The 65,626-nt window shown below is 37.8% G+C and overlaps 2 protein-coding genes across 3 annotated transcripts; both read right to left on the bottom strand.

Annotated features, from left to right (window-relative positions):
• Positions 1–569: 569 nt before the first annotated feature.
• LOC113274381 lies at positions 570–1,494 on the bottom strand. The gene is made up of 2 exons (XM_026523789.1): positions 925–1,494; positions 570–844 (listed from the first exon to the last, which is right to left on the bottom strand). The coding sequence occupies exons 1-2, from the start codon at positions 1,417–1,419 to the stop codon at positions 578–580; spliced, it is 762 nt and encodes a 253-aa protein (XP_026379574.1). The 5' UTR covers positions 1,420–1,494; the 3' UTR covers positions 570–577.
• A 36,180-nt stretch (positions 1,495–37,674) lies between these two features.
• Positions 37,675–41,929, bottom strand: LOC113271630 (putative protease Do-like 14). 2 transcript variants are annotated; one of them, XM_026521521.1, is made up of 10 exons: positions 41,758–41,929; positions 41,420–41,500; positions 41,054–41,322; positions 40,693–40,967; positions 40,537–40,597; positions 40,288–40,418; positions 39,170–39,293; positions 38,457–38,549; positions 38,202–38,320; positions 37,675–38,029 (listed from the first exon to the last, which is right to left on the bottom strand). In XM_026521521.1, exons 2-10 carry the CDS (start codon positions 41,454–41,456, stop codon positions 37,981–37,983), a joined length of 1,158 nt encoding a protein of 385 aa, XP_026377306.1. In that variant the 5' UTR covers positions 41,457–41,500; positions 41,758–41,929; the 3' UTR covers positions 37,675–37,980. The 2 variants fall into 2 exon arrangements, with proteins under 2 accessions (XP_026377306.1, XP_026377307.1); XM_026521522.1 differs by having other exon boundaries at positions 41,420–41,479.
• Between the last annotated feature and the right edge of the window lie 23,697 nt (positions 41,930–65,626).

Raw genomic sequence — 65,626 nt, 5'->3', positions numbered from 1 at the left:
TGTCTTCCGTTTCATATAATACAAACTCGCGAAACGCACGATTAAAATCGGCATGTTCTTGAACTAGATTATAAGCTTCAGGCTGTCGTTTAAAAAAAAATAATTAAGAAATGAGATTACCATATATTTTAATATAATGACGGGATGTACTTACGTATGATAATTGTTGTGGTGGTGGAATAGGTACATGCTGAGCAGGTCGTTGAATAAGGTGTTTAACACGGTCACCATCAACCCCGTGTAATTCAACTACCCAATCGACTTTGGTCACGAATTGATGGAAGTTAGTTACATGTCGCCAATATCGCAGATACATATTATATGAAACAGCTTTCACAAACATATTTGCATCTACCCATCCAGCTTCTTTCACAAGTTTTGCTTTCTCATGACTGACCTCGCCAATTTTAAATGGTGGATTTCTAGGAATTCCAAAAGTAGGATGATTTTGCCTCCAAGATCGTTCTCCTAGGTACCACAGATTCTGTCAAATTACCAGTAATCAGAGAAAATAAGTTCTTCAACTGAGGATAAAATGATAACTTTGAAGTAATAATGTTCATATAAAAACAAAGTACTAACTGACCTTGCCAATCCAAGTAAATATAACCCTTTTGTTTGAAAGCTCCACAGCCCTGCGACCAACATCAGAGTCAAGAACACCAATGGCGGATTCCCACGGTCTCCATGTCACGATGTCTGCAGTCAACTGATTAAGCGCATTCCTACAGTGAACAATATCGATAGTCTTTTTCTTCGCTTTCCACCGGGAAGTTCTTGGCCATTTTTCTTCACTAGTTGGGTCGCACGGTCTACATATGCCCAGATATTCATATCCCCAAAACTACTCCATCATAACCAACCAAATAAATCAACTGCCAAAAAATATACATTTAAATGAAATAAAAATAAATAATAATTTACCTCTAATATTTGGAACGGCCCAGATAATGACTTCTGTCCCCTACCAGATGCGTTGAGTGCCACATACAATTTTGCAAAAGCAGGACCACCCCAGTCATACATATCAACTGCATTTAGATCCTCAAAAGCAGCTAACCAAGCCGCATCAATGTAGTTCTTTGCATTGGAAAAGAAAAAATTTCCCAAAACATACATAAAAAAGGCCCTCGCCACTTTTTCTGCTAGTTTGTCATCCAAATTAGCTGCAACCAAGATATCTTCTTTGAAATACGTAGTCAAAAATTTAATTGTGATTGCATCTGAAATCCACTGTGCCGGGGGGCGTTTTTTTCCAGAGATTGGGGGATCTTCATAATCTAAGGGTTCTTCTATTTCTGGAAAAACATGCTCACGGACATAATCAAATTTGTACTTGACTGGGTTATACGGAACATCATCCCCAATTCCAATACTCAATCCTGTCAACACTACCCAATCAAGCGGCGTGAATCCCATTTCACCAAAAGGGAAGTGAAAAGTATGCGTTGTATCCCACCAACGTTCAACAAGATAATCAATCACTGGGTGTGATGCTTCTCCTATTTCCTTATAATAAACAATGACCGAAAAGAGTGAACCACGATGTTGATTATCTTGTTGAACGTTGGTGGGATACAACGCATACTTTTCACTTCCCTTTTGGTGAAATGGGATTCACGCCGCTTGATTGGGTAGTGTTGACAGGATTGAGTATTGGAATTGGGGATGATGTTCCGTATAACCCAGTCAAGTACAAATTTGATTATGTCCGTGAGCATGTTTTTCCAGAAATAGAAGAACCCTTAGATTATGAAGATCCCCCAATCTCTGGAAAAAAACGCCCCCCGGCACAGTGGATTTCAGATGCAATCACAATTAAATTTTTGACTACGTATTTCAAAGAAGATATCTTGGTTGCAGCTAATTTGGATGACAAACTAGCAGAAAAAGTGGCGAGGGCCTTTTTTATGTATGTTTTGGGAAATTTTTTCTTTTCCAATGCAAAGAACTACATTGATGCGGCTTGGTTAGCTGCTTTTGAGGATCTAAATGCAGTTGATATGTATGACTGGGGTGGTCCTGCTTTTGCAAAATTGTATGTGGCACTCAACGCATCTGGTAGGGGACAGAAGTCATTATCTGGGCCGTTCCAAATATTAGAGGTAAATTATTATTTATTTTTATTTCATTTAAATGTATATTTTTTGGCAGTTGATTTATTTGGTTGGTTATGATGGAGTAGTTTTGGGGATATGAATATCTGGGCATATGTAGACCGTGCGACCCAACTAGTGAAGAAAAATGGCCAAGAACTTCCCGGTGGAAAGCGAAGAAAAAGACTATCGAGCATCAACAATGTCGTCTGTTAACCCCCATCCGAGAATGACGTTTATCCCACCACGGCAAACACCATCGCATACTCCTACTGATGAATAAGTAACTTTTTAGCCTCCACTTTGGATATGTACTTTTTAGCCTCCACTTTGGATATGTACTTTTTAGCCTCCACTTTGGATACTCCTACAAAGTGCGTATGTTATCTCTATATAGGGTTACTTTTTAGCCTCCATTTTCAGACTCCATTTTCATTCTGACATGTTGATTTCTTTTCAGCCTCCGTTTCGGTACTTGTAGTTTAATTAGTGTTATTTCTTTTTAAGCCTTCATTTTCAATCGGTCAGTGTCGCTTCTTTTTAGCTATAGTCTTAGTCTTTGCAGTGTCAATTCTTTTCACTCGCATTTTCAATCTGCAATGCCATAAGTGTCTATCATGTGTCTATAAAACCAATACTACATATCTCGGTGAATACAAACCAACACTGCAAATATTCTTCTTCTTCGATCTCTCCCAATCACTTCTCAAACTATACATTCCAATGGAATACTGTGACAATAACGCTGAATCTTCTTCTTCTTCGGACTCCGAATTTTCTTCTACTTCTTCTTCTGCGATCTCTGATAACAGCTTTTACTCATCAGATGAAGATGCGGTTGCATTGAGCCGAAATAATCTAGCAGTTAGTTTGGGAACTGCCATTACAAGTATGACATGGTCTCATACTCGTATAAAAATACCAAGAAATCGTGAAGCCGGAGATATACTTCTCTGGAATGACTACTTTTCTGACAACCCCACCTACCCAGCTAACATATTTCGTAGGAGATTCAGAATGCGGCGAGAATTGTTCAACCGAATATTGGCAGATGTGGTGTCTAGAAATCCTTATTTTGCTCAAAAAAGAGATGCTTGTGGCATTCTTGGATTATCCCCTCATCAGAAAGTAACTGCAGCAATCCGAATGTTAGCTTATGGATGTGCAGCAGATGCAATAGATGAGTATTTACGCATTGGAGAAACCACCGTTTTAGAAGCAACCCGTCGGTTTTGCAAGACGATTGTGGTATTATATGGGAAAGAATATTTACGCTCACCAACTGCGGGTGATGTTGAACTGTTGCTGAAAGAAAACAAAGACAGGGGATTTACTGGGATGCTGGGGAGCGTGGATTGTATGCATTGGAAATGGGATAGATGTCCGTCAGCAGAATCAGGAGTATACACCGCGTATAAAGGGAGTGAAAGTATTGTGCTAGAGGCAGTGGTGTCACATGATCTCTGGTTTTGGCATGCGTTTTTTGGTATGCCCGGCTCCTGCAATGATATTAATGTAATGAATCGTTCTTATATTTTTCGAAAACTTATCAACGGGAAAACACCACCGGTGAACTTTGAAGTAAACGGGCATGCATATGATATGGGATATTATCTCGGTGATGGCATTTATCCACAGATTGCTACTATTGTGATGGCCATTAAACAACCAGATACACCGAAAAAATATAAATTTTCATCGATGCAAGAGGGAGCACGGAAAGATGTAGAGCGTGGATTTGGTGTACTGCAACAACAATTTGCCATTGTCAAACAACCTGCACGAATGTGGAACCCGGATGTGCTTGCCTATATAATGAAAACGGTTATTATTTTACATAATATGATAGTGGAGGATGAGCGTCTTCCCGGTGATTGGCCACATGAATATGACTCACGTAGCAGGTCGGCACCGGTGAATATATCGAGGGTAGGTACTGAGGAACTTTCCAGAATGAGAGCTGCACATCGGCGTCATGCTATACACAATAAAGAAACACATTTTCGCTTGCGTCAAGATTTAATCGAACGCATATGGTCAAATTTTGGAGATAATTATTAAGTTGGGATGGAAATATGTTGTATCGTATTTCTTCATCGGAAAATATGTTGTAACGTTGCTTACTAATGTACTATTTATCATATAAAAATTAAAATTCACTAAAATTGACTAAAACTCACTAATTTTTTTATTAATGATAAATATTAAGGTTCAACTAATTCGGTCATGCTTTAAGATTGGTTTCTTTTGCGTTGTAGTATTTCCATCTTTCGAAGTTCGAAGTACTCTCTTGTTACAGTGTCCAATGTAGAGACATCCTTCAACATTATGGCCAAGTCATCGTCCGCTTCTTTCTTTAAATCGAGTTTTTCTTGCCTAGCTTGTTTCGCCGCAAACTTTGCCGCAGACTTAGCTTGTATCGCCGCAAACTTTGCCGCAGACTTAGCTTGTATTGCTTCAAACTCAGCTTGTCTCTGTCCCATCTTCATTAGTGATTGTGCTTTGTAATGTTCATTGAAACTTTGCTGCTCCTTAATTATATCCCCTAGCATTTCCTCCTGGGCATTGGATTTTGCTCTCCCTGTTTTCTTTAGTTGTTTCGATGCTTTCTTCCCCAACTGACGCTTACGTGTGTTCTCTATATCTCCAATATCTAGATCATCACTGGACTCGCCTGGAATTGTTTCCTCAATATCAGCGTTTTCCTCACCACTCTGAGAATCTTCCATTTCTTGGCCTGAATCAAACACAAACGTCGACCGTCCTGAATATTTGATACTATCTTTTAGAATTTCGTAGCACTCTTCGTGCTTAAATTTTTTGTTACCATTACTTTCTTTGAATCGCTTTCTTATCTCTTCAACCTGTTATTATTTTCAATACTCATCAGTTCCAATTACATGTATATAATTATTAAGGGTGCAAAAATTGACGATTACTTACCCTCGAGACTTCATTCCATCCGCTATGATATTCACCATCAACTTCCAACACTTTTGCAGAATAAAGTGAAACCTGTCTACTGATTCCCTGAAATCGACTCTGGATAGAAGTCCAAGTACGTTTTGTTTTACAAGGCAGGGCTTCTTCCAACTTATATTTGATCCGACTCCATAATACTCTTTCTGGTTGATCGGTTCCGGTAGCAGAATCTTGAGATATGGCTAAATGGATTCTACATATCATTGTATCTTCTTCTGTTGTAAAATTGGGACCTCGTGGTGCCATATTTCTATATTTCTTGAAATAGAAATTATAAATGATAAGATTATGCAGAAATAAGTTTGTCAAATGCTATATATAGATATACGAAAGAGCCGTTGCAATCTATCAAACGGTCGGAAAATCAGAAAACCAAAATCAGAATTCCAAAATATAACCGTTGGCGCACGTAATACATGCGCCTGGTAACGGACGCTCGTAATACATGCGCTCCGAACAAACGCTCATAATACGAGCGTCCGTCCCAGACGCTCGTAAAACATGCGCCCACTCCAGACGGTCCTAATATATGCGCCCATCCCAGACGCTTCTAAAACATGCGCCCACCCCATACGGTCGTAATATATGCGCCTCACTCATACGCCCATAAAACATGCGTCTCACTCATACGCCCATAAAACATGCGTCTCACACAGACGTTAATAATACGTCCGTCTCCCGCATACGGTCATAATACATGCGCCCGGAGCAGGCGCTTTTAGTAACTGCGTCCAAACCAGGCGTTTTTAATAACTGCGTCTGCTATGGGGCGTAGGTTTTATCTACGTATGGCCCGGCGGTGTTTATAATAACGCCTAACTCAAACGCTCTATATACATCCGCCCCATTATCATACGTTATTTATAAGTACGCCCGATGTGGAGCGTCCACTATACTTCCGTCTGAAATCATACGCCCACTATACTTCCGTCCCACTATAATCATTTTAGTCTCGGTTGGCGACCACATTTGGTCGCAAACCCTAATTAACTGGACTAAATATGGTTTTAGTCAGTACCACTGCGGCTGAATTTGGGACCAAATTTGGGTATAGTCCCCAAATTTGGTCATGACTGTGGTTGCTCTAAGGGAACATATAATTGAGTTCTCATCCTATTTAATTAGGTTTTCCTTGTAATCAGTTATCCGCAATTTTAATAATTTTTCATAATGGATTATTTTTCCGCCTATATACTATCATATCCGTAAGAGTAGTTCTGCAGTTCAATATTCAAACTTCATGGAAATAGTGATTCGACAATTATGTTCCAACCTGATCTTAGTAAAAGACTGAGTTTTGTTTACCCAATTTAGAAAGAATTAGAAAAAAATTGGTATACGTGGGACGGATGGGAATTAGGAAAAATGAGGATAGGAAATAGATAAAACCCTTTAAAAATTCACATCTCAAGATCCTACATATCACCTGGATCATCCGTATTTTGAAGCTGATAAGACTTGGCAACTCTATCCTTGGAACGTTTTTTAGTGCACCATGGAAGTTTTAAAGGGGACCATTCTTCTATTTTTAGTAGGTCATTTGGAAGTAAAAAATCAACATCCGTTATCCATATATTTTGCTTAATGCCCAAAATGCATTTAAAAATAAAAATAGTTTAAGTAAATCAATGCTCCTCGTTTCGGGAAAGAGATGTTTTCACTTTTTTTTTCTTTTCGTGTTTTGAAGCTTTGTTAATTATGATGATGACGTATTTTGAAGTTTCGTGTTTTGAAGCTTCGTCCTTAGCTTCGTGTTTTGAAGCTTCGTGTTTTAAGGCTTCGTGTTTTGAAGCTTCGTCCTTAGCTTCGTGTTTTGAAGCTTCGTGTTTTGCTTCATGTTTTAAGGCTTCGTCCTTAGCTTCGTGTTTTGAAGCTTCGTCCTTAGCTTCGTGTTTTGAAACTTCGTGTTTCAAGGCTTCGTGTTTTGAAGCTTCGTGTTTAGCTTCGTGTTTAGCTTCGTGTTTTGAAGCTTCGTGTTTTAAGGCTTCGTGTTTTGAAGCTTCGTTAATTATGATGACGTGTTTTGAAGCTTCGTGTATTGAACCATAGTGTTCAATATGAAGCAACGTCATCATATTTGCATATCGTTACCAGGTCCTTGTATTAGGTATGTAATCCCTGAAACTTTTGATACTTCCATAATTAGTGAATCAAGCCACACTGTCGATACTGGACTTAAGATCATCTCTTTAGGATTCACATCATTGGCTTGCCTTCTTAAGATCAGCGGACTTAAGATCATCTCTTTAGCTTGCCTTCTTCGCTCCTTGAACTACGAGACAAATCATCTCTTTAGCTTGCCTTCTTCGCTCTTTGAACTACGAGACACTTTGTAGTCCGGGTTAACTTGGATTATTAACATCGAGCATCATATGACTTCGAACCTTGGTTCATCTTCTTCAGGCCTTGCATCTTTGTCTGCGGATTTTGAATCGACCTTGCAGGATTATGACAATCAGTTATGAAACATTGGCGTCAGTCTTCGGTTCTTCAGTTCATCTGTATTCGGCTTCGGGTTTTGGCAAGCACTACTGGCATCGGACTTTGGCTGGTGCTCTGTGTCATCGGGGTGGAAGAAGAGTCATTGGGCTTGAGTTGTACGCTGATAGACCTTGCATCATCGTCACTAGACTGCAGCAACCTCGTTTATTACGATCGTGACAGTCATAGACCTCCTTGAAGTATGCTTCGTAATTAACTCTTGTAGAAAGTAGGTTAACTCATCGTCGTCTACATCAGACTTGGCATTTTCATGCCATCGTTGACGTCAGTCTTGGGTTAAACCGTGGCTTCTAGTTGTATTCCGACACATGCTTTTAACTAAGCTTGAGCCAAACTCTTTTAGTTGCCTCCACTGGTATTTTAGCTTAATTTATAGTCCCTTTTGAGCCGGAGCTGCATTATCTGGATATAGAGCCGAAGATATACCGTCGTGTTGATAGACCGAAGCTGCACTACTGGGGGTAGAATCGTTCTCGTCGATGTACCAAAGAAGGTTAGACCTGCAATAACTTATTGTAATCCCTTGAGTCGAACAATCCCTTTAGTATTAATACCCTGTGCAATCGTCCCTGTTGGACTTCGTAACTTGAAAATCATACTTTGGTTCACATGCGTCATCTTTGGACCAAAACTGAGCTTTGCATTTTTGCTTCCAGGTTATACGCCGTCGTCATGTCCGGGTTTGCATCAGCGGACTTTGGATATTGTAACAAGACTTTAGCTCTTCGTTTCCCAAGACCGTCGTCATCAGATCATGTATCTTCGTTGGTTTTGCATCGTCATTGAATTTCAAAATCCATCGACTTTTGATTGGCCTAAAGATCACTGCAAATTCTCTTGGTCCTCTCTTGCTTGGTTTTCTAGCTGGCCACTTCGAGGATTAGCATCCTAGCAAGACTTTGGATTGTCATGGGAAAACTTGGGTTCTTGGTTTTTGTTGCACTTTGGCCGTCGGACTTTTATTCATTGTCATCATGGTTTGGTTGTGGTGTGCTTGTTAATCCATAAAAACTGGATAAGAATGCATGAGGAATTCCGAAGCATTCATCGATAAGAATGCATGAAGTATGAGAAATTCCGCAGCAAGTATTCTTTGATAAGAATGCATGAGGAATTCCGAAGCATTAATCGGTAAGAATGCGTGAAGTATGAGAACGAAGAAGTATTAGAATACTTCATGTTCCCGGTCTCATGACCATTAGTGGTTGGAGCTGCATCATCGGAGTGGACTTTGAACTTCATCGTCCACTTAGGTGAACTCTGTTATCACTCAATCGTCGTCGATATCAGTCTTGGCATCTTCATGCCTTCGTCGATATCAAACTTGGCGTCGACATTAGAGGTGGGTTAACTCATCGTCGTCGATGTCGGACTTGGCACCTTCATGCCAACGTCGATATCAGACTTGAGTTAACCGTGACTCTGGCTCATTGTCTGCCGTTGCATTGGAAGCCTACATTGTCATCATTTTGATAACGAAACATGCTTCGTAATTATACCATCGTATGGCCGGTAGGCTAACTCATCGTCGCCGACATCAGACCTGGCATTTTCATGCCATTGTCGATATCAGACATGAGTTATACCATGACCCTGGTTCATTGTCTTCCGTTGCATTGGACCACATACAGTCCTTGTGACGATGCATCTTATCATGTCGAGGGAGCCACATCGGTGGTATACAGCCCTCCTCCAAGTGAGTCCTTTAACTAAATAAATAAAAGGAAAGACCAGTAGAAAACAAAATAGTAGAAATTAAGGTGAACCTAGAAATGATTTCAGAGTGTTTCAGTTGTTGGTTATTAGTGGAGTTCCAAACACAGAACTCATTAGAACATTTTGACAAATAGTAAAAAAGCTAGCTTAAAAGCAGGATGGTTCGAACCTTGTTTTAAAATGAAAAATAATCAAGAGGAGGTTACGATCCTCATAAACTGGTTAAGTTATTAGCCATGTAAAAACCCATTTGATGAAAATAAGGAAATTCAAAGATCACGAAGGGAAGGAATCAAGCTAATCGATTTGAACCAACATTAGCTTGGACTGCAACTACAGGCCAGTTTTTATAGAATCAACCCCAGGAAAAAACTGCGGGGAATATAAAGCTACCGACGGCAGGGTTAAAAATCAAAGCGAGGCTATGCTCGTTTCAAAACGAAAGCGACAAGAGTTTTTATAAAAGGATAAGGCCAAACAATACTGGGTTAGAAACCAACATCGCTATAAAAAACAAATCCAAAGATTGGGTAGCGATCAAATCTAAACATGACGGTTCCATGAAAGGTTGGAGGTATACTAAAAAGTTGAATACAAGGCTGGTTTATCATTAGGAAACAAACTGAAAAGTTTGTATAACATCTTAGCACCTCAAAAATCATTCAATACGCAGGAACAAAGCCATGTATCAAGAGCAAATATTAGGCCAAAGTTGTGTTTGGGAAAAAATGTACTGAAAAGATGAGGACCCCTTATAAAGACCCAGGAAATCAAGATACTCGAAGAGTTAATAAAGGTCTGCACATATGATAATCTAAGTAAAATAGATTTTTGAAAAGAACCAAGTCCAGAAAAGAGATTCTTGAACCATTTCCATGAACAGTAAATTGAAAATTTGTAAAATTGAATACCGATTTTAGAGATAAAAACTTAAACAGTAACAGATCTGGAACAACAGGTAGGATAAATCCTTTACCCATTGCCTGATTCTAGCGCCAAATCGTGAACACCATTAATTTGGTAGCACAACCAATTGAAACACATGATAAAGTACTGTCTATAACAAGATATAGACTCAAATCATGAACGAAATTAAGTGCAATGAAATGAAATAGAAATCAACACAAGCATATACGTGGTTCGACAACGGAGTGTCTACATCCACGGGTGAAAAAGAGTTAAGGTGTTTATTAAGATTGTTGGGTTACATTGAAGGAGCTTCGTCAATTTCTCTGTGAGTAATCCATAGCCAGAATAGAAGAGAGAAATGAAATAGAAACAAAACCCTCCTCTCTCTTCTGACGACTCATCCCCCCCTCTAGACCTAATCGTTTTGGTTTATAAAGGGAAAATATCTTCTGGAGAATTACTCTTCTATCCTTAGCTTAGGATTGAAGCTGTGTTGGGGTTGATATGGTGTGTGCTGCTGTAGTCTTGTGTCCAGCTGCAGCTTCTAATCATCCTCCATGTGTCCGTACAGATTATGGTATCTACAGGTAGATAGATTGGATACACTTAGGATCAGATTTTAGAGAAAGGGTAAGAAAGACGGTGGTGGATGGGATAAGTGAGTTATGTTTAGAGGAAGGGAGTGAGGAAAATGGCGGTGGATGTGATGGATTTAGGGTGAATATTGTTTACCTAACCTAAGAAAGGTTATATGAAATTTTCTTTGTGTGGTAAGGATAGAATTTAGGGAAAGTAGGGATTGGAAATAGGTGAAACCTTCTCAAAGTCTTGTAACCTTTCCACTTTTGATGTAAAGGCCCAAATCTCCAATATTTGGGCATTTCCTGCTTCACAACCGGAAAGGTCCAGATCTCTAGATTTTCTTGTGGAAATTGAGTTATTATCCTTATTTTTGATGGGCCTTCACAAATATCCCTAACAGACTTCACAAACACTCTTAGTGGCATAATTGAAATTTTCAATAAAAATATAATTCATAATATCTCTTATTTAACCTTTCCCTTCTTTCTTCCCCTTCTTCGATTCATTTATCTTCCCTTTCTTCGTTTCATCAGCTGATAAAAATTACCCGAACCGACGACCACCGACTCCATCGCAGCAACCACCACCAGCGTCTCAACGACAACCACCATCAACAACGACCACCACCATCAACGCAACGAAAACCAGCACCACCAGAACCACCACTACTGTCTCTATCGTTACCATTCAAATTTGAAATCTAAATCAATGGAAAGTTTTAGTTAACCGATTTCAGATCTGAAATTTTTGAAAACTAATTTTACGAATCTCAGAGAGAGCGACGGATCGGGTTTGTATCGAAATATCTATTTAATTTGAATTGTTGTCGCAATAATGCATTTGTTGATATTGAAAATTGTTGGATTTCAAAATTAATGGTATGTATCATCGTTTTGACCTAATTCAGTAGTGGCGGTGGTGATGGCGGTGGTGTGTGTTGGTAGTAGTCTTTTTGGTAATAGATTTAATAGGGTTGGTGATGTTTTTGGGGTTGGTGGTGTTTTTAATAAATATTGGTGGTTCCGGATGTTTGTGGTGATGTTGGTGGTGGAGTTTGAGTGTGATTATGGTGGAGATTGGGTGTGATTTTGGTTGCATTTGTTGATGGTGTTCCAGGTATAGCAATTGTCCTTTCAGTAAACCTACTTGCTTCAGTTTTTACGGGATCAACTATTGTGGTTGATCCCGTTTATGGGATCAACTCCTATTTTTGACCTAAATTTTTATGGGATCAACTACGGTTGTTGATCCATTTATGGGATCAACTCCTGTTGTTGGCCCAATTTTTTATGGGATCAACTACTGTTGTTGATCCTTTCAACGCATATTGTCGATTATATTTCGTTGGATAAGTATAATCATGCTTGTAGTTTAAATCTTGGTTTTAGTTTAAATCATGTAAATTTCTTCCAATGTTGAACTTATGGTGCAATGGTAGCACAACTGACTCCATGTCAGATGATGCTTGTTCGACTCACGCCAAGTTCACTCTATTTACATGGATCAACTTCTACTGTTGATCCCTTTTTTTTTTGATCAACTACCTTTGTTGATCCCCTAAAATGGATCAACTTCTACTGTTGATTCTATTTATTTGGATCAATTACTGTTGTTGATACAAAAATATCTGAACCAGTGGGGAGGCGGCGGCGACAGACTAGTGGTGGTGAAGGAGTGGTGATGGTGGTTGGTAGCTGGTGGTTGTTGAAGGTGGTGGGGGAATGGTAGTTGAATGTTGGTGTTGGTGGTGAAGTGGTAGAGTAAGAAATTTGTTCCATTTTGAAATAAAGAAAAGGGGTTTTTAATAAAATACCCATGTGGGGAAATACATTTAAGAAAATGCCCACGTTTTTTTCCTTATATATTTTATGTCATAGTTGGACTTTTTCCGTCCCGTTTTTTTTTTTTTTTTAAAAAACGGCTAACGGACGTTACTATGTACGTGGCAATAATTCAGGTTTGGAAACAGACATCCAAGACCCTGAATCGTGCAACTAGGACCTGTTTATACCGTGTTAAAATCCCATGAACCATACAACTAGGACCTGGTTAAACTGTGTTAGGAGGGCGTCCAAGATTGCACCACTGCTTTTTTCTTCTCCGGCGCTGATGACGTCTTCGTTATAGACATCACTGGGGTAATCTATTTACAATCATAAATCATCCATTCATTTAAAATTACAATCACCCAATTCATGAATTTTCAAAAGAATTGACATAAAATAAAATCCCCAAATTTCTATAAGAACCAAAACTTATTAGCTCATCATTTTTGCAAATTCAAACTCCACTCTTCCCCGTATCCATTCAATTCCATCCCAAACATCTCCACCCGCTGCAGTAAAATCAGTTCTCTTAACTGATTTTTCAAATTTTAACAGGGGTATATTGGATTAGGATATATATGGATATTTGACAAACTGCTAGGTATTCAATTAGGATATGTAAGGAATCCTTAAATATCTATGGTATTCAATTAGGATTGTTTTAGATTCCACAAATATCCTAGATATTCAATTGGTTTAGGATTTCTTAGGATAGTTAAGGGACATGATATATATGGATTCTTATGGATATTTGTAGGCAAAATATGTAAGTTATTATTTCATGTCTTTCTTAACCCAAACCACAAGTGTTCCATGGATTCTTATGGACACTTTTTTTAATCACAACATGCTATGTTTTTTCACCACCACCACCACCACCACCACCACACACCACCAACACCAGCACAACCAACACCATCGACCACCGCCTCCACCACCAACCGTCATCGCCATCACCATCATCGGTGCACACCAACCACCACCGCCGCCGCCACCACACCACACATACCAACCACCACCGCCCACCCCCACCCCCACCCACCACTTCAACTCTTTTTTTCATGATGACCTTGGTTTTTTCAAATATATTACTAATTTGTAATATACTTCATTTTTTAAAAATCAAACTACTCCTAAGACAACTCATTATAATCCAGAATCATATACTTATAAGAATCTTAAAGATTCTTTAAAAAACATTATAAATCCGCCAGATTCGGGTATAACTGATATCTAATTTAATCTTGATAAATCATGATCCAATACACCCCTGTAAGAACGAATCTACAACAAGAACCCCCAACTTCCATCTTGTGTTGCTGTAATTTCAAATTGAATATAACCCGATTATCAAGCAAATCCATATACTTTATTGCTGCAATCTATAACAATGGAGAAAATCTTACGTAAACCCAATTCGAATCCCAAATCTGTTGTTGCTGTTGTTGGCATCGGAAGAAAAAATCGATAATTATGGGAGATATAAAGAAAAAGACGATATCCACGAGCCTCACATCGATTTCCCCTCTTTATTTTACACTTCTCTGTAACATTTTAATCTCACACGATGAATAAATTTCAGTTAGTAGTAACACACGTGAATGAACCCTAAAAAAAGAAAGAGAAGGAAAAAAATGAACCCTCAGAGAATGTTATTCGATACTCTCTATACTCCCTAAGAGAAATCACAGTGGGCGAGTAAAACTATAAATATGGTCCACAAAGAAGACACAGTCGATCGGACTAAAGAGCAAAACTCGGGCTAAAACCAAATCTCAGAGAATATTTGGTCTGGGACCAAGACCAAAACCAAATATAGTCAAGCGGACATTAAAAGTGTGCATGATATCAAGCGCAGGTATAATGTCCGTTTATAGCGGGACGTAAGTATAAAATCTATATGATGGTGGGGCGAAGGTATAATGTGAGCCTGATGAATGGGGCGAAGGTATAATGTGAGCCTGGTGAGAGGCAAGTGTAAAACGGGGCGAAGGTATAATATGAGCCTGATGAGAGGCGAACATTTAATGCGAGTTTGAATGGGACGGGGGTATAATGTGTGATCGACCAAATTTTACTTGACTACTGTAGCGTACCACCATGGACTAAACCCAATTTTTTGACTATTTTTTGGTTTTTGGTCTTTGGTTTTAGTCGCACCATTACAGTTGCTCTAAAAAACGTGGTAGGGTAGATGTACACGGATCCCATCGATACTCCTTCACCTGTTTGGGTCGCATTACTTTCCTTTTTAATATGAAAAACGCTTTATACTACATGAGTCGTTGATTAATTAATGGATGATGGAAGATGAAGTTACGATAGTGGACGGTTTAGTAATTGCGCCCATTAAAATCTCATCTCGTCAAATGAGAAATTGACTAAGTCCATGGGATTTAAATGACTTGGTGGGCCCAGACGGAAAAGCAAATGTCATGGGCAATAAATATATAATGAAAAAAATGGGGGTGTTAATACCTAAATTTTGGTTTAGGGTTCTACAAGTCCTAGCCATAGCACACCCAATTTCCCAAGAGATGAGAGAGAAGAGATAGAGAAAAAGGATCCCCTCTAATTGTAACACACGCCTTTTTATATAGATTTTTCAAAAGCCTCTCCTTTTATGACATCATGCCACATGTCCTAAACCTCCTTAACTACTGCTTATGCCATTCATTCTCTAATACAACCTCCTTTTTCCTATTAATTTCTTACATGTCCTTTCCATCTTATGGATACTTTCTTAATGGACTTGGGCTTTAGTCCCCCTGTTTCATGTTGGGTTTTCCTCCCTTTTGGGGGCACGCTAGCCCGACTAAAGGGTAATATTTTTCATGTATCAACATTAGTCCCCTGAATATTGGGTTAATTGTCAAATAACCCGATAGTCATATTACAGCCCACTCTAGCGCCCATTGTACTGTCTTCTCGAGTCGAGTCCCCAGTCCGCAAGTTTGAGGAATTTATGAAATGAGATGGTTTTTTGCAAGAAATTTTTCATCATGCGCGCGGGTGTTTGAGTAGGCATTTCCCAATAATTTTGCTTGAAATAACTGGGGATTTCCTTAGACCTTCAGATTGCATTACCAGCACGATATGAGGGTCTCAGTGTGAGTATAATAAAGACATAAATGTTAAATTTACTTAGCCCCCACTTTTTCTTTTCTCTGGTTGTTCCGCATAGTTGGGGATGTCTTTAGTTTGTATCCCCATCTTACCTTTAGGACGATCTGGCGCGCCTATTGACGTTGGGAGAGGGAGTAGGTATCCTCTGGATTTTTAGACCGATTCATCAAGATGAAGCACGTAATTAATATTATGATCATAAAGACAATCTCTCGGTCACGCGTGGGGCAGAGTTAAAGGAAAAATTATACAGGGTTTCCACAAGTTGGTAGCGCGTATCATGTCTTGATGAGGGAGGATATACTAGGGCTCGCTTATCCGGTTGTTTGGATAGGCATTTTCCAAGAATTTTGCATTCTTTTTTTTTTTTTTTTTTTTTTTTTTGCCGAGGATAGGCTCGGGCTTCCCCTTCTTTTTTGTAAAGGATAGGCTAGGGCATGTGGTTAAACGCGCCTACTCCGTCCTTTCTATTTCGTGGAGGATAGGCTAAGGCCCCCCCCCTTTATTTTTGTAGATGATGGGCTACGGCTAAACGTACCTACCCCTCCTCTATTTTTGGAGAGTCTGGGTGTGATGAGATAGGACGTGTGGTTTGGCAATGTTGAAGCTAGGTTATAAAACGCGTTTGCTCCCTTCTTTTTATTTTCAATGGAACACGGTGTTTAGTGGTAATTACCCTACCACTAACCTAGTCACATGGAATACTCCGTCTTAGTGAGGATGGGTGGAGTGCCAAACGCGCCCACTCCCCTTTTCTGTAGCTGATCTCATGATGAAAGATCGTAATTACCCTCTCTCCCTTTTCCTTCTTTTTTTTTTCTTAGCGGGGATTCGGAGGGAGGGATGTATGTTAAACGCCCTACTCTCCTCTTCGTTTTTCTCAATGGGGATTGAGAGGGCGGAATGTATGTTAAATGCGCCTACTTCCTCTCTGTTTTTCTCAACAGGGAACTGGGAGGGCGAGATGTATGTTAAACGCGCATACTCCCCTCCTTTTGTTTTTTCTCGACAACGAACTGGGAGGACGGGATATATGATAAACGCGTCTACTCCCCCCTCTGTCTTTCTCAATGGGGATTGGGGGGAGGAATGTATGTTAAACGCGCCCACTCCCCCCTCTGTTTTTCTCAACAAAGAACTGGAAAGGCGGGATGTATGTTAAACGTGCCTACTCCCCCCTTTTTTTTTCTCGACAGAAAACTGGAAGGGCGGGATATATATTAAACGCATCTACTCCTCCCTATATCTTTCTCAACGGGGATTGGAGGGCGTAATGTATGTATATTGAACGCGCCTAATTAGTAGGCGCGTTTTTGGCATTCCCGCGGTCTTTCAAGTGGTTAATCAGGTGCCATTGGTGCTCCTACGTCTTTTAATAAATTTGTCAGCCAATCGGGTGTCATTGGCATTCATGTGGCCTTGCGTTAGTTGATCGGGCGCCATTAGCATTCCCGTAATCTTTTGTAAATTTGTCAGCCGATCGGGTGCCGTCGACGTCCCCGCAGCCTTTTGTCAGTCGATCAGGCACCATTGGCATTCGTGCAACCTTTTGTCAGTCAATCAGGCGCCATTGGCAATCCTGCAACCTTTGGTATATTTGTCAACCGATCGGGTGCAATTGGCGCTCCCGCAGTTTTGTCAGTCGATCGGGCGCCATTAGCATTCCCGCGACCTTTTGTCAGTCGATCGGGCGCCATTGGCATTCCCGCGACCTTTTATAAATTTGTCAGTCGATTGCCCCTTATGCCCTGGGCGACACACGTGCTACAATGGCCGGGACAAAGGGTCGCGATCCCGCGAGGGTGAGCTAACCCCAAAAACCCGTCCTCAGTTCGGATTGCAGGCTGCAACTCGCCGGGTGCCATTGGCGTTCCCGCAGCCTTTTGTCAGTCGATCGGGTGCCATTGGCATTCCCGTAACCTTTAGTGAATTTGTCAGCCGATCGGGTGCCTGGCGTTCCCGCAGCCTTTTGTCAGTCGATCGGGCCCCATTGGCATTCTCGCAACCTTTTGTCAGTTGATCGGGCGCCATTACAATTCCTGCAACCTTTAATAAATTTTCCAGTCGATCGGGTGCCATTGGCGTTCCCGCAGCCTTTTGTCAGTCGATCGGGCGCCATTGGCATTCCCTCAACCTTTTGTCAGTCGATCGGGTACCATTGGCATTCCCGCAATCTTTAGTGAATTTGTCAGCCGATCGGGTGCCATTGGCATTCCCGCAACCTTTAGTGAATTTGTCAACCGATCGGGTGCCATTGGCATTCCCGCAGCCTTTTGTCAGTCGATCGGGTGCCATTGGCGTTCCCGCAATCTTTTGCAAATTTGTCAGCTGATCGGGCGCCTTTTGCATTCCCGCAACTTTTTCCAAATTTATATTTGTTCAAGCGGCCCCTATGGACCCTTGCTAGCATGATGCCGGGAGCATGTTACTAGAATTTTCTTTTGTAGTGTAGTCGATCATGAGATTCAAAACAAGATGATATCGATTAATAAAGTGGCAACTTACACATGTGACTAGGTTACTCATAAAGCGCATGTATTTATATTTAAATACTTCATGCTTTGGGTTGAAAAAACATGTGTACAAGCGGAACTAGTGTTTTTACAAAATTGAAATGCTAATCCATGCTAGCCTTCTCCTCCCCCTTTATTTTTTAAAAGGAGATCTAGCTTATCATATTACTTGATTTACCATTATTAAAAAAAAAAGGAAATGGTGTTAGGAAAACTGGTCTGTCGAGGGCCGCATGCTCAGTTTTTTTTTTTATATAGGAAAGCAGTCAGAAATTGAGACAAAGTATATGTTGCATGCTCAAAACCAAAAGACAAATTACCAGATGGCTGGCTATACTGCGCTAAACAGTAGCAGTTAAAGAAGGTCAAATATCCAATTCTAATATTATTCATGGGATGAAAAGTATGGTTAAACATAGACGCGTGAGCGAGCAAAGCTCGCCATACTAAGAATAAGTCTAACAGTGTACATTCAATGATGAGAAAGCAAGTACATTCGAGCAAGTCGGCTACTTATGCATTACATGCTTTTATATCAACTGGCAGCATATAAATTTCATGGAAGCCGATTCTTATATAGTTCTTATATAATTAACTAAGTATACATGTAAAATATATCATGTGCGCTTACATAATAAGTTAGGCTAAAAATGAATACATGCTATCAAGTGGTGGCGCTGTACTAAGATTAGTTTCGAAGATGCCGAGCCAAACATAAATCAGCTTGTAGATGAGGTTGGAAAATGTTCCCTTTTCACAAGGATATGCTAAATTGGTAAGCTAGCTGCCAATATATGCATGGTCAAACAAGTTGAGTTTTTCCTACTATTCATGCTTCAGTTAATTAAATTCCTAACATGTTATTGAATGGGTCAAATATAAATATTTACAAAAAAACAATATTGGCGAGATCGTAATCAGGGGCTACTTATAAGATCAGGGGAAGAGGAGATATAAATCTTATGCACCTACCAATACTCCAGTCAGACGAAGGCACCTTAATTTGCAACGTTTGAGAGTTACTACATCTTGAGAAGGAATTGACACCGAGAAGCGCTGGTCTAGTCGAGCTGCATTGAGACAGCCAAGTGGTGCTGATGAAATGGATTCTCGCTCTCTTGATGGCTAGGTGCATATGATCGGCAGAGGGAGGCGCGGGTGCAGTGAAATAATGCCGATGGAATTAGGCCTTGAGTCGCTGTTATCCTGTAGCTATCTCTGCCAGAATGAAGTATTTATTACCGGCAGCAACACTTCTTTGTGTTCCCGATATTATAATCCTAACACTCATCTGAACAGTGCATCCCAGCATCACCAAATTACACAACTCAAAGTGGAGACATCTCCAGTTTCACTAACCCTTCTTCTATAGTACTAGCAGTCGTTACCATCTTTAGTAATCAACAAATTCTTCTTACGTTCGATCTCAGCTGAGCTGAGTCGCCCCCATCTAACATACACCTGCCAGTTTCATATTTCCTGCCAAAGTAAATCAATAGACATCATTAATCCTTGCTTTGTCCTCTACTTCTCATTGTTGCTGTAGTTCTGCTCGTAACTCTCTTGATGAAAATGTGTTTTAATTGCCGGGGTGAACCTCCGAGTGCCTCCTAAACGGCGATTTCAGGACCAGTTACATATGAGATATTGTTCTTGATGTAGACTCCCATCCGGGCAAAGACGCGTTGATGCAGAGACTCAGATGAGGTTAAGGATGGCGGTTGCTAGTCGTAGGATAAGGATGGAGCGTCATTGGAGAAGAAAAGGACGCAGAATTGATGTAAGACGCGGCAACAGTAGACGCAGAGATGATAGTTTTACACTAGGCTGTTGAGGCTTGCACTAGCTGCTAGCTTCCATATCGAGCTATGTCGTACCAAGGGAACGCCTACTGCTATCACATAATTTGATCTCTGACTGTTTTACAAGGCTAAGGCTGGTCTATTTGCATTAGTTCCACGATTACCCAGTTCTGTCCATCTGAATTCTCTCTTTCAATCTCTTTCAATGGGCTCAGAATGCAGTGCTACCTCTACCCATTAGGTCTATCAACACCATAATGCTTCCCTGATTGTGTAAAGGTCCCACAAAGTGCACTGTTCCTGAAATAGTCATGGACTAGGGAAATCAAAACGAAATGGATGCAGTTTTTCATTGCAATCTTTCGAGAACAAATGGAAGACTCGAAACAGGTCATAATCCTGGACTTGTTGAAACTGAAGTCTAATGAAAGATTGAGATATGTATTAACGCTAAACGAAAACCAACTCCAGAAATTTTATGCGATTCCTAACAAATCGTGAAGACAATAATCACAAATTGGGTCTTTAGATTTCGAGTTAAATCGTACAACAGAAAGAAACTTCGAGTTTGAATTTATGAAAACCCTAAAAATGTTTTTCCGAAAACCAATTTCAAAATCAATTAATCATTACAGTAAATGATGATAGGAAGATTAAACTTATCTGTTCGATTGATTTTTGTTGACGAATCCCCTGATTTAGTTGTTGATAATAAATCTCTCCATCTCTCGGTCTTGCTTGAGTACCGATGAGTCTCCAAGGTTGTCGATGAATCAAATTTGGTGTTTTGAGAAGAATGGAGCCGAAGTTATGTTGTTGAGGGTGGCGCTAATATAGTTCAAGGGCACTGGTGTGGTGAAGCGGTGGCTGTTCAGTTCTAGTTTTGTTGAGAAATGAGTGGTGGGTAAGATAAGACGCGGAGGAAAGCACGGGCAAATAGCGAGGACGCGGATAAAAATGAAGGACGCGGGTAAAAAATGAAAAGCGTGGGAATTGGATGGCTGGGTAGGGACGAGCCTCCGGGTGTGGTCGCCAAATGTTAATACCTAAATTTTGGTTTAGGGTTGTACAAGTCCTAGGCATAGCACACCCAATTTTTCTGTATTTGCGGTTTCTTCGTTAACAAAATTTCTGGTGTTTGTGTTATTTCTTTTCCATATTATATTTTTATGTAATTGAAATATCACAGGTTGTGCGTAGTTCAATCAATTAATCCAACCTTTGGTTGTTGATATAAATTGATTAACGCTTGGATATTCGTCTTTGGTACCATCCAAGTTATTTATCATATTAATCCGGCTCACAGATTCCTATATGTTCGACTGCAGATTGATTTGAGAAATTGAGACATAACTCTTGGATGTATTTTCCTTTGTTAATTACCTAAATTTTGGTTTAGGGTTCTACGAGTCCTATCCATAACACACCCAATTTCCCAAGAGATGAGAGAGAAAGAGAGAGAAAAAAAAGGATCCCCTCTAATTCTATCACATGCCTCTTTATATAAATTTTTCAAAAGCCCCTCCTTTTATGATATCATGCCACATGTCCTAAACTTCCTTGATTACTGCTTATGTCATTCATTCTCTAATACAACCTCCTCTTTCCTATTAATTCCTTACATGTCCTTTCCATCTTATGGATACTTTCTTAATGGACTTGGGATTTAGTCCCCATGTTTCATGTTGGGTTTGCCTCCCTTTTGGGGGCACGCTAGCCCGGCTAAGGAGTAATATTTTTCATGTATCAACATTAGTCCCCTGATTATTTAACTGATGGCCCCACGTTGAACGGTAATATTACCCCCTTGCCATGTGTCTCTCAGTTTCTAATTTTGTTTCGAGTCTGAATTCGTACGCACTCCTTAAAGAGTCCCCTCGGGCGTACGTGGATCCATGCTGGAAGGGTAAATCCAATGCCTTCAATTGCACATTTCTCCGTTGAAGAAAGCTCTGATTCAGAAGAAACAGAGTATACGCCACCGTTTGAGCATGTTAAAGCTTTCATGGAACTGACACAAAAGCCGGAAGAAAATGCAAATGCTTTCATCAAAAGGTTTCGTGCTCAGGAAAGTATCATTTCTCCTAATGTGTCCATTTTTCGGTTTTCAACTATGCTGCTTGGGTCCGAGGACTCCGTCCTATCAACAACTTAGCTATTGCAAAATGCTATGAGTGGATGACCTTACCTCAACAATATTACACCAAATGGCTGAACACGGAACTCCTTAAAATTGAACACTCCATTGGAAAGTTTATTGTTGAAGACATGGCTGCACATGACAAGTAGTATTCTGGGTACTTTCCTTTACGTGAATGTCCATATGTGCCGCAAAATTGGAAGGCCCCACAACCATGGAGCTCCATGGCACGGGGAATTCCTAATCAACAGAAGATATTTAAGGCGAGAACGATCAAGCCTAACAAATTTCATGAAGGAGATTTAGTACTCAAAGAAGCTAAGCGCAATCTTCATTCTGCAAGGAACTCTAATTGGGAAGGGCCTCTCATGGTTGCTAAATACATAGCTGGAGGATACTACAAGTTAATCAACACGGATGGCAGAATTGTACCAGTGATACACGAGAACTGGCTCAAGGCTTTTGATGCTTAAGGTGTTGGACGTTCGAGGTACTGGATGTTCAAGGCATGAACACCCAAAATATTTAGCATTTAGGGTTTTCTTTCATTGTATTTCAATTTCTCCAAAACGTTTGCAATACTTGCATTCAATATTTGAATTCAGCAACTTATCAAAATTCAGTTCATTTTGCTTAAAAAAATCTCTATCAAATCCAAAAGAAAACCCTCAATCATCTACCAGTCCAAAACCAGTCAAAATCAAAACCAAAGTAAAACCCCACATATCTCATAAGATCAGGAGTTCAATAGATTATAAAAGGGAGTCAAAGGAAATCAGCAAAGAAAGATTTTCGCTTCTCTGCATTCTTCAAGACCTGTAATGCCGCCTTCTCCATATTCAGCTCTTCAGTCACCCTAACAATCCTGTCCTCCTTATCTTTCACAGCATCGTCGGGAAAGGGTACGTTGTTCTAGCATGAGTCCTTGATAGCATCTATATTCTTACGAAGCCATTTTACTTTGAAGCCAAGTCTTTCAGAATTCTCCAAGTTGAACTCCCAATCAAAGAGTACATCTGGAGTAACAGTATTTCTAGCCCTTATGCATATGTCATTTACGACACGCAAGATAACACTTACTTGCATGGTTAAATAATAAGCACGCTTGGGATCTCTTGTAACGATGATATGACCAAATTTCCTCCATATCTTCTCATACAAGTCGGCATATCCAACAGGAACGCTGAATCCACCAACTAGCTCGTGGTATGAGAGTGATGCGTCAAATGGAGGATCAAAAGAAATCCCTGCACTCGGGTACTCATGCACCACTATACGGTTCTCAATTACTGGAGCAACCTCTACATCCAGAGCGACGGTTTTTTCAGTTTCTTCCACTCGTGGTTCGGCTTCTTCCGCCACTGGAGCAACAACAATTGAAGTCTCAATGGTTTCAGTAGCAATCTTTTCACGGCCTTGAATTTCAAAGATGGTGGTATCTTCATCAATAACCCCAAGGTCGCTCGAGTTATCATTATTGGTTTCATTATTCTCAACTTCGGTATTTGGCACCTAAATACGAAGATTACATGAGATTAGAACAATCTAAACAGGAAAACCAAATAGAATCATGAACTACAGCATACAAGTGGTCTAACATCATCAAAGTTCATCATCATGCATTCAAGGCACGAGAAAATAGCGTGAAAGTCATGAAAACACGTTTTACAGCAAGCTCGTCTGGGAGGATTTCACACTTCCCTGTACAAAATGACGAACTGGGAGCAATTGATGAATAATATAAGGTCTATCTATATACCATTCTCTTTGTATGGATGTTATCTATAACATGTCAAAATTTCATAGCAATTGGATGAACGAGTAAAAATATATGGTCAAAACATTGGACTACACGCCAGCTGAGAAATTTCTGAAAGTCTCCTGGAAGTTTACTATTTCACTGATTTCGGTCCCTAAAAGTGCTCAAAACTCTAAACGTTTCTTTGAAGAAACTTGGAAATTTTCTGGGCATGAGAAAACATGGGTAGATCGCGAAAATCTGACATCGAACGAAGATTTTATGGCGTTTCTACTGAAAGACTGAGTTCTGAATTTTCTGGTGACTAATTTCGGCAAAGTTTTTCGTGCATTCACATGGATTCTCATTAATTCATCCATGAATCAACAATTTTATGGATAAATTGCAAGGGGAATACTTACTTGGGTGGTCTCTGAAACGTTCAAAGAGTCAGAATTGCCAGTGTCAACATCAAGAATATCATCACTTCCATTCGGTTTTGAACCCTGGGAATTTTCTTTATCTCCATTCTTCGAAAATGAACAAGCATCATTACTCTCCGCTTCCATGGAGACATACTCCTGGATATATTTTCAAAAAATTAGTATTTTATTTATGAAGCATCATATTCGATTATATGAATAAGTACTCACTTCATTCTCCTCTTCAGCACTCAAGTCAGAAACCGTTTTCCCGGCAGCAGAGAATTGAAGGCCGTCAATACTTGATGGAGCAAAGTTTTGCAACCAAATAACGAATAATTGGTTTTATTATCCTAATAATATGGAAAGGAAAGGAAAGAGTCACGACAGAAAAGTATTGACAACTCACCAAAGAAACGACCGGGGACTTTATGGTGTTATGCCACAACTTGCAATTCTTGTTCCTGCCCTCTCCACCATGAATGACTGTTTCTGCTTCTGAGAAGTTTACTTCAATTCGAGGTCTCACAGTGCGACCATCCTGCAAAAAGAAATTGATGCGGTAATCAAAAAATTAATTATTTTAATTCTACGAAGATTACACAAAAGATACATACTGGTGAACATCCTGGAGATGTCTTTCGCTTGTCGCCGCCGGATATATATTTTAATCTTGGTCAAGAAGAAATCATCTCAGCAGAAGGAGGCTCTTTCACTAAAGGTTGGTCAACCTTTACGCAACCGCGTAAATACTCAAGCTGTTGATCCCAGAAATCTATGTAACCTGGAGTTACATATGTAATTCATTCAGAACAAGGAAACCAGTAAGAGCTTCCTTCCACATGTGTGCGATCTAAACAGGTTATAAGTTGTTCCACTGATGGTTTCCTCCTTCGAAAAGTTGGAACACATTGATCCATGTCCATTTGACGAGATGCTCTATCGATGTTGTATTCTTCTACTGAAAAGTCTTCATACATTGTTGATATCAAATGACCCGGAGTCTAACTCAACATGAAGGATCTCTCGCCATCACTCAAGTCAGCACCAGATTTTAAAGTCATACTTTGTTCAGTATTGAAGGTTGACAACTAAGAAACATAAGAAGGAATTGACACCCAAGGGTAAAAATTAAACTCAAATTCATTGTCTAACACATCAATGAGGCGTGTCTTGGATTGAGGTTGCTTTGTAGACCAGCGCATAATCCTGGCGTTATCCTTCTCAGGAAAAATACGACGAGAATTAGCAGCACTCAGTCCTTGCAAGGTATTACGAGGAATAGGTGCATAATTCTTGAAGCGTTCCCATATCAAGACTTAGAGAAACATTGTATTGGCGTAGCATTCAATCTTCATAAAGCCATTCGAAACGCTGGAGTCTATAACCAAGGAGTCTAGGTTAGAGTACAAAGAACCCAAGAATAAACTACCTATGGGAAGTTGTTCACCTTGAGCCATCTTAACGGAAAAAGGAACTACAAACGGCTTTAGTAAAGTTCCAATATCCTCAAATATGTCCCTGGACAGCTATAAATACAAGAGAGCAGCAACAGATAACATACCATCGACGGGTCTATCAAGGGGAGTGTCTCTCGACCACCAGTGTGTTAACCAGTGGGCATAACAACCTTTGCCAGACCCTTTATTAATTCTCTCCATCTGAGCTGTTAAGATGTTAGAAACTGTTTCCTTCTCTGCCGAAAGCTTTCCAGAAAAGTTACCCGTGATTGGGAGATGCAACAGAGCAACTACATCATCCAAAGTGATGGTAAACTCTCACGATCTGCATATGAAAGTATGAGTTGGAATGCACCAGCGAGCAAGTAGAGCTACAATACCTCGCGCTTCATGAAAAATGAATAAGTCTCCAGATGCTTGGATAGCCCTGGTTACCTGTGCACTATCCAACATGGCTCTAACACGAGGAAAACCCAGCATGTGTCTAGCCCATCCCGAGAAATTTTCTAAAGGTCGTCGAGAATGCTTGAATTCTATGATCGACGCAAGGAAAAGTCCTCGTTCAAGACAAAATCGAATGGATGCTCGAGGAGTCACCAATTTCTTCTGAACAACCTCCCTGGGATTTATCAGAAGACGAAATGCTGGAGTTTTGAGGCGTTTTTCAATTCCCTGCTGAACCTCGAAGAATGCATCTTGGAAAAATTTTGATTCCAGGGGTTTCTTCTTCTTCATCACCAACGGAAGTTTCATCCATATATGTGTCATCTCTGGAGGCGTCATTCTCTTGGAAGTCAGACATCCTTGTGAAGTAGCTGTAATGTGTACAAAACAATCTACTTCAGTACATCATCATACAAGACGCAAACTTCGACAATATGATGGAGCTATACAATATGATGACAAAATGATCATGCAAGCGTCTACAAAATGGTAATTCTTAACTCTTACCTGTTTACAATTCCACTAACAGTAGTGATTGTGATGCAAGAGTTGGAACTTCAAAACTTGCTCGTTTCTTCGAATCTACAAAAGACGAGCAAAACTCAGGTTTTCATAATACCATGAACATTTTCATCATACGAGCATTAATCACTGTATTATGAAAACTAAACAAATATTTCATCGTAAATAATTGTTTGCTAATTAATATTGCTCAAGGTCAAGCTTTGATTTTCAAAAATACATATATGCATATATACATATAAATAACTAAGAACGTGATTAACTCACATAAAATAGAAAAAAAAAATTGACGTGAGCCCAGGCTCATGTGACTTTATCAAAAAAAAAACTTTGTGGATATTCCACAGTTTAATAAAAAATTTCTTTTTCTTCGTACGATCGTCTTTCTTTGAAACGAAGGTTAATTTCGGTTTTGTGAAAAGTTCACATCTTTTAAAATAAAGTTTTGGTTTCCATGAAAGCTCATAAACAAAATTTTATCACTGGGCACAAGTCTATTTAAAAAGAAAAATCTCTCAAGCTAGGGATTATTGCTAGTCTCATGAACTAACGATCGAACGAACATACGTTTAATAAAATAAGGGTTTTTCTACAAAACTCACACTTAATATATGTGCATGTATATAACTTCAACATAATTATGGTATGAACAAATCATGAAAACAACAAAAAAAAATCGCGTACCTGGTCGGTGCCGGTCGGAAGCTGGCCGGACGGTCGGCAGCGTTAAAGCTCCAGCGAAAATTTTGCTCCTCCCTGCTGGGGTGAAGGTGATGAAGAGATGTAGGTGGTGGTCGTGTGTAGGTGAAATAATAAAAATAAAAGGACTAATCCTTTTTATATGAAATTTTATTTTCAAAACCTAATTCCAAAAGGATTTCCTTTTTTGGGCCCGGACCCGCGATTCCTAAACCGACCAAGGTCCCACCATCAAATTAGCAGTTCTACACAAATTTATGCTCATTATATGATGCTCTATCATGTCACTGGGATCTTTGTTCAATCCGTGGTTCGCTCGCGCGATCGAAAATCTTGTAACATCTTATTTTACGACTAAGTTCAATTACTTATTTCGTTCATAACTGGAAAATCACTATTCAGTGCTGACTGAGGAACATGACTATCCCTCACTAAGCAGGGGACTTAATATAGATGGTGGATTTTTAACAAAGGTTAAAATCGTAAAAACATAATTGTACATGCTCCTGATCCAGCAATCAGATGAGTATTGAGACTCATGTCTCTCGTCGAAGAATGTAATCTCTCAGAGTATATACAGATGCGCAGTCTCTCAGCTGAGGAAACGGCGTATTTCATGAATGCTTAACAATTTCAGTAATTACTTCTATATATAACCGAAAGATTAGACGGCTCCTAGACAACTTACTGCTAGTATAGAGCAGTAACGTCTTCAGGATGTAACAATGTTTTCTATGACTATATGAAAGAAATATGACGCTTCAACAAGCTTATATCACTCAATTCTTGAATAATCAATGCTCCTAGACGATCGTACTAGTATAGAGTTATCAATTAATTATTCTTAAATTATTAGATTCATTAACTGAATCCCTGGAAAATATTCTACATTATTCATAATATTTCGTCACTTCGATTCGTGGTTCTTCCCAACAGAATTCCACGGGTTAGTGATAAATATTCGACATACGGGCGTCTGAGCTACTATCGAGTAAGCCTGACTAAAATGGTGCAAGTGTATTCAACAATAATGCACAAACGAGAACCTGAATGCACGAACGAGCAATCCAAAACACGAAGGAACGATGAACCTATGCAAAATAGGAGGAAAAATAATGATAATAAAGTATTAGCAAAGGCGCCAGGGGACTGGGTCTACCGGCCCGCCAGTCACGCCATGGCTAGTCCCACGCTCAATTTTATATTTTATCATATTTTATTATTTTTCCCTGATCTCATGAAAATCCCTTCATTTGAATAAATCTCCTTCGTCTCAAGGAAACTCCCCAGTCTCATGGTGCTTCCTTGTATCAAAGAAATAATAAAATTTAGGAAATGTTTCGCGGGACCGGGCCCACTAGCTAGCCGGCCATGCCCTACCCGTGGCCGGTCCCACACCTCATGATTCCTTATTATTTTATTATTTCCCTCATCCCATGAAAATTCCTTGATTTCATGATATTTCCCTCAACTCATGAAAAATAATATAAAATTAGGAAAAAGCTCGCGGACCGGGCCCATTGGCCGGCCGGCCATGCTCTAGCTGTGGCCGGTCCCACACGCCCTTGTCTCATTATTTTAATATTGTTTGTTTCCCTCATCTCATGGAAACTCCTTCACATCAAGAAAACTCCCTGGTTTCAACAAACTCCTTGATTTCATAATATTTCCCTCAACTGATGAAAATATTACTCCATCCGTCCCTGTTTAGATGAAGGGATAGGTGTTTTCACACAGATTAAAAAAAAGAAAGAGATTAATTTTTTTCCAAATCTACCCTCGTTAATAATTCCAAAAGTATTAAAGTCTTTAATTTTTAATTCCTAGATTCTAAAGTAAATTTGGAATCTAGTGAATTGTTTAAGAATTTTATTTTGGAAAATTGGACCTACACAATATTTTATATTTGCACATAATTCCAAGGTAGGGATAAATTAGGAAGATTTAGGGTGAAAATATGAACACCTTCATGTAAATTGGGATTTGAAAAAAAAACCTTCCCCTTCATCTAAAAGGGGACGGAGGGAGTATAAAATTAGGGAAAGTGACATGGGACCGTGCCCATGGGCCGTCCGGCCATACCCTAACCGCGGTCGGTCCCACACTTCATGAATCCCTATTTTATTATTATTATTTCCATAATCTCATGGAAATTCCTTGATCTCATGAAATTCCTCAGTTTTATGGTATTTTGCTCACATCAGGGAAAATACATAAAATTGGGAAAGGTGTTGCGGGACCGAGCTTGCTAGATGGACGGCCATGCGCTAGCCGTGTCCGGTACCACACCTTGCAATTCCCTATTTTATTAATTATTTTTCATCATCTCATGAAGATTCTCCAGTTTCAGCAAAACCCTGAATCCTTCATATTTTCTCAAAATGTTGCTCAAACGTGCATCAGAAAATATCGAAACTCTCAGGACTGAGACACAAACATTATGGTGACGCGGGCATGTCTACTTGACCAACCAGGGCCGTCCCTGAGGCTTTCAAAGAGCCGGTCCCACGTGTTTTAACAATTTTGACCTAATTTTCTCAATTGCTCATATTGGGTCCAAACTCTTCTCAAACAACTTGGAGTTTGCTCAAACGACCATCAGCTGGTCCCATGACTACCAAGGGGCGGTCTCATGCCCCCTTGGTCGGTCCCTCATCTCTCCATAATCAGGTCTTACTACCTGACGCTCACGCGAGCACTATTTTAATAAATGATTAAACCAACATTTAATCATCCTTTCACCAACTGGTCTTCAAGAGACTTTGGTATTTCGCTTATACGGGCATCTAGGCGTTACATGGTCGACTCGTCATCCCATTTAGCCGGTCCCTCCTTCATTGTGGTTGATTTTCAATAAATCATAAATTGATCAAAATTAGGGTTTTGAATCCAGAGCTCCGCAAAAAACATAATTTTGAGCAGATTCAAATATTAATAATTTTACGTTGATCATGTGATCAACACTTTAATAATTATGCTCGGATCAGAATCTTAAATTAGCATTTTTGCTCAGGCGAGCAATATTTGCTCAGATTAAGAAATATTAGTTCAGCTATCAATATTCAACGATAACAACAATTCATCAGAAGAGCAACATTTGCTGAAAATTGGTTCAAGTATCAGTATTCAACGATTCAGCAACATTTGTTCAATTTAAGTTATCAACATTTCTTCGACAATATATCTTTGTCTCAGCAGACATGTTCAGTTCAAGAGTCTCAGAATATTTGCAAATCACGTTCGACTCAACAATACAAGGACTCATCGTCTCATAAAGTCAGCAACTGACTCCACAATCACGAGATGTCAATCGTGTCAGATGGGGGATATTAACTAGGGTTTTGGTCTGGCGATCTACGTCACGTGTGTTCATACACACGACGAGAATGTGAGCAAGTCGTGCAATCAGTTGGAGGAGTTAGAAAAGTAGTGGGTGGAAAATTAACCAAGTCTCCGCACGATGAGAAACTGGTTTTGACACGATTTCCAACTTCCCCACTCTTTGACTCCAGCAACTGTCACACTTCATGGTATCAAGGTGTTTACAATTATAGCAATATAAATAAGTCTTTGAATCACGATTGAAACAACAGACAATCTCTGGTCAAGCAGACAACACGAGATTAACAAATTCAATCAATCAGAGCTTATCTTATTTCTTCAGGCAGAATACACAACGCACCTACAATCTTTGATCACCATTGATCTCACACATTTCTCAGCTTCCCTCCTACAGATCAACCCATCATCTCTTGTGACCGAATTGACTCTGGAACGGCCATTGTCTTGGTTTAGGCCGGAGTCCTACAGATTGATCTCTCGAACTTAAAACACTCCCTTCTTGCAGTGCATTTGTGTGAGGTTGAGCATTTGCTCGGTTCAAGGAGTCTCCTCAGCACGGTCATTTTCTCAATCCCGTCAAAACCAGAAGAAGAAGAAGAATTTCCATCGAATATAATGTTCAATTTGATTATAATATTGGATTTTCTGTTTAATTACTTCTTTGAGTATAGTGTCAATGATAAGTGCCCAGATCTACCTTTCCTATGATGCTGAGTCAACAACCCTATGCCCTTTTCAGTTTCTGATTTTAGCAGAAGTTGCTGATATTTTTGATGAACACAGGTACGCGCTCATTGAATTTAAGGACTCCCGGAAATATATAAAGTGAAAACTGTACGATGCAAGCATGGTCAATGAATTTGTATTTTGTGTAGACATTTGCTTATTTCTCCATCTCCAATTTATGTATCTTTTTAAATTTCATTTTGAAGGTTTAAATGGTATTTTGTGTCTTTAGTTCTGTTCTGCTCCAATTGTCCTCTTAAATAGCTCTACTTGGTTCATGCAGATTGTGGTCTTCATTATTAAATTTGTTGGGGTTAGGTTGTATGAGACAACAAGTAGTGTTTTTAACAGTCAAAGACTCTACATGGCAAACACATGCACAAATTTGTTAAAGAGTTTTAATTTTTTTTCTTAATGATTTTCATCCTTTTCTGTTCTTTCATGAGTCAGCATGTTGAGAGCCCTTCTTATGCTAACACCCGAATCCTATTGGTGGCAACTTGCTTTTCTTGGCAAGAGTTGGTTTGAGGTTCTAGAACATGTGAACTCCTTTGCATTCCCAACCAAGGTACTTTGTGTAAGAAGTGAATGTGACAGACACTGCAATTTCTCGTCTCAATTGTTTGGGCAGGATATAGATTCACTTCATGAAAATTATTATAGTGGCGATAATGGCATGGGAAGCAATGATGGTGCTAGGGGTTTTGAGCTCAATTATGATCCAGATTCTTCAATCAGACCTGCGCAGGTATGTTCAGTGTGTACTATCAGCTATTATTGTTAACTATTTTTATTTGTCTCAACTTCTTCCTTGGATGCTTTGGAGTTCTTCCTATATTTTTTGACCAAGTTGAGCAAGCAAATGATGGAAGGCCCTGTTGGATCCCTCTAAGAGCTTCAAATTTGGTATAGAAGAGCGACTGCTATGTCCATTTGGAAAAGTTGCTTACCAAGAAAAAGTTGCTATGTCCAAGAAGCCACTGAGAATTAGTGTCAGACATATATGCTTGGAGAAAAACAAGATATGGGTATTGGTGTCTTACTTAGTGCCTAAGCGAATGTTATCTGTTTTACAGTTACCGGGTCTGAGACTATAGAATCAAGTTTGTCAGTTGAAGAGAGTATTGTCCCACAGCTTATCACTATGGGGTTTAACTATCATCAGGCGGCTGTTAACACTCAAATGCAGCGGGGGCAATGAATTGGTTGCTCTCTCACATGGATGGCCCAGGTACTATGAGCCTGATCAACTTAATATGATTTCATCAGTTGTGCATTTTTAGCTTTCACATATAGATCGACGATCCTATCTCCGAGGGAACCTCATTACCATTTACCTGTCAATAATTGATCGTGGTTTCATTTGGTTTTCAAGAAGATATTGCTATATATAAAAGTGTTACGGACTTACTGGCATAATTAAGATTCTTTGTCCGTTCTAGTTTCTCTGTTTACTGTCGCTGTCATTTTAGCGTGAAATTTCTTTTGTTAGTGTTTCCATGTGGTAACTAGTTTGCTGGTATGGGATTACTGAGAGGATGGAGATCGAGGAAGAAACAAATTGAATATTAAGCCATCCTAGCTAGTGCCTCTGCTCTATCTGAAATGGATGCTACATCAAGTGGTGCTGTGTAGAGTGTTCTACGGGGTTTACCTGATGGAGGAGGAAGTTAGTATCTTTCGCTTTTTTTATTTCCCTTATATTTAACTAGTCAACAGTCGAGTCCTGTTAATAGGAGGGAAAGAACTGGTTGGAGGAGGGAAGCATTGTGAGGAAGGAATTAAAAATTATGGGGAGGGATTGACTTTTTTTTTAAATGATAAAACGTCTATATTATCCTCATCGTAATTATAACGAGTTTACCAGCCAAACATAGGGTATCTTCTTTTATTACTCATGTGAAGACTCGGATAGAAACTAAACTAGAAGATGATTAGATGAGTGATTGCTTGATCCCGCATACTGAGAGTTAGTTTATTCATAGCCTTGATGGTGAGAATTGTGCTGCATTGTCATCAAACCATTTGCTAGTACAGTTTAAAGGGGAAGGTAGCAGTACACAGTACTTTCAAGACTCCTTTTGACATAATTTCTGAAATGCCTATAAATCACAAATAGTTGTAAGCAAAAGTGATAAAGACGTAGATTCTTACCGAATTGTTAATCTATTAGAGCTTTAGAGTTAAGAAAATCATGTATAGAATTCATATTATATAGGACTTCCTAAAGTGTAGTGGTACTTGTTCTCCTGGGAAGTTGGGAGTGTGATTTTGTTACTTGTTCTTCACTTCGTGTTGGATCATATTAGTCCCAGCGATCCGGAATTGAGTTGCTCATCTAGAATATATGCGTATGTAAAACGATGTCTCCCATTCTTGACACGTGATAGTTTACAAAGAGGGTAACTGCAGAAATAGAGATTTCAAAGAGTGTAGCTTCAGTTGTAGCACTAGAGATTTCAAAGACGGTAGCTGCAAAGAAAGATTTAGGGAACACTGTTTTCTAAAGACAGGCATAGACAGGTTCAGTAGTTGATATGAACTATTTGAGATCTTTAAATAGAGTTATTTTTCTTCGGTGTCTTTGTCATGGTAGCCTTCATAAGAAGGGGTAGGTAATGGGTGGGTGTAACAGTGTAGTTATAACACCATGCAATTGGCATACTGACGCTCAAGGTACACAGTGAGCATTGCTGATCAGTCATATGGAACTGGAACCATAGATATGTGATACTCATAGATTGAACTGGAATTGGAACCATAGATATGTGAGTAAAGTATTCATTTCACATGTCGTAGGTATATACAATCTGGATACTGAGATACATGATTGAAAGACGGATATAGTTGTTGGTAACCATGCTTTAGGATGAACACTAACTGAATTGTTTTTCATAAAGGTGGAGAAGGAAGGAGAATCAAGATCTGCTGAAGAAAAATAATTCAGTAAGAAGTCTCCTTACTGAAGCTACGTGGAGTTCGATTTGGATGGGCTATACTTGAATTCAATCTTCCCTCTGCCCCAGAAATTTTATTTTAATGCACGGTATCACTATCAACAAGACTGGTAAGGATGACTCATCCGCATTGAGAGCATGCATGCGGAGTTCAGTTTGGCCGTTGTTAATCAAATCCATTCCTAAAAGACAGTGAGGCAAGGTTCATCCTCTTCTACTTTTAGGTTTACCCCCTGATTAACTGTGTGTAATGCAAGTACTTGACAGGGCATTAGCCATGGCATACATAACCCCTATATGTAAATTACGCAGGCTATGAGGGACTGCTGTAGCCTGCATCATGGGACTGATGTATCCTCTTCTACTATATCTGTAATTGTATTCCTTAATCACTCTTGTAGAGATGAAAATCTTAAGCTATCAATTCATTCTGGCTTTCAGGTTTGTTTTTTTCTTCCTTTTCTTTTTCTTTGTGTGTGTTAAACTTTGGTGTTGGGAGAAACACAATCAACCATTAGGGGTTTGTGGAGGTACGAACCAGAAGTAATCAACAAAACCAGTGGCTTTGAAGGGATTTGATTTGATGTTTGGTGAATAGTATATATAATATAAGGACAACCTATGTGATCAGATGTGAAGGAAAACATACACCCCCTTTGAAATGGGTCTCTAAAAAGTTATCCATATTCTTCTTGCCTCGAATATCTTCACCGAACTGTAGAAGAATAAAAGAGCCAATTACAGAATGGTCATACTTTTTGTAATTCGGTCACAAAATGATCATGTTTTTGTAATTCATTTACAAAATATTCTTTTTCCATCCGATATAACACTTTTGAACAAAACAGTGTTATTTTTTCCGAAAATATCCTCCCTCGAAATACCCTTCCTAGTTAACTAATTGGTTGAAGTGGTGGTGATGAAGCGGTGGTGGTAGTGGTGGAAGCTTAAGAATCTCTGCTAAACCTCGAAGGGGAAGCGGTTAACCCTTTGGGTGAATGCGGTGTAATGAACCTGAATGCGGTGTAACGAACCTGAATGCGGTTTTATGATCCTGAATGTCGTGTAACGATATGTAAGCGGCACCACCACCACTTACAAATAACACCACCGTCGAAAAAATATAATGAAAGCAAAAGATAAAATTGTGTATGGGGGGATAAATATGAAGGACACATGGGTAATTTCATTAACATATTTAACTATGAGTCACCACTTAACTCTCTTTTTAACGGAAATATGATCATTTTGTTAATAATTTGTAACATTATGATGCTTTTGTGAATCGGGTTCTAATACTAGGACTGTTTTGTACATTTTCCATAAACATAATTTGAACACCTACATAACGAATATAAACATAACTATCAAATTATACATATTTCTTACAATAACAATGATAAATTAAAATGGTAGTTTTAAAAATATCCCTCTGATTAGAGAGATAGCTCATCTATTTACGGGATAAAATTTAAAACCAACTAGCTCATCTATTTACGGGATAAAATTTAAAACCAACTAGCTCATCTAATTAGGGACGGAGGGAGTATGTAGTTTAAACAGTTTTAAGGTAGTAAAGATTGGAATTTGATTTACTGCCTTCTTTAGTGGTAGTTATGGCGGTTAGATTGGTTTTTACAGTTAAGAATGAAACAGACTGATATGATCCCTACTGTCGGACGGATGTAATGTTTCTCAAGTTTTTTTTTGTTAGTTTCTACCGTTGCCTGTAAGAGCCATTTAGTTAAGTAGTAATCAATCAAACTAATTTCCAACGCCACCTAATTGGCCGGCCGCTCGAAGCGAGGGAGGTCACTTTTTTGTAAAATATAAGTGATCAGTTGACACAAAGAGATTGAAAATGGTCCTGGCTGAAAAATTAAAAATGCCCCTCTGAATCAAAAATTTATTTTCTTCCTTTAGACATTTTCGTAAATAAACCGAAGAGGAAGACGATAGGTATAGACATTTTCGTAGTTAAACCAAAGAAGAATGGCAAATAGATAAATCAAATTGTATTAGTATAATTCTTATGTATCTTTTTTTTATGGTATAATTAGCATAATATAATATCTAAAAATCCGTGTCTTGGAATTTTGTAATTGCTGGAAGATTTTAAAGAGATATACACAATGAGTACAAACAATAATATCAGATTTAGAGTTTTTATAAAAAAATTGTAGGTATTTATCATTTTAGGCACAATTTTCAAAAATTAAACACATAGCCATTATGCAAACCACCACAAAGAATACATCACTCCTAAAGTATACTACCTCCATTCTAAAAAAATGTACTTTCATTTTTTTTCATTTTAGCATAAAAATATGTAAAATTAAAAAAGCAAAAATAACTCTTTTATAGGAACAGATGGAGCATTTTTAGCCAACCAATCTTCTGATGTTTCTAAACTCTTTTAAAACACAGGTCACTGACTTTAACAAGAGACCAAGTGACCAAAATCTCTTAATGGAGGTTTGCACTTCTAACTTTAAAATATAAAAGTCAGACTCTGCATTGGTTTACAAAGGAAACTGGGGGAAAGCCTGAGGTAAACTAGTTTCCCTAGTAGGTTGTGGAATAAATCTGGTGATAATTTGAGGAAGTCTTGAGGGGCAATATCAAGTACTCCATGTGGTTTTTGTTATCAAATTACATTTGGGTTAACTTTATCATAGTTGCTTCCATGGTTGATCAATTAAAGCAGTTGCCTCCGGTGATTAGGGTGGTCTTATACTCTATATCTTGTTATTTAATGGAAAATGTACAAAACAGCCTAGTATTAGAACCCGATTCACAAAAACATCATACTATAACAAACTATTAACAAAATGATCATACTTCCGTTAAAAAGTAGCTTTTACTATCATAATTTTTTGACGGTGGTGCTATTTGTAGGTGATGGTGGTGCCGCTTACATATCGTTACACCGCATTCAGGTTCGTTACACCGCATTCATCACCGTTTCCCCATCGGGGTTTAGCAGAGATTCATAAGCTTCCACCACCGCTTCATCACCACCACTTCAACCAATTAGTTAACTAGGAAGGGTATTTTGAAGGAGCGTATTTTCGGAAAAGATAACACTGTTTTATTCAAAAGTGTTAAATCGGATGGAAAAAGATCATTTTGTAAATGAATTATAAAAGCATGATCATTTTGTGACCGAATTACAAAAAGTATGACCATTAAGTAATTGGCCCATAGAAATATATATAATTTGATAGTAATGTTTATAAAGTTTACGGAAAACCATGGTATAGTTTAAGAAATAAATCATTTCTAAGTTTTACTATTTATTATCCGTAAGGATATAATTATAAGAAATACTTAAACATATTTCCCTTTCCTCCTTGCCTTAACAATTGTGCAAACTACAACTATATCATAGCGCTGCTTAACATACCTGATAACTACCACTACAGACTACCGAAATATTTTACAACGAGGGAAACAAGAGAAACAGTCTCATGATGTTAGACATCACCAGTCATTACCACCCATCGTCTCTTAGGAAGACACCAACTGCAAATTAAAAATATTAAAGTAGAAAATAATGAGTTAAATAACATAAAACCCCCAAAATTTACTAGATAATAGCAAATACCAATATACCAGAAAAATGGATAACACAAGGAAATTTACCATGACATGTACTTCGCTTACGGGGTTACCAAAATGAGTGAAATTAAATTACCTGTAAAACTGATCTGGGCTCAACTCCTCAACGACCACAGTCTTCTCCACCAACTTGAATTCTTTTAGCAACTCTATCTCTAGTGCCTCCCCAATCTTATCCAACATAATTACTTCAAACTAATGCAGCCAAAAATTTATGGATTTCATAAGATAATGCAATCATAAAGAAAAGAAAAAACTGAGATACTCAACTTAAAAGAACAATAAATAATACTTCAAGCTCGTATAAACCAACAATGTAAACATGACATACCTCAACAACACTCTGAATAATGTCTCCACCACAACGGAGAAGAACATCCCCCGCACGTATACCAGCATAATATGCAGGGGACAGTGGTACTACCTATAGATAATAAATGAAAGAATTATTATTTGTGGCGCACATATAGCTGCTACCAATACCATTCAATAGATACATACACGACTGCTTACAGTACAAACTAGATTTTTTGCTTCTCAATCAATTAACAACTCCGAACCATGATAGAATTGAAGAGGGAATTAAATGCCATATATCAAACAGACAAGAAGGAAAGTAATATTAGGAATTGATAATTCACAATTACACTTAGTTCATATGAAGTTATGTGCCTATTTTATTAAGCTACAAAAGAAAGTGTGCTATATAACCTTTGTTTTTCCAACTGCTACCATAATGAGCAAATCACACACACTTTTGAATATTTGATATACTCCAAAGATAATAAGCACTTGACCAAATAAATTTTCAATTTGATTAAAAACATTAGTGGTTATCAGCTTGACTTAAATTCATTTGAAATGACCAGAAAAGTAATAAACATAGACATCAAACTCCAGAAACAATGCATTCCGAAAGTAGAAAGCTTTGACATACAAAATTTTGGTACAACCTTCATAATGCAAAATATAATGCAAAATTTTAGTCACATTCTCTTGTATTAACTGAGTAGAAATCACACAAAAGGGTAAGAAGCATTGTACCTCTTTAACAAGAATTCCTGTAGATATGTCAGGAAATGCCCGGTTAATTTTGTCCATCATTTGCAAACTTGTTCCAGTAGAGAAATTAGCTCCTTTGATTCCAAAATTAGGCCGAACAAATTTCCTATATAATAAGAAATACATTAAATCATGATCACTACTATGGTAATTTTTACAATGAAATCTTCGTGATTGTTGCAAATTATCAAATGGTGCTCTAGCTGATGATAACCCTCAAAGCCCAAATCATGCAGTAATGTCCACAGAATTATAAGTATAAGGCCAAAAAACAATGCCCTTGGAGCTCAATAATTTGATAAAAAAATCCACCTTACACATTAACCTTTAACCCGAAATGCATAGCACTATTAAAGCAAGAAAAAGACATTGAATGAAGTATCTCAAGCACTTCACAACCAGCTAGGGGGAGAAATAACAATAGTTCGAAGACTTTGCAAGAGTAAAAGATGGAATTATGGTAAAACTAACAAATTTGTAGAGCAAAAAAGTAACTAAATTTGCGCTAAACTATGAAAGTGATGAATCAGGGCACAAAGTGATGCAGGAGCATTTTAGGATTTCTATATTAGTTAGCTTTGTTTCTTTGTTTTTATTTATCAGCTCCTATAGATGCGTTTTGGTCAGTCTAGATAGTTTTACGTTTCATTCCTACAGTTTCTTTGTAGTATAAATAGTAGTTATCGTGACCTTTAGAAGACAGACTTGATTATTGTTTTAGAAAATATTCGAAGGATTATCAATGAGTAATTTGGCTTTGTGCCATAGACTATATTTATCAACATCTGGTTGATTTCTATAGATCTATTTATCTATTTTCTGTTTTCTAGTAGTTTATGCCTGTGTGTTAGCCAGTCCGCATCAATTGGATTCAGAGCCGAAATCGATCCTATAAACTTCATTACAAAGTCAAAGAAATATGATGATGATCCTATAGAGAAAGATAAAGGTTGAAGTAGAGTATGTTGGGCAGCTCTTACAAAAGTATTTAAACAAGAGAGTTAAGGGGGGAAAGCAGATAAAGGATTACTGTCAGTCTTGTTTTTGTTATAATAAAACATTTGTGTTACAGGAAATAACATGCAAAACATTTAACTTACCCGTGTTTTTCGAAGTGTTCTATGCACTTCGAAACAATATTTATAGGCATAAATGGTGTGTATTCTTCAAGAAAGAAATTGATGCCAATTACCTCCCCATCACCATTAATGAGAGGTCCACCAGTACCACACTAACACAAGAGTAAAAACAATAATGTAAGCGAATCTCGTCTTTTTTATATTGGTTAGAGCGAAATTCTGAAAAAGAAAAGCAAAAGTAAAATACAAGAATAATAATAATTAAATTGCCTTTGAGATGTTGCAGGTCGTTTTGAGCATCAGTGGACAATCCAAATCGCAACATTTATTACTGAACAAAATATACAAAACAAAAGTAATTAATAAAAAAAAATCTTAATAAAGTAATAATTATGTGCAACAAAGAGAAAATGTAATGTTTTTTACCTGAATGTTCCAGGAGCAGACATCACTCTATATGGTTCCTGACAGAACCGACCAACAGATATCACCTCATCTCCATGGGAAAGATGAAAAGTGTCAGAGTGTCGACGAAGAAATCCCCCTCTTGCAGGGGCTTTATTGATCACTTTGACACCTTTCAGAATTGCAGGCAACAACGGTCGAATTGATTCAACTTTCAGAAGTGCAATGTTATAATGGATATCATAATGATACGCACGAACATCAAATGTCCTTCCATCGTGCAAATAAATTTGGGCCTAATATAACAACAAAATTATTCAAAAACAATATTTAACAATAGTTTAACAAGCTCATTACTCATAAGTAAGTTATGAACACTAACCACATACTCAACGCCATTTCTAGAATCACCAAACATACTTCCAGATGTTAATATAGTAGATACATATTTCATGTTAACTTGATCACATTTGATAACTGTGCCGCTACCAAAGAAATGAAATTTCTTATCAGCAGAAAGAGATGCCACGCTCACTACACTTTTAGATACTTTTACGGTTGATATTTTTATGTCACTAGATAAATCCGTATTCTGCTTGTGCATGCTATCAAACTTTTCGCCGAAAGTATTCACATATTGACACCAAGAACCTAAAAGGAACCACAAGAGAAATGAATCATAACCCTAAAATTTAGATATCCAAAACAGCTACTAATCCGAACTAAAAAAAAAAAAAAATCTACTAACCTTTGATCTTCTTTCTTTTAGAATTTGATTGCTCCATTATCTCTTTCCTTTTACTTTCACCTATATATAATATGCACAAATCTCCCAATAAGGAAGTATAATTTGGTTCAGTATGATAACCCCAAAACTCAATTAACAAAGTAAGTTTAGAGACCTAGAAATCAAAATTTACAAAAGAAAACAGTCTAATGCCTATCCTAATAATAACTGCAATCAACCCTTCAAAACTTAGCGAAAACTAAACTCAAAGGATTTAATTAGCAACTACACAGAAAACACCCCCTTCTCATGATTCCGTAAACACCCATAGAAAAAAGAGAGGAGAGAAAGATAAATACCTTAAGATATAAAGAATGATTGAGAGATAAATACCGAAAGAGAGAAACCAGAAGATCTGAAACTTGTATGAATTATTTTTCGGGAAAAATCTAAAACTTTAACTCGGGATTTCTCTCCGAAAAATAATACAAGAAACTAGGGCTAGATTTGGTGATTTTACTGATAAATTATCGTCAGGGGGAATATATATATATATATAATTTTTTTTTTGGTAATTATCGTTAGGGGAATATTAAAAAGGAAAAAAAATCAATTTGGTCCATTATTGGGCCGGACCAGCACAGTTTGGTCCTACGAAAAAACGGCATTCCGATCTGGCCTAACCAAAATATTTTGGGGTTTCTGGCGTGTTTGATTGAGGGGAGGTTACGAGATACCTGGGAATATGATTCTAGGAACATGATTACTTTAATCTTGCTTGGTTTAGTCGAAATTAGGATCAAAAATAAAATAATAGAATTCGTGCAGTTATTAACACTTCCCAAATGAGGGTATGGAATCATATTCCCAGTAATACGATTCCATGCCCATTAAACAAACACGCTATTCGATCTGGCCTAGCAAAAATATTTTTAGAGGCCTAAGAACATGCATCACAGTATTATATATGGATGACTGCATCCCATTAAAAAAAAGAACCATGTTTTAGGGCATACATATAAAGACAAAAACGGGTTATTAGATAGTAATCTTAAAAGTCCCTTATCCATATATTTTGCTTAATGCCAAAACTGTCCTTATTTATATTTTTTTATTATTTAAATTATTTAAATTATTTAAAACTTGAAATTTTAACTTTTTTTTCTTTTTTTTATTCACAACACACTAGGTTCAGCCGAACTTAAAGAACAATGAGAAGTTCGGCTGAAGATTTATTGGCCGAAGCAAGGTGTTATAAAAATATACCTATGTTCGACTGACAAGTTATCAGTCGAACCTCACTCTATAACTATCGAACTTAGGTTCGGCTAATTCGAGCAAAAAATAGGACAACTGAACTTAGTGTTGTTCTTCATAAAGCGAAGTTGCCTATCATTTTTGTGTTTAATTATCAGTCAAACTGTTCATCAGAACCTTCAGGATGAAAAAACAATGAGCAGTTCGGCTAATAATTCATATTAATTATCAGCCGAACTTAATTCTGCAACTACCAAAAATTTCCACTTTTTTAAATCTTAATCTATCAATCAAATTTGGAAAAAAAAAAGACATGGGTTTGTGAGAAATACCTCTGTCGTACATCAAAAACAAATTTGAATTTTAAAAATCAAAAAAATTTAAATGACAAAATAAATAATAAATTAGTAAATTAATAAATTAATTGAGGGTAACTAAGTAATTTACCTATCCTTGAATACCCATTATCATCGCACCCTAGTTAGGGTAATCATTTTGCATGCCCTCAAATTTTCTTGTATGCCCTGAAACATGGTTCTGAAAAGCAAAAAAATGGAGATTTCTTGATAGATCCTAGGCCTATATAGTTATTTCTACCAGCGTCCATCCATATTATAAGTTTACTCGGAGGTACAAAATACTTTAAAACAAGGAAAAGACGTAATAAGCCCCTGTGTCAAACGTGTGTAGAATACACGATCCAAAAAATCGCCTGTTACACTAACATTAATTAGGTCTTCTAAAACTATCAGAAACTGACAATCTAAAAAACAAATCAGAGAAAGAACAAAATCAGTTACCGTCGTCTCTGATTGATGAAGTGAAATTTTTTCAAAAGCTAACATCATATCTGCAAAAAGGCTACTAAATCATGAGAACCTAATCAAATCTTCACATATACTCAAAAATCAGTTCAATTAAACACAAATCACTTCAATAAAACCAACAATCAACTTCAATAAATCCAAAAATCACTTCAATAACCTTTGATTTTACCTCTACTGAACCAAAAATCAACTCAATTGAAAAAAAACGGTGGAAACAAAAAACAAAGTTTAAGAAATTCGAAAAACAAACATTAAAATCAACATCTAGCATCTCACAATAATCAGTAGCAGAAATCGAGAAATCTCCAAAAGCAGTGAGTAATAAACGTGTGTTCCTCTTTAGATCCAACACTTTATTCTAACTTTTGGTGTTATGTTATGTTTCAAAAGTGAAGATACCATATACTGTATTGATTTATTCAATTTTATGTGGTTTTTCATACATGCAAAGGCAGTTTCTAAAACTGCAGATTACCTAAACTCTATTGATTATGTTCCATTAAACTCTTGTGATTGTTCGACTTTAAAATTTCAAAGGCAGTTTCTAAACAGTACAGGATGGCTGCACTTTAGTGATTTAGTTTCTTTTACAATCCTATAGGTGCAGATAGACTATATTGTGGTATTTCTAGACAATAGGAACCGAATAAATGCTAGTTTTATTATGATGTGACACAGTAGACACCCAATAAAGTTTTGGTTTGTCATAGATAACCAATATGGTTGTTTTTGGTTTGTCATAGATTCAACATTGTTTTTTAACGGAAATGAAGAATGACTATACTTTAGTGATCCAGTTCATTTTACAGTTTTAGAGGTACAGATAACCTATATTGTAGGGATGTGTAGTCAATCAGTAGAGAAATCTCTGCTTCTATTATTATGTGACACTTGTTAGAGCATTGATCGATCGAAATATCAAGCGTTTCTATCTCAAGCTTGTTTGTCAAATTTAGTTGTCAAAACTATATGTCTTGATTTCTAGTCTACTTATAGCTAAGTCTCGGACTAGGATAGTTAAGTGTAGTTGAGCTCCAGACTCCATGGCGATCATCTTACGAAGACGAAGAACTACTCAAGGAACCTGTGGAACTTCATCCGACTAAAAGGTATGTGGAGACTTGAACTTGTCTATCACTCAAAAGTCTATCTACTCTATCTTCTAATCTTGAGACAAAAGTCGTATAAGTATGATATATTTCATACATACACATTTGCTATTTCGAGCCGAGTTTACAAACCTATCTTTTTCTCGAAATATGTGTTGGCAAGCTTTCGCTTTAACCATTTTTTATCTTTACCCGTGACGAAAGTCATGATGAAGTTTCAATCTTGAAAATGGCTTTGATGACGATAGTTGTGAATAACGACTGTTATAACATTATAGAAGAATGTTTCAATGACTTAAATGTAGAGTTGAGATTACCATCTATGGATATAAGCATATATATTGTGTTCTCTAATTAATGTATAAATCCATGTGACGTAAACCAAGTGTGTGCATACGGTATTGGTAAAGGAGACAGGCTGAGTACGCGTACCCATACGCATATTGGCGGAACATTTCCTCCCGGGCTGAGTTTGGAGTTTACGAACTCATAAACCAGACACCTTAGGTACGCGTACCCGTACGTGTATTCGCGGAACTTTTCTACCCGAAAAATTATGCTGAGTTTGGAAACTCAAATCCGGTAGCTAAGGTACGCGTACCCAAGCTGGTTATTTCTCAAATCGGTAGTTGATGAACTTAACAAAATAAAGTATAAGGAATGGAATCTTTGTAAACCGTGGGTATATTGTTCATGAATTGATTCAAATGAATCAAACCGATTTTGTTTCAATTGTGTCTATGCATAAAGACCTAAGCAATTGAAAAACTCTTCAACTAGTTCTTTTGAAGTCATCTGAACTAGTTATGAGAAAGATGAATACGGTTAATATGGAAGTGCTCATATGGCTAACCATTGGACCAACTAAGTGTACACGTTTAGGTACGCATAAATAAAATACATTTCATTTGTGTGTAACAAGCTAAGTTTCGATTTAATGGTTGAAAGATATTAGCTTGTATCTAATCAGGTTCTCATCTAACGGTGAATATTGAATGCTTTGTTACTAAGCTAACATTGATTGCAAACCCTGATTTGAAAACTATACAAAGGAGAACTCTAGAAACTGGAAAAACTAATCCCCACACCTCATGTGTGATCCTAGTTGGTTTAGCTAAAGTCGATTCTCCTTTAACCTTAGGTTTCTTCTCGAGACCCTATAGGTTAACGACTTAAAAACTTCATTGGGATTGTGAAGCTAGACGAAACTACTTCTCTTGTAGTTGAGCGATCTAATCTTGCCATTTTCTATCGTACGAGTTCAATTAAAAAATTGACTTGAAATTATATCTCCGTTAGGGCAAGATAAAAAAAAATCACAAACATCTTCGTCTCATCGTTTTGATTCCGCAATATCTTGTTTCGCTACCATACAATTAAGATTATTGTGAGGTAATTGATAATTCTAGGTTGTTCTTCGGGAATATAAGTCCGGGTTATCGATTGGTTCCTGCTCACCTTGATTTATATCGAAAGACGGAACAAACTCTTAGGTTTATCTGTGGGAGACAGATTTACCTATCATAGACTTTTATGTGGGATACAGATTTGTTTATTGAAGTCTTCGACTTTGGGTCGTAACAAATCTTGGTTATGGTTGAGATCAGCTAAGGGAATCAAGTGCGTAGTATCCTGCTGGGATCAGATACGTAAGGAGCTCAACTATACCTTGAATCAGTGTGAGATTGATTAGGGTTCAACTACAGTCCAGACCGAAGTTAGTTTATAGTAGGCTACTATCTGTAGCGTCTTAATACAGTGTGGTGTTCAATATGAAAAGTCACACCAATAGAAAAGTCAGGCCTCATGTGAATAGTTTTACCAGGAACACAAACAAGTCATGAGCGGTTATACTAATCACACATATTGGTCGTTCATAAGATATGCAATGAAGAACAACCCCAATAACGTCCGGAGATTTCCTTTTCGGTTCACAAACAAAGTTCATGAACTTACTTCCTTAAAACACATGTAAGAACATTGTTTCCTAGGATGAAATCCTCACCTCATACCCATACATAATCACAATAGCATTCATACGATTATGTTGATGTCTTATTGTTGATGGTGGTTTTTAGCTTAGGGTTAAAATCGTAAATCTGCACATCTGACATGACGTCACTATGACCATTAGCACATTTATTGAATCGATCAGCATGCCTACGTAAGAATTACCAGGGTACCTTTTTTTATGTGTCATGTTCCACGGAAGAACCCTTGACATTGACTGACATCATCTATGTCAAACCCTAATTCTCATGCTACCGCGCCAAGGCATGCCAACCATGCCAGCCACATCTCCGCGCCAAGGCATGCCAATCATGCCAGCCGCACCAATGTGCCAATGACAAACCATGCCAGCCACATATCCGCAGGCATGCCAACCATGTTAGTCGCACCACTGTGCCAATGGAAAACCATGCCAGCCACATCTTCGCGCCAAGGCATGCCAACCATGCCAGCCGCACCACTTTGCCAATCGAAAACCATGCCAGCAACATCTCCGCGCCAAGGCATGCCAACCATGCCAGCCGCACCACTGTGTCAATGGCAAACCATGCCAGCCACATCTCCGTGCCAAGGCATGCAAACCATGCCAGCCGCACCACTGTGCCAATGGCAAACCATGCCAGCCACATCTACGCGCCAAGGCATGCCAACCATGCCAGCCGCACCACTGTGCCAATGGCAAACCGTGCCAACCACATCTCCGCGCCAAGGCATGCCAACCATGCTAGCCGCACCATGCGCCAATGGCATGCCAAACCCTTGGCCCCACCATGCCAAGCCGTCCGTGCCAAACCCTTGGCCCCACTGTGCCAAGTCGTCCGCACCATTTTCCTTGTCCCCATCATGCCAAGCCAACCGCACCTTGCCTTGCTCCACCATGCCAATTCGTTCATGCCAAACCCTTGGCCCCACTATGCCAAGCCATCCGCGCCATTTTCCTTGGCCCCACCATGCCGGCCTTCCCTATGCGGCTACCAAAACGAAGGCGTGCGACGATCAACAACCACCCTTCAATCCTAGATGCAAATCCTATCCATCCAAGGTCTCCAAACAATGCATGGTAATCTTTGGAACAAAACCTTAGTTTTGGCCACGCCAAGGCATGCCATGCCACATGTGCCAATGGCATGCCAACCACCTTGCCACGCCATACCATGCCGGCCTTCCCTACGCGGCTACCAAAACGAGGACGTGCGACGATCAACGACCACCTTTCCATCTTAGATGCAAGTCATAGCCGTCCAAGGTCGCCAAACAACGCATGGTAACCTTTGGCCCAAAACCCTAGTTTTCGCCACGCCAAACCGTTCCAAGGCATGCCATGCCACATGTGCCAATGGCATGCCAACCACCTTGTCGCGCCATACCATGCTGGCCTTCCCCATGCGGCTACCAAAACGAAGGCGTGCGACGATCAACAACCACCCTTCCATCCTAGATGCAAATCCTAGCCGTCCAAGGTCGCTAAGCAACGCATGGTAACCTTTGGTCCAAAACCCTAGTTTTGGCCACGCCAAGGCATGCCATGCCACATGTGCCAATGGCATTCTAACTACCTTGCCGCGTCATACCATGTCGACCTTCCCCATGCGGCTACCAAAACGAAGGCATGTGACGATCAATGGCCACCCTTCCATCCTAGATGCAAATCCTAGCCGTCCAAGGTCGCCAAACAACGCATGGTAAACTTTGGCCCAAAACCCTAGTTTTGGCCATGCCAAACCGCGCCAAGGCATGCCATGCCACATGTGCCAATGGCATGCCAACCACCTTGTCGCGCCATACCATGCTGACCTTCCCTATGCGGCTACCAAAACGAAGGCCTGCAATAATCAACGACCACTTTTTCATCTAAGATGCAGATCTTAGCCGTCCAAGGTTACCAGCTAACGCATGGCAACCTTTGGCCCTAGTTTGGTCGCGCCTAAACAAAGCCAAATCCCTAACTTTTGGCCGCGCCAAAACTGGGCCATATTAAAGCCATACTGATCATACTTTCATGTCACTGGATACCAAACGAAAGGTTGCAATAATCAACGACTACCTTCCTCTTAAGATGCAAAATCTCGACCGTTGAAGGTCACCACCGAGCCGGCAAGTCTCCCAAGCTCAACTTACCAGACAACAACAACATGCTACATGTTTTCCACGAAAACACTCAAGACATCAACACATGTCACAAACTGGGGGATGCTCATTGGGTATTGGTTTGGCGGTTAGCGTGCGGCGTACACTACGCTCATTATAAGAAAGTGTCATAAGGATGGGGCGGTTAGTAAATACAGGGAGTAATGGTGAAACTCTCTTTTATGGAACATCAATTTCAAGCGTTACCGGTTACCACCTCCTCCAATTTACTCACCTGTTTTCCATTTCTTAATGAGACCAGAGTATGTTTCACTTCGACTTGTATAAATAGGCATTACCTATTTCCACCGAACAACAGGTTCTGGTCAGGAGCATACAACACTCAGAAAACGTTTGCTAGCTTTACCATCTGTTAGCTTACCACTTTCTGATACAAGTCACAAAACAACTACTCTTCCAGAATCAACTATTCTGGTCTCAACATTCTCTTCGCTTCCCTCCTCAAAACCAACCCTTCTCCTCCACTTTGTGACCGAAGTAAGTATGGAACAACCATTTATTGGTTTAGGCTGGACTTGTACAGATTGATCTCTCGAATCTAAAGTACTCCCTTGCGGTACATTGCTTAGGGTTTAGACTCGTTTCTCACTCACAACACACGAAATTACCGAAATCAGCAAAAACTGTTTTCACCCTCAAACAATTATCTATAAAGTTTAATGATTAAACAATAAACCTCGTATTGTATTCCTTAATACTATGTCTATCTAGAGTGTTCATGCTTCGCAATTTTGTTTTCAATATGCACGACTTGAAAGATACGTTAGGAAATGAAACAGTTCAAGTCAAATATCACTAACCTCAAGTGAAAGGATGATGTTGTGGTTGTAGCTCCGTACTTCTTCACTTCTTCAAGTCTATGCAATACTTGTAATGTCTCATATTCTCATACTTTCAAGCTAACCTATATGAAGTTGACTCTAGTACATTTAATCAAGTGACTCTTAAATGAGTTTTAGTTCACTAAAATATGACAACCAAACTTGACATACCAACGCTTGGTGGGTTCAACCAATCTATGCTCTAACATAGTTAACCGATGTTAGACATATGATTACTCTCGTATCAACCTTATTCATCTTAACCATAACTAGTTCAAATGAATCAAATGAAACTAGTTAAAGAGTTGTTCAATTGCTATATTCTCATAGAATTATACAAGAACACAATTGAAGCAAAATCGGTTTGATTCACTCGAATCAGTACATGAACATTATATCCACGGTTTGCAAAGATTGCGTTCCTTAATATATATGTTTAGGTTCACGTACAACCGATTTTAGAAAGTAGCACACTTAAGTATGCGTACGGGTATGCATACTTAAGTAACCGGATTTGAGTTTGGTTTGGTTTTCAAACTCAGCAGAAATTCACGGACATGAACTTTCCGCCAATATACGTACGGGTACGCGTACATAGGTAACCAGATTTGAGTTTGGTTTGGTTTCAAACTCAGCAGAAATTCACGGACGTGAACTTCCGCCAGTAGCGAACGGGTTCGCATACTTACCCAGTCTCCTACAACCATTTTGTATACACACAAGTATGTACACTTTTGGTTCCCGATTTTGGACTTATACACTAATGTGCGAACACAGTATGCTTGTATCCAAAGATGGTTACTAGATTCTAAAATCTTTATTTCAATCATTGAAATATTCTTCTATAATGATAATAGCCGTTTCACACGCTATTAGCATCAAAGCAGTTTTCAAGATATTGAAATAATAATTATCAAAACATTCCAAGCCTACATCAAATGATTGTATCACACAAACCATGTAAGATGTTACTCGGAAATTTTCTCATGATATAAGATGAACTTGGTCGAAGCGAAAGCTTACCAACACATATTTCGAGAAATATGTAAGCGGGATATACTCAGCTCGAAATCTCAAATGTGTATAGAGAAAACTATATCGTAACACGAATTATGTCTCAATATAGGAGATAGTAAAAATAGAGTTTCCAAGTGATAGATGAGTTCAAGTCTCCGTATACCTTTTGTCGAAGAAGTTCCACAAGCTCCCCTTAGTAGTTCTTCGTATTCAAATGATGAACGCCGTGAAAACTAAGCTCAATTACACTATCTATGTCTTAGTCCTAGACATCTATAAATAGGATAGAAATCAAGACTTATAGTTTTGATCACTAACATTGACAAACATGCTTGAGATAACAACGCATGCGAGTTCGACCGAGCAATGCTCTAACAATCTCCACCTTTGTCAATTTTAGTGACAAAACTAGCAATACATAGGGATTACAAAATAAATAAAAATTGTAGCTTCTCATCCACGTGCTTGATCTCCTTGGCATCTTCAACATGGCTCGAAATCTTCGTCACTTCCAAGTACTCCATGATCCTAAAGGTTGTAAGTTCATCATCATAGTTGTTGAAGATCCGTAGCGATAATAATGAGAAAACAGAATGCTCTCAATCATTGTTATACAGTGTCATAGTATTATTACACAACATCAAAGTTCAATTATATCACAACATTGACAACAATACTATGGTGATATGTATCACTCCCCCTTAGTCAATACTTCATCTCAACATGAAAACCACTCCCCTTACATAATAATCCGTAAACCATGTGTATTTGTAGTATGAAACTACACATTAATTCTCCCCTTTTCTCAATATAAATTGGCAAAGGTACGAAAATTAGTGGGATCCTTATGAAATTTTCACAGAGATACTTCATGACCAAACGAGAATACCGTACCAACTTAATTAGATGCCATCATAAATCTGAAGCTAAATGCATTCATCAAGTATTTAATAAAGATACAAGATAACCCCTACAATATTCCACAGCCGCACTCCCCACAAAGATTTGACAATTAAGCACAAGTTCAAAAGAACTCTCCCCCATAAAATGTTATTCCCGAAAGAACAACAAAGGCGACCTTGCTTTTACAAGAAAAGAAGGATTTCTTTTGGATATAACCAAATCACATAAAAACATGAATTTGTATCCAAGAAATTCAATTGATATAACCACAAGAGAACCTATGGTTAGTTCAATCGAAATGCACAACTAAATTAACCACAAGAAAGTGATCAAATTAATTGGTCATGCTCGTCATAAGAGAACTTACAGAGATATAACTAAATTAATCATAAGAAAATGATCAACTCAATCGGTTATGCTCAAACATAAGAAACCTTACGGAGCAACACAGTATATGCACAAAAATTATGGATCGGAGATCGACGAATACAACGGAATAAACAAGGATTCATCTTATTTTCCATCACTATTTGCACAATGACATACAATAGACTTGATCCGTGTAAACAAAAGTTTTATCCTTTCTTCCATCAAATAATGACATAAAAGGCTTTAACTTTCGTAATGTCAAAAGTTCATTCTATCTTTTATCAATACATTCATACCGACATAATAGAGATAACTTTTGAACAAGTATGGGACAGTCACAGGTTCACGGACGTAAACAACATATCCCATAACAATTTGCAATATATAAAATCATAAATATTAAAATTGCAAAAATCATCTTCCAAAAAACTTGGAATTTAAATAAATAAATCTAAACACATGAAGATGAAAATAGTTGGACATAGCTATGTGTACTCACAATAATGGATATTCCAAACCCTAATTATTCTTCTAAAAACACAAGAAATAAATTCTCAAAAGAATATTTGCTAGACATTGAGACCTCTGAAGAATTATTTATCGTCCCCGAACTCCTTGTCGTCAACAACCATAGGTACATAGGGTTCATGGAGAAAGGAGTTAATTCCAACAAACCTTATAGGTTGATGATGTCGAACCATGGCCTTCTGAATTTCGACAGTTCTCATAACAAAAGTCTTTATTTTCTTAATCTCCTTCCTTGTTTCCTTCAACTCTTCAAGAAAATCATAAAACTTTGGAGAATTTGAAGGAACAACTCTTGGCTTCCTCACATTCCTTCTTTTTCTTTTCAACGTTGGAGGCAGCAGAGATTTTTCTTTTTCCTTCATGATTGATGGATTAAAAATCATATTAACATCTTTTCCATCATAACACATGATGATTTGAGTCTCCATACGTGCATGGGTTTGTGAGAGGAAATCACAATTTAAACTCAACATGCAGTCTTAAGGTGAAAAGAGTTTCAGGGAAGAAAAAAAGAATGTAGGGTCACGGACCTTGAACAATACAGGTTTACGCACGCAAAATTCACAACCCTAAGAGAGTAGAATTGTCGAGAATAACCCTCTTTTGATAAATAGGGAAGTCCCTTACAATATGAAAGAATTCCAAAATCACAAAATGCCAAATGTAAGAAGAAAAAAATCTTAAAGCCTGGGGTGTACACAGTCTTGTCTTTTTACATGAGACAAGATGCACTAAAATAACACAATTAAGTTGTGATGTGGCGAACAACAATTTGTCAACCAATAAGCCTAGCGATTTCCCTTTCGATTCATAAAACAAGTTATGAATGTACTTCCTTTAAACAAATGTAAAACATTGTTTCCTATGATGAAATCTTCACCATTACCCGTTCACATAATCATAACAACATTCATAAGATTATGTCGACGTCATATCTACGAAGTTCAAAAGATAAGTGTTATACTTCGTAGTATAATTCCCTAATATTATGATCATGTGATCATGTCTCACTTCTAGAGTAATATATCCAATACACAATTTCACAGTTATGTTTTCAATATAGAATGACTTGAAAGATACGTTAGGAATGAAACAGTTCAAGTCAATATTACTAACCTCGAGAGGAAGGATGTTGTCGTCGTTGTAGCTCGTTACTTCGTCACATTCTTCAGGTCTTCAAGTAATACTTTTATATCTCAATATTCCTAGACTTTATAGTCTAACCGAAACGAAGTTGTCTCTAGTACATAATCAAGTGACTCTTAGATGAGTTTTGACTCACTAAAATATGATAACCAAACTTGACATACCAACGCTTGGTGGGTTTAACCAAGCGATGCTAACAAATATCAAGATGAAATTATAGAAAATATTCCTGTCAAAATTCTCTTCTGAGGATAACTCTTACTTAAATCTTCCCGTCACTGCTGAGGAAATTAAGAACTCTGTTTTCCAAATGGGTGGAAAAAAAGCTACTGGTCCCGATGGCTTCACAGGTCTGTTTTATCAAAAACTCTAGGATATTGTTGGGGAGGCTGTTATAGACATGACCCAAACTTGTTTTAGAACTGGTCACCTAGCAAAAAATTTCAATACTACCAACATTGCCATAATTCCTAAGGCCCCTCTGGCTGAACTAGTTTCTCAGTACAGACCCAAAGGCTTATGTAATTTTATTTACAAAATTTTATCCAAAACCCTATCCAATAGACTTAAACCCCTTATGGATAATACTATCTCTCAAATCAAAGAGCCTTTGTTCCTAAAAGAAGAATCTCTAATAACACCCTTCTAGCCGATGAGGCTATCTACGCTGTTAACCATAAAAAAAAAAGGACTGCTGCTATTAAACTAGATATGTATAAAGATTATGATAAATTGGAGTGGTCTTTTCTTGTCAAAGTTTTACAGAAAATGGGTTTATCTGAACATTTGATTAATCTTATTCATCAATGTGTTTTTATTGTCTCTTACTCTATGTCATTGAATAGCAGTCCTACTGGTCTTATAAAACCAGAAAGAGGCCTTAGACAAGGAGATCCTTTATCTCCCTATCTTTACATTATCTGCGCTGAAGCCTTATACGCTTACAGTATATTGATGACCTGACCAGTAAAGTCTTAGTAGAAGGGATTAGAGTTTGTAAGAATGCCCCTTGTATGAAATATCTCTCTTATTTGCTGATGATTCGCTCTTGTTTTCTAAAGCTACTGAAAAAAAAATTAGAACTATCAAAGACTATCTTCAAAAGTATTGCTTAGCTTCTGGCCAGGAAATAAACTTTGATAAATTTGGTATTTTATTTAGTAAAAAGTTACCTACCCCTCTTATGAATCATTTATCTAATATTCTGGATATCCATAATAGAGATCTAGGAGAAGAATACCTTGGTTACCCTATAGCTTTCCAGACCTCTAAAATTTAGACCCATATGGGTATTCTTCAAGTTGTGGATGCTAGAATTACTTCTTGGCTCCATAGAATTTTATCCCAAGATGCTATAACTACTTTGGTTAAACATGTTGGTCAGGATATTCCTTTATACCAAATGGGTGTCTTTATTATCCCTAAGCACCTTTGTAGAAAAATGGATTCCCACCTCTGTCAATTCTGGTGGGGAGAGACTTGTTTTTATCTTTTGGGATGGGATGCACTGTGCTCCCCTAAATCTGAAGGTGGCCTTGTTTTTAGGAAAGCTGAACTTAATGACTTAGTTATGCTAGCCAGAAATGCTTGGAAAATTATTGAGTATCCTGACTGCCTCTTGGATACTGTGCTAAAATCTAGATATTTTCCTAGGACTGATTTCTTTAATGATGCCTGCCCTAGTGACTGATCTTGGACTTGGAGATACTTGCACACCATTAAAAATATAATTAAGGCGATTATTTCCTGGATTGTAGGAGATGGGAAATTTATTGATCCTTGGTGTGATAAATGGATCCCTACTTTGGGATCAGCTACCCGTAATCCTCTAGTTCCTCCTGACCCTTGTGTTAAAGTCTCTTATTTTATGGATGATACTACTAGCTCTTGGGATTTAATAAGTTAAACACTCGTATTGATGATGTTTCCATTCAGAAGATCATTATTATTCCCTTAAGACAGTTGTGCTCTCCTGATAGGAAGGCTTGGGAGCTTTCAAAAAATGGTAGATTTTCCTCTAAATCTACTTACTTGGGACTCAGATGGTTTGGTCCCTCCCGTTGTAATAACTTTGGAAGTGTATTTGAAAAATTAATGTTACCCACCATAATCAAATTTTTACTTGGAAAGCTGCTAGAAATGTGTTGCCTGCTAAAACTATTTTACAAACTCACATACATATGCGTTATGTCACTTGTAATAGATATCTGATCCTTGTGAGACCATTATGCATGCTCTTGTTCTCTGTCCCTTTGCTAGCCATGTTTGGAGTCAGGCTTCTTTCTGTGCCAATACTTCAACTTTCTCTTCTAGTTCTATGATTGATTGGTTGAATTTCTGGTTGATTGACCCTATTACTAGAATTCTTATTGATATACATTGCATGTTTGTTGCTGTCCTGTGGTCTTTATGGACTAGTAGGAACAATTTAGTCTTTAGAAATATTCAAGAGAATCATGTTGTTTCCATTCATAGGGCTAAGGTTATGCTCCTCACTGTGATATCTTGAGTTCAGAACCTTCCTTGCCTTACCATTTCCTATAGTGAACACTGGATTCCCCCAACTTTTGGATGAATTAAATGTAACACTGATGGAGCTTATGATGACATTACTAAGGATAACGGTGCAGGCTATGTGATGAGGGATTTCTCCAGTAAGGTTTTTTTTTGTGCTTTTATTGTCTTTGATGTGGAATCTGCTGAAGAGGTTGAAGCTAGAGCTATCTGGGTTATTTTGAAGAAAGCTGTGGAATTAAAGCTTACTCATATCATTGTAGAAAGTGACGCTCAATACCTGGTTTCCCAATTTTGTGCTAGAAGATTTGGTGGAACTCCCAGAACTGATGCAATCTTTAAAGACATTCAACTTTTTGCTTTCTCTTTTATTGACTGTATGTTTTGTTTTCAACCTAAAACTTGTAATTCTGTTGCTCATGAACTAGCTAAGTGGGCCAAAAACAACAAGTCGTCCATGTACTGGTCTGCCCCTCCTATTTGGCTTAGGCCTTTTGTTGAGGAGAAACATTAGCCTTTTTGAAGGTCGTCGCGTATATAAAAAAAAAGAACAATATAATGTATATGCATTGTTAATTATATATAAACAATGAAGAAAATATGACTGAACTTGTGTTGAAGAGTATAGATAATATGCACTATCAGATCATAAACAAAAAAAATCAAACAAACAACAAGGAAACTTATTAACATGAATGTACTTCTATAAAAAATAGTATATTATATATGCATTGTTACATCATATACAAGAAAGAAAAAATTACACCAATGAAAACTGATATTTTACAGTATAGCTTAAATGCACTATCATATAATAGACAAATATGAATGAAAACAACAGAAACAAACTTGAAAATATATATTAATCTCGTCAACTAAATAAAAATCGATATCAAATGCAATCAAAAACTAAAACCTCCAAAACAAAACAATAAATCAAAATTAACTAATTTTGTACACAATTACCTACATGATTCAAAAGATATACAAACAAGAAAATCCTAAAACAAAAACTATTTAAGAAAAATATATTATGTGGATCATATGATTTATTCAAAACAGAAAGTAAACAATTAAATTAATGTTGCTACAATGATTGTGATGAGATCGATGTATATGTATCAGTACCATCATCTCATAACCAAACCTAAAACCACCAAAATGTATCTAGCTAACATAATCAAATCTAGTCACAAAATGAACATATAATGTGACTATTTTTTCTAGATCTAAACTCTTCTCATGAAAATGAAGTAATTATCAAGCATGGAGATCAAAAACAAAAAGATCTACTTTAATTCCTCTTTCGCAACCTTAACAATTCAAAATAGGAAAATCTGAGTTTACCGATGGATTTAGCAGCGATATTTATTTGATTTCGGACGAAAAATTAAATCCAAAGATTGGAACAAACTCGGAAACGAAGAAAGATGGAGAGCCAAACTTTTCATCGTAGATCGCTTGAGCACAGAGCTCTTGATTCAAAAATATAAAAATGAAAAATGAATAAAAATTAGTTTTCGCTTTTTTATAGTAGGTGGGGATCCTTGAACAAAATTTTTGGTATGAAACCTTAATTCTATAAAGAAAAAGACCTCCGGTCAAACAAAATCTAATGGAAGGACCAGCCGTTAAACAAACCACTAAATTAGTACCTAATGGTAATTCCTAATTTATTTTATCAAAATTTCTCCTGAACAAATAATAAATACTACAGCAAAACCTCATATTTATATGTATTTAGAGATATATGTAGATGTATCCCTATTGAAATACCCGATAAACAAATGTAACCCCGTTTTTTGACATTTGCAAATCTACTCCTGTCGTCAACTTTTTCATCCATATTGGTTAAGTCCCATTATATTTTACTTATTTACCTCTTACTCATTGCCTTGTTAACCTTCTACATTATTTTTCAGGTTCGTCGCGCTCGGTTCAAGATCATTTCACCATTTTCTGGTTCGTTACATGATTCCCCAAAAGGGTTCATCATTCCCAACTTCAGGGTTGAGGGATTTTAGTTCACGGTTCGTCATTCACAAGTTCGGCTGTACCATTTTTTTTTCTTTTCAAATGTACCCCCGTATTTTTGAACTTTACAAATGTACTCATGTCTTAACTTGATCTCACTGTTGTTGTTTTTTTTGAAAAAAAAAAACGCTTTCCATCCAGTTAAGTGCAAACCGACAATTATCTCACCTATTAAAAAGTCATATTTACCCATTGTTGATGGGAGATAACGATTACTGGTTTTTGAGGAAAAGTGGTGAGACGAGGGTCAGTTCCTCAAATGATCAAATTACTTTAACATTTTGCAAATAGATGCACTGCACAGGAGTGCTTTGAGTTCGAGATATCAATTTGTAGGACTCTGGCCTAAACTAAGAAAATGGTTGTTAGTCAATTCGGTCACAAAGAGGGATGAGGGTTGATCTGTAGGAGGGAAGCTGAGAAGTGTGTGAGATCAATGATGATCAAAGGATTGTAAATGTGTTGTAGGTTTCTGCAAATTGATGAACTATGAATTGTTCGGATGAGAATCCTTGTGTTAATTTTCGTATATCTGAGCTTGTTCCAATCATGTATTTAGAGACTTATTTATATTACAAGAATGTAGACACATTGATCTCCAGTAAATGTGACGGTTTCTCAAGTGAAAGAGTGGAAAAGTGGGAAATTGTGGTTAAACTAGTTCTACATTGTGCAAATACTTGGTTGATTTTCCACCAACTACTTTGCTAACTTCCTCAACTGCTTGCACGAATTACTCACATTTCACATCGTGGGTGTACACACGTGCCATAGGCAGCCAGACCAAAACCTTATAAATATCCCCTTATGTGACATGATTGATGTCTCATGATTGTGGAGTCTGCAAGGCAGACGTGTATTTAACTAATCAGTTGTTGACTTGCTTAGATGATGAGTCTTAGTATTGTTGAGTCGAGCATAATTACGAATGCTCTATGATTCATGGATTGAGCATGTCTGTTGAGACAGATGCATATTTTTCGAATGAACATTTGATAATTGAATCGAGGGATGAATATTAATAGTTGAATCAATATTGTTAGTCTTAGCAAATATTGCTCATCTGAGTAAATGTTACTCGTTTGAATAATTAAATATTGATAGTTGAATCAATATTTCTAATCTGCGCAAATATTGCTCGTTTGAGCAAATATTGCTCGATTAATGAATTATTGGCAGCCGACCAATAAATTATTAATTAAAATATTGGTAGATGGACCGAATATTATATCACAATTAATTAAAATGTTGACTGCTGGATCAACATAAAAATAATGGTGTTTGAACTTGTTCATAATTATGTTTTACAGAGCATTAGGTTTGAAACCCTAATTTTGATTGATTGTTGATCAATTGATGATTTACTGAAAATCAACCAATGAGTAAGAGAGGGACATTCTTAATTGGATGATGGGCCGACCATATAACGCCGAGATGCTCGAATGAGGAAGCACCAAATTCCTTTGCAGACCAGTTGGTGAAAGAATGATTAAATGTTGGTTTAATCATTTATTAAAATAGTGCTCGTCTGATCATTAGGTGGTAAAACCTAATTATGGAGAGAGGAGGGACCGACCAAGGGGTATGAGACCGGCCCTTGGTGGTCATTGGACCAACTGATGGTCGCTCGATAAAATTCCAAGTTGTTTGGAAAGAGTTTGAACCCAATATAAACGGTAGAAGATTAATTAGGTCTAAATTATGAAAATGTGTGTGACTGACTTCTGATCGATCTTGTACTGCTTTAATATCCTTCCTATTCTCTTTCCTCATTTTCTTTTTTTCCTGATCTGATAGGATCTTTTTTACACCATCTCCTTTAGCTGCCTTTTCATCTTCTCCTCCTTTTTTACTACTACTTCTTCTTCTTCTTCTTTTTGAAGGTGACACAGGAGATTGTGATTGAGGGTGTTGTTGTTTAAGTGGAGTTCCAGAATCTTCATTCCTTTCTGATCGATCTTGTACTGCTTCAATATCCTTCCTCTTCTCTTTCCTCATTTTCTTGTTTTCCTGATCTGATAGGATCTTTTTACACCATCTCCTTTAGCTGCCTTTTCATCTTCTCCTCATTTTTTACTACTACTACTTCTTCTTCTTCTTTTTGAAGGTGACACAGGAGATTGTGATTGAGGCTGTTGTTGTTTAAGTGGAGTTCCAGAATCTTCATTCCTCTCTGATCGATCTTGTACTGCTTCAATATCCTTCCTCTTCTCTTTCCTCATTTTCTTGTTTTCCTGATCTGATAGGATCTTTTTTACACCATCTCCTTTAGATGCCTTTTCATCTTCTCCTCCTTTTTTACTACTACTACTTCTTCTTCTTCTTTTTGAAGGTGACACAGGAGATTGTGATTGAGGCTGTGATTAGAAATTTTTCGTGGTTGTAGTAATGAGGTTCAAACTCTCGGACTTTTGAAGGATAATTTTTTAGAAAATAAATATATATACAAATATTGACAAATTGGTAGAGAGGTACTGGGACTAATGATTCGGCCAATCTTCATAACATAAGGCTTAATGATTTATTCTCAACAATAATAGCTCAAAACATAAATATATGGACTCTTATTTTGCCAAAATAGATTCTCAGAATATTAGTTATAAATCGTAAGCATGGGACATCAAACATTTAAGCAAGCATGCCGCATCAAATAAAATGATAACTAATTAATTAAAATCATTTTTCAATTTTTAATCAGTGCAAAAGTCATAAAAAGAATAAATTAAATTTACCACAATGACGAAAATAGACTCCCTCCGTCGTCCCAATATTGGGTTTAGCTCCTCATATTAATCATAATCTCAAAATGTTTTATTATTGCTCCAAAGTTGATTACAATTGAGTAAACAATGCAACAGAGAAATCGCAACAGCAGTTCCTGTTGCGAAGACGATGTTGGACTGTTACAGAGAAACAAATGGTGACGGAAAATTAAATGCTGTGGTTTACTTCTATGTTGCAAAATATGATGAAGAAACTGTTGCGATGAAGATAAACGTTGCAGAGCAGTTGAAGAAACAGTTGCAAATGGATGAAGGAACCGTGTCCGATTCCTTGTTCTTCACGGACAGCAGCAGCAGCAGCAGCAACAGAGTTCTGAAAACTCTGATTTCTGCTCCTCTGGCCCTCCTTTCGACTCCCAACTCTCGACAGCCCTTCCCTGTGATAGTAGAAACCTATTTATACGCCTAATCCTCATTTAATCTCGCCATAACTCCTCAAAAATCTTCACAATGAAGAAAAATATTTTTGAGAATAATTTCTTATTTCTTCCTCTGTGTACGTTAATTGTCTTGGAAATCTTCATAAACTGATTGATACGCATCCTAGGAGAATATATGGGCTTAACTACACAAACATGCAACATCTTTTACGTGATTTTCTTTCCAAAAATGAGACGATATTCTTTTCTCTGTTTTGATTGGGAATTGATTTTCTGGACAAATTTGATCGATCCCAACCACCATAATATCTTCATATACTCATATCACATATACCCATTAAGTCTCAGCTCTTTAATCTCGTTAAAACACCTTCAAATGTCGAATTGAAAATCTTCCAGTAAAGGAAAGAATTTTCCCGCCAAAACAAATTTTGAATTTTGAAAGAAGGTCGCCCCTTATCCAATGGTCACCCCTTATCCAAAAGCGAGAGTCCGAATAACACTTGTCCTCCGGGTGCCAAAATCAACTTTTCGAGCCGAATTTTCTTAAAATATTTATTTCCAAAAAATACCTACAAATACATAAAATAACAAAATTAGTACAAAATCGAGTGCCAACAATACGGACATTGAGGACAAATTAGACACAAAAATGTGTCTATCAGGCTGTTGTTGTTTAAGTGAAGTTCCAGAATATTCATTCCTCTATGATCGATCTTGTACTGCTTCAATATCCTTCCTCTTCTCTTTCCTCATTTTCTTTTTTTTCTGATCTGATAGGATCTTTTTTACACCATCTCCTTTAGATGCCTTTTCATCTTCTCCTCCTTTTTTACTACTACTACTTCTTCTTCTTCTTTTTGAAGGTGACACAGGAGATTGTGATTGAGGATGTTGTTGTTTAAGTGGAGTTCCAGAATCTTCATTCCTCTCTGATCGATCTTGTACTGCTTCAATATCCTTCCTCTTCTCTTTCCTCATTTTCTTTTTTTCCTGATCTGATAGGATCTTTTTTACACCATCTCCTTTAGCTGCCTTTTCATCTTCTCCTCCTTTTTACTACAACTTCTTATTCTTCTTCTTTTTGAAGGTGACACAGGAGATTGTGATTGAGGCTGTTGTTGTTTAAGTGGAGTTACAGAATCTTCATTCCTCTCTGATCAATCTTGTACTGCTTCAATATCCTTCCTCTTCTCTTTCCCCATTTTCTTGTTTTCCTGATCTGATAGGATCTTTTTTACACCATCTCCTTTAGCTGCCTTTTCATCTTCTCCTCCTTTTTACTACTACTTCTTCTTCTTCTTCTTTTTGAAGGTGACACATGAGATTGTGATTGAGGCTGTTGTTGTTTAAGTGGAGTTCCAGAATATTCATTCCTCTCTGATCAATCTTGTACTGCTTCAATATCCTTCCTCTTCTCTTTCCCCATTTTCTTGTTTTCCTGATCTGATAGGATCTTTTTTACACCATCTCCTTTAGTTGCCTTTTCATCTTCTCCTCATTTTTTACTACTACTTCTTCTTCTTCTTTTTGAAGGTGACACAGGAGATTGTGATTGAGGATGTTGTTGTTTAAGTGGAGTTCCAGAATCTTCATTCCTCTCTGATCGATCTTGTACTGCTTCAATATCCTTCCTCTTCTCTTTCCTCATTTTCTTTTTTTCCTGATCTGATAGGATCTTTTTTACACCATCTCCTTTAGCTGCCTTTTCATCTTCTCCTCCTTTTTACTACTACTTCTTATTCTTCTTCTTTTTGAAGGTGACACAGGAGATTGTGATTGAGGCTGTTGTTGTTTAACTGGAGTTCCAGAATCTTCATTCCTCTCTGATCGATCTTGTACTGCTTCAATATCCTTCCTCTTCTCTTTCCTCATTTTCTTGTTTTCCTGATCTGATAAGATCTTTTTTACACCATCTCCTTTAGCTGCCTTTTCATATTCTGCTCATTTTTTACTACTTCTTCTTCTTTTTGAAGGTGACACAGGAGATTGTGATTGAGGCCGTTGTTGTTTAAGTGGAGTTCCAGAATCTTCATTCCTCTCTGATCAATCTTGTACTGCTTCAATATCCTTCCTCTTCTCTTTCCCCATTTTCTTGTTTTCCTGATCTGATAGGATCTTTTTTACACCATCTCCTTTAGCTGCCTTTTCATCTTCTCCTCCTTTTTTGCTACTTCTTCTTCTTCTTCTTTTTAAAGATGACACAGGAGATTGTGATTGAGGCTGTTGTTGTTTAAGTGGATTTCCTGAATCTTCATTGCTCTCTGATCGATCTTGTATTGCTTCAATATCCTTCCTTTTCTCTTTCCCCATTTTCTTGTTTTCCTGATCTGATAGGATCTTTTTTACACCATCTCCTTTAGTTGCCTTTTCATCTTCTCCTCATTTTTTACTACTACTTCTTCTTCTTCTTTTTGAAGGTGACACAGGAGATTGTGATTGAGGATGTTGTTGTTTAAGTGGAGTTCCAGAATCTTCATTCCTCTCTGATCGATCTTGTACTGCTTCAATATCCTTCCTCTTCTCTTTCCTCATTTTCTTTTTTTCCTGATCTGATAGGATCTTTTTTACACCATCTCCTTTAGCTTCCTTTTCATCTTCTCCTCCTTTTTTACTAGTACTTCTTCTTCTTCTTCTTCTTTTTGAAGGTGACACAAGAGATTGTGATTGAGGCTGTTGTTGTTTAAGTGGGGTTCCAGAATCTTCATTCCTATCTGATCGAACTTGTACTGCTTTAATATCCTTCCTATTCTCTTTCCTCATTTTCTTTTTTCCTGATCTGATATGATCTTTTTTACACCATCTCCTTTAGCTGCCTTTTCATCTTCTCCTCCTTTTTACTACTACTTCTTATTTTTCTTCTTTTTGAAGGTGACACAGGAGATTGTGATTGAGGCTGTTGTTGTTTAAGTGGAGTTCCAGAATATTCATTCCTCTCTGATCGATCTTGTACTGCTTCAATATCCCTCCTCTTCTCTTTCCCCATTTTCTTGTTTTCATGATCTGATAGGATCTTTTTTACACCATCTCCTTTAGCTGCCTTTTCATCTTCTCCTCCTTTTTTACTACTACTTCTTCTTCTTCTTCTTTTTGAAGGTGACACAGGAGATTGTGATTGAGGGTGTTGTTGTTTAAGTGGAGTTCCAGAATCTTCATTCCTCTCTGATCGATCTTGTACTGCTTCAATATCCTTCCTCTTCTCTTTCCTCATTTTCTTGTTTTCCTGATCTGATAGGATCTTTTTTACACCATCTCCTTTAGATGCCTTTTCATCTTCTTCCCCTTTTTTACTACTACTACTTCTTCTTCTTCTTCTTTTTGAAGGTGACACAGGAGATTGTGATTGAGGCTGTTGTTGTTTAAGTGGAGTTCCAGAATCTTCATTCCTCTCTGATCGATCTTGTACTGCTTCAATATCCTTCCTCTTCTCTTTCCTCATTTTCTTTTTTTCCTGATCTGATAGGATCTTTTTTACACCATCTCCTTTAGCTGCCTTTTCATCTTCTCCTCCTTTTTACTACTACTTCTTATTCTTCTTTTTGAAGGTGACACATGAGATTGTGATTGAGGCTGTTGTTGTTTAAGTGGAGTTCCAGAATATTCATTCCTCTCTGATCGATCTTGTACTGCTTCAATATCCTTCCTCTTCTCTTTCCGCATTTTCTTTTTTCCTGATCTGATAGGATCTTTTTTACACCATCTCCTTTTGCTGCCTTTTCATCTTCTCCTCCTTTTTTACTACTACTTCTTCTTCTTCTTTTTGAAGGTGACACGGGAGATTGTGATTGAGGTTGTTGTTGTTTAAGTGGAGTTCCAGAATCTTCATTCCTCTCTGATCTATCTTGTACTGCTTCAATATCCTTCCTCTTCTCTTTCCTCATTTTCTTGTTTTCCTGATCTTATGGGATCTTTTTTACACCATCTCCTTTTGCTGCGTTTTCATCTTCTCCTCCTTTTTTACTACTACTACTACTTCTTCTTCTTTTTGAAGGTGACACAGGAGATTGTGATTGAGGCTGTTGTTGTTTAAGTGGAGTTCCAGAATCTTCATTCCTCTCTGATCGATCTTGTACTGCTTCAATATCCTTCCTCTTCTCTTTCCTCATTTTCTTTTTTTCCTGATCTGATAGGATCTTTTTTACACCATCTCCTTTAGCTGCCTTTTCATCTTCTCCTCCTTTTTACTACTACTTCTTATTTTTCTTCTTTTTGAAGGTGACACAGGAGATTGTGATTGAGGCTGTTGTTGTTTAAGTGGAGTTCCAGAATATTCATTCCTCTCTGATCGATCTTGTACTGCTTCAATATCCTTCCTCTTCTCTTTCCCCATTTTCTTGTTTTCATGATCTGATAGGATCTTTTTTACACCATCTCCTTTAGCT

The sequence above is a fragment of the Papaver somniferum genome, chromosome 4 (genome assembly GCF_003573695.1).
Source record: "Papaver somniferum cultivar HN1 chromosome 4, ASM357369v1, whole genome shotgun sequence".
NCBI classification, from domain to species: Eukaryota; Viridiplantae; Streptophyta; class Magnoliopsida; order Ranunculales; family Papaveraceae; genus Papaver; species Papaver somniferum.
This window is presented reverse-complemented; position numbering and strand designations above follow the sequence as displayed.

Coding starts and splice junctions, on each gene's coding strand:
- LOC113274381 (XM_026523789.1), bottom strand. CDS start 1,419: ATGGGATTCACGCCGCTTGATTGGGTAGTGTTGACAGGATTGAGTATT. Junction 845..924: donor GGCCGTTCCAAATATTAGAG/GTAAATTATTAT, acceptor ATGATGGAGTAG/TTTTGGGGATATGAATATCT.
- LOC113271630 (XM_026521521.1), bottom strand. CDS start 41,456: ATGGAGCAATCAAATTCTAAAAGAAAGAAGATCAAAG. Junction 38,321..38,456: donor TTATTCAGAGTGTTGTTGAG/GTATGTCATGTT, acceptor TGGCTGCATTAG/TTTGAAGTAATTATGTTGGA. Junction 38,030..38,201: donor AGCCCAGATCAGTTTTACAG/GTAATTTAATTT, acceptor TTTAATTTGCAG/TTGGTGTCTTCCTAAGAGAC.